General features: G+C 41.0%; 3 pseudogenes; 2 read left to right on the forward strand and 1 right to left on the reverse strand.

The window, feature by feature from the left end:
• Positions 1 to 25573: 25573 nt before the first annotated feature.
• Positions 25574 to 31853, reverse strand: LOC118019814 (annotated as a pseudogene).
• Positions 31854 to 34386: 2533 nt separating this feature from the next.
• Positions 34387 to 37079, forward strand: LOC118019817 (annotated as a pseudogene).
• Positions 37080 to 45043: 7964 nt separating this feature from the next.
• Positions 45044 to 45764, forward strand: LOC118019823 (annotated as a pseudogene).
• The last annotated feature ends 26325 nt before the right edge of the window (positions 45765 to 72089 follow it).

Below are 72089 nucleotides of genomic sequence, written 5' to 3' on the forward strand. Positions count from 1 at the left end.
CAGGCCCCTGAACCAGATGGGCCCTGCACATCTCCAACCTGCGGATGATGCCCCATGACCCTGTGGAAATTGAAGCCTGCACACAGCATTGCTAACCTCAACCTTGGATGAGGTTGAGCCCAAGAAGCCAGGGGTTTATGCATTTGGCCACGTCCAGGGAATATTGGCCACCTCACACTCACTGTGTCCAATCAATGAGCTCTTCCTATAGTTTGTTTCCTTGTTTGAGAGTTGTACAACCTTGGCTTTTCACAGGCCTTCTAACTTTGTGGTTTACCCGCTTCACCTCTCCCTCCCTGTGTATGTAGTGTTGGAGCCTAAAGTGGGAAAGATGGGGTCAGGTTGAGAATAATAAACTGAGTCACCTCTCTTGGGAAAAAAATGAGCAAAGTATTTGAACAGATGTATCTCCAAAGAACATACACAAATGTCTAATAGCACATGAAAAGGTGCTCAATATCATTAGTCATTAGGGAATTGCAAATCAAAATTTGAGATAGTATTTTACACCACTAAGAAAGAAAGAAACAAAAACAGACATTATCAAGTGTTGTGGAGGCAGTGGAGAAATTGGAACTTTCATACATTGCTGGTTGGATTGTAAAATTGGCAGCCACTCTGGAAAACAGGTTGGAAGTTTTTCAAAATGTTAAAATAGAGTTACTATGTTACCCAGCAATTTCATTTCTAGGGATATATCCAAGGGAATTGAAAATATCTGTCTATATAGAAACTTGGATGCGAATGTTCATAGCAGCATTATTCATGATAGCCAAAAAGTTGGAACAACCCAAATGTCAAAGAACTAATGAATGGATAAATAAATGTGGTATATCCATATAATGATTATTATTCAGCCATTAAAAGGAATAAAATACTTAGACATGCTACAACATGGATGAGCCTTGAAAACATTTTGCTAACTGAAAGAAGCCCAACATAAAAGGCACACATTATACGATTCGAATTCCATGAAATGTCCAGAATAGGGATATCCATAGAGACAGGAAGTAGATTAGTGGTTTCCAAGAACTTGGGGGAGAGAAATAGGAATTACTGTAATGAGTACTGTTTAAGGCCACATATACAAAAATGAAAGCTTCACAGTTTGTTTCTTAAATGCATATTCTCATAGGACAAACCAAAGATCACAAAGCAGGGTCTATTGAGCTTGAGTGACATCTCATCCAGGTTGTTACTCTATTTTCCTTCCCTCCCTTCTTTCTGTTCTCCCTTCCTTCCCTCCCTTCTTTTACTTTGAACTTTTCACTTTTTGAAAAAGATTTAAAATAGGGGCGACTGGGTGGCTCAGTCTGTTAAGCGTCTGCCTTTGGCTCAGGTCATCATCTCCAGGTCCTGGCATCGTGTTGGGCTCCCTGCTCAGCAGGGAGTCTGCTTCTCCCTCTCCCTCTGCCCTGTCCCCTGCTAGTGCTCTCTCTCTCTCTTTCAAATAAATAAAATCTTAGAAGAAAGATTTAAAATAGGTAGTACAATGGACTTCCTATTTGAGAGTACACTGGATAGTCAGATATACCCATCACCTACCTTCAACAATTATCAATACATGGGCATTTTTTTTTTCAATCTATAGCCCTTTGATCACTGTGTTAGGTTTGGTACTCTGAGAAGTAAATGTGAAGACAGGATAAGATGGACAAGAGATTTATTGGGGAAAATACCTCTGGGGGAAGGGAGACAGAGGAGGCTAGGAGAACTTCCAGACTGCAATGTAAGGTCTAACCTCTGTGGAGAAGAGAAAGGAGGAAGGAAGTTTGGGTAGCAAAAGTTTTAGATTTCCCTGTGGTTTTAAGAAACTTTTGGCAAAGATGAGAATTCTTGAGCCAAAGAAACGTGTCAAATGAATCCCCAATCTCCTAAGAATGGGCCTGCCTTAGATCTCTGCAGCACTTAGTCATTGGCTAGCAATCCTCCATGGGAATAATTGTGGTGGTGTAAACTGGCCAGGAGTCGATTTCAGAGCTCACTTCAGCTGGGTGCAGTTTTCTGCATTTACCTGGTATTTTCACAGACAAAATTACACATAAGCAAATGCAAAACTTGCATTTTGCTTAAATCATCCCCTAATAAATCAATTGTACTGGAATAAATTCGTATTTTCAAAACAAGCATTATAGAAGAACTGACAGAATAGCAAAGGAAAACTCCACCTCCCCTTTGAGTAGCATGGAAAAAATACATTGTAAGACTATGGAAGCCTGGTGGGTCATTTGACTCACTCCCCACTCTAGGAAAGATTATGTGCCATGGATGTTCCTGGGCTGGATTTCAATCTCGTTTCCTTGCTGTGTAGGAATTGATCAAATTCTACATGTTTCAAAGAATGATGTAGAATCAGAGTCCAGAGTGCTAACCATTACACCATGGAACCCACTCCTAAGAATGATGTAGAATCAAACATGTCTTTGATACTGATCTTACGTGGCCAAAACTGAAAGGGAATTCTCTAGAGAAGTTTATGCCGTCTGGAGAATTGCCTTTTTCCTTTGATTTTTCAGGTTGTTCACTGTGGGCACTTTATTTTTTTTTCCTTGCTCTTTCCCCCCAAGATGATCAATTTGAAAGAAATTCTACTAAGTTTCTCAGGAATGCCTAACCATTTAGGAATACATTTCTTTTGTCCTGGAAGGCCTTGAGTTTCCTATTCCCCTCGGGACAATAAAAATGTTAAAACATATACAGTGTTGGCATTTTGAGTGCCGCATTCCCCCAGTGTGGCAAATTTATGAAGAAAGTTTCTTCGTATTTCTGTAATTTGGGAAGGAATGGGGTAGTACTGGAAAAGGTGCCAAATGGACATAGGAGATTGGGTTACGCAGGTTTTGTTTTTATTTTATTGTGTTATAGGTATAATTTTAGGTCTTATAACATTCCCTGGAATGAATACTTATTGGAGCCAATTCCAAAGTAAATTTTAGAGACTGTAGATGTTTCTGCACTAAAATTTTAATTTTTTTTAACTATGTGACCAATTATCTAAGAAATATTAGTTCACCTTTTAAACTTCATGTATGTATTTTATTTCCTTCACATCTTGTGATTTGGCTTTTTAAGTATGACTTTACTGGACTATAAAAGGACAATAAGTGTAATATAATTTTATGGGTAATAATTTCACATTTTTGCAAATAAACCTTCACTTGTTGCAATTGGTTATTCATCCCTTTAATGAAGGATATTCTAACATGATTCTTAATGTTTGCAGCAGTAATATATGATAATTAGTTATTAGTTAATTATTGCTTTTTGAAACTGTTGTTGAAGATGGTGAATTTTCAGTTTAATTCCTATGTAATGACATAATAATTACAGAAATAAATTGCATTTTGTAGATGATAATTAAAATTCTGTTTTCCTCTTCTTTCTCCAAGATTAGAAACAGTTTCTTGCTTTTGGTTTTGAGAATTTTTACTCTATTTCAAAGAGTAGAAACTGTCCTCTTAGTAAAAACCATTAAAAATCTTCATTTTTTTTAATTAAAGGGAAAGAATTAAGCATTTACTGTGCCTTTTTAGAAGGAAATGTAGTTCAGTGCTAGTTAATGAGGACAAATGCTCCTTTACAAAAGAATATCAGCTAAGAAATGTAGAAGAGATAATATAATTAGAAAGTCAGAATTCTGTGTCCCCCTGTTCCATGAAATCATTGATATAGGCAAGGGTCATCAAAAGTTGCTAAATAATTGAGTGAAAAGTTGTCAAAAAACAGAATACTCTCACAATGCCAAAGCTTTTCCTCCAGATAAAGGGAAAAAGTATCTTTACTATGAAGCACGCTGACAGTCACCACCTTAACCTGGTCATCAAATTTAGAAATATGAGTAATAGGATGTTTATTAATAGGATGTAATATGACATTCACAGTGCCATCTATGAAATATATATGCCATAAATGTTTAACCCAAATTGAACTAAGTCTTTAGATCTAATTTCCAGTTTATAAATACAAGTGATGGAGGATCAAGCTGAGCACACTGTAAGAATACAATAGACCAAATCCGGAAGGTAGGACATTCTACAACACAACTGCCTGATCTCATAAAATACTCAACATCATCAAAGATGAGTTGAAACAATGTGCTATATTAAAAATATGTAAGAGACATAACAGCTAAACGCACTGGATAGACTTGATTGGTTTGAAAAAACCAACTATGGAAGATTTCATAGAATTGCTAGAGAAATTTGAATTTTGATTGGGTATTGGACGATCTTAGAGATTTGGTGTTAATTTTTTATATACAATAATGGCATTGTGGTTATGTAGGATTTTTTATTTTTATTTTTAGGAGATGCACTGAGATATTTATAGGTAAACTGATAGGTTCTCTGCAACTTCTTTTCAAATGGTTTAGCAAAAAGAAGTACATATATATACAAATGTACATGTAAAATACATTTTTAAAGGGTAAAATGTTTAAAAAATTTTTTGAATATAAATGGTTGGTATATGGGTGATTATTGCACTATTCTTTGTTTCGTTTTAGAGAGAGAGAGTGTGTGAGCACAGGGTGGGGGTGGGGGAGAAGGAAAGGGGCAGAGGGAGAGGGAGAGAATCTCAGGCAGACTCTGTGCTGAGATAGGAGTCCAAGCTCATGACCCTGAGATCATGACCTGAGAGACATCAAGAGTCAGACGCTTAACCGACTGAGCCACCCAGGCACCCCTGTACTATTCTTTCAATTTCCTGCATTTAAAAAGTGCTTCATAATAAAAACATAAGTGAGACACATTGAACTTCAATTTTTATTTGTTAACTGGCCATTATTTCCTACAACTTATAAAACCGTATCAAAGACTTAAGAATACGTAGGAACTCAGCAGCCCAGAGAAGAAGTAGAAAGGAGTTAAAAGCTTTAGTCTTCTTAGCATCACACATTCTATGGACAAAGCTCCTTGCATAGAAGCAGAGGTCTTATCTGGACTGGGGTAGTTTGTGGAGTGCTACACAGGGCAGTTGCCTATGGAAAGAAAATAATTCTTCACTATGCTAAAATTACCCAAGAATATAAATATAAATAGACAGGAAGGAAAGACAGGCTTAAGACTGAGATGCCACCCTCAAATTGATTGTACTGTCATGGCTCTTGCTCAATTAGATAAATACTGAGAATCCTGGCCAGTTCTAAGTTGAGAGAACCCATAGACATTATAGTAGCTTACTGAATCCTAGACTGAAGAGGTCTTTTTTTTTTTTTAAGTAGGCCCCACACCCAATGTGGAGCCCAACGTGGGCTTGAACTCATGACTCTGAGATCAAGACCTGAGCTGAGATTAAGAGTCAGACATTTAATGAACTGAGCCACCCAGGTTCTCCATAGTGAAGAGATCTTAAAAACATTAGTTTGAGTTCTATGAAATTGCTGATATGAGACCATTTCTGACCAACAAAAATTGAAATTCGATGTGGTTGAGCTTGTTACTTGACTCTTCTCTACGTTGACAGAGAGTCACCCAGTTTTTTTTACAGTGGAAAGATTATGGAAGCCCATTTTACTTTCAGACATCTTTCTTAGGATGGTCTTTCTTTTATCCCGATGAAATTTACCACTCTGTAAGTACCACCCTCTCTTCAAGATCCAGCATGGCCCTTAACTCTCCTCAGATTTTCCAAAGCAGTTCTCATGGTCTCCCAAGTTTTCTTCTCCATGTTAAACAGCTGTGGCTCCTTCAGCCATTCCCCATGTGGTACAATTTCAAGGTTTTTTTTTAATTTATCTTCTTTGAATTTCCTCTGGAGTAGGTTTTATTCTTTAGTGGCCCAGAGTTCATCAATCTTGGAACCATTGACATTTGGAATCAGATAATTCTTTGCTGTGGGGGACTTGATGTGGGAAACAAAGGCAGAAGAAAAATTATTAAATTTCCTTGCTATCTACAGTCCATTGACAAGTCCTTGAAACAGGCAGAGTGACATTCCTCTAGGGACTCTATTGCCTTGATGTTGACACTTTGCTAAGGGCAAAAGGCAATCCTAGCCCAACCCTCCCCCCAACCCCTGGATCCTGTAAGTCTACTTTAACATATAAAAATTCTTTCAGAAATGTCCTTTATCTCTAAACCCCCAAGATACATGTTGGCAACCATCCCCCAAACATATGGCCCACCGATATACATCTGAAGGGTGTCATGACTAAGGTTTTATTAGAAGGTAATAAATGACCTTTTCCCGACAATAGCTAAGCCCCTCAAGGTCCTGGAAACCTTGTTTCCAAAATTTCTTAGAGACTTATGCTATCCAAACCCCCTCCCAACTTGAAAGTATACAATGGGTCACTCCTCATGACCCCATTGCAGCTCTTTAATAAAGTACTGTCCCCATGCTTTAATAAAATCACCTTTTTGCACCAAAGATGTCTCAAGAATTCTTTCTTGGCTGTCAGCTTCGAACCCTAAAGTTCTTTCCTACATCAGGACTGTCCTGTCCATTGTAGGCAGTTTAGCAGCATCCTTGGCCTTTATGAACTAGATGCCAGTTAAAACCCCCATCCCCACCCCCATCACCAGTTGTGACAAACAAAATTGTCTACAAATGTCCCTTGGGGACAGAATTGTAACTACTGGTTTAGCCACCCACCCAAACAAACAAATATGAAATTGCAAATATAACAAAGACTTAAACCTCTTATTTGAAAAACAAAAGATCCTTGTACCTTGGGAAGAGCAGATTGCTCACCATAATAAAGGAAGGATTATTTGTAGTTCAGAAAGCAGAGGATGAGGATAAGAACAGAAAGAAGAAGGGTGTTAAAAAACAAAATTCAACTAAGTAAATGTGAAGATCTTATTGGCTTTATTCAGTGACTCATAAATTAGGCAGCATTCCATCTAGCAATTAGAAAGAAGGAGCTGTACAAAATGGAAGACTTTTATAGGCAGAAACTAGGTGGGATAAGGAAGTTATTCATAAAAGAAAGGATTGTTTCAGACAAGGTCACCTTCTTTTGGAGGAAGGGCATGGGGGGGTGTCTATCATGCAAATTACCTCACTAGTGCTGATCAGGAAATTCCAGATTGACTGGTTATAGGTCACATTCCTCCAATTAAGTCTTGGTTTGCTGTTAGGGGGGTGGTAAGAGAATTCATTTTGAGCCTGGTTGGTTGGTTGGTTTGTTAGTTTTTAACAAAGCTTATCCCAGGGAAGGTGCTGGTGTTTTCTGCCTGAAGGAATTTCAGTACAGAAAGTCAAAAGTGTGATTTTAGACTCTGGGGCCTTGTTTACTCTATAACAGTCTGAAATGATATTTACTCTACCCTGGAAAGCTTTGGGTCAGGTTGTATGATTTGTGACCTTAAGAAAGGGACTCAGCTCCTCATCTGGGTCGATGTAGTACAAAATATACTTTGTGCACAACGGAAGCTCAGAGACAGTGGAATCTACAGAACTCTTGTGGAGGAACTTCCACCTTCCTTCAGATGTAGACTACAGATTCAGACCCAGCTGATGAGGTTTTTCAGAGCCTGTACAGGGCTAGCTGGCCCCTATGCATTAAGCTGGTGTGGCCCCTAGCCACCAGAGCAGGAGAGGACTATACTCTCTTGTTTTGGACATCTATTCATGGACCCTAAAATTTTTCTCCCAGCCATATCACTCTGATTATTCATCTGTGTGTGTGTGTGTGTGTGTGTGTATTATTTAGTAGTTAAAAGCACTGACTCTAGGATTAGATTGCTTGAATTCAAATCATGGCATAGTCCCTTTACCTCTGCCACTGTTTTCCTGCTTTACTTCTTTAAGCTTCAGTGTTCTTATATTCTCAAATGGGAATAATAAAACTGTCATGGGGCTACCTGTGAGAATTAAATGGGCTTGTGTACATGGCACATATTAGAATCTGTAAAAGCATAAACCATTAACAAATGTTTGCTACAATTTTTTAGTCCTTACTCATCTAAAAACATGTTTTCTTCCACATGTGTTAACTCTCATGCTTCTCTCATCACGGGCTTATGTATTTGTTGTTGTTTGGCTCTAAGTGCAGTAATTCACATTCATCTCTCCTTAATTTCTTTTTAGTGAGAGCACGGCAGGCCGAATCAGATAACTTTGGTTTCAATGTCAACTCTACCTGTCTCTTACCAGAATTATGAGAGTTAGATAAAAACAATTGTGGCAAGAGACTAAATCAGAGGTTCTCAACTGGGGGTGATTTTGCCTCTCAGGTGACATTTGGCCATGTGTGGAAATATATTTTTGGTTGTCACACCTTGAGCCTGTTACTAGCACCTAGTGGGGAGAGGTTTAGTGATGCTGCTAAACATCTGACAATACACAGGACAGCTCCTCACAAAAAAGAATTATCTTGCCCAAAATGTTAATAGTGCTGAGGTTGAGAAACCATGCATTAAATTGCAAAGTCAGTTGTTATCTATTCTAGCACCAAACAAACCTGTTGAAATAATTTTGAATCCCAACTCGGACCTCTAATGCCATAGCTTCTCCTCCCTGCTTTAGATTATGACTATATTTGATCAGCACACCATCTATATCGTCATCCAAATTACTAATAAAAATCAATGGTATAGGATAGGATAAGGATGGAGTCATCAGATTACTGTTGAGGAAGGATGCATGGCAGTTACACGTGAGTACACTGATATGAAATCTGCTGGAGTTCAAGTCCCATCTCCATGATCACTAGCTGTGTGACTGTGGAGATTATTTAACTAATATACGTTTCTACTTCTTCATTTGTAAATCGGAGAGTAGTATTTCCATAGAGTTGCAGTGAGGATTAAATGGTATTAAAGCAGGGAAAGCATTTAGCTTTCTAGTCTGGTGACTAGCCCACAGGAAGTGTTTGTGTTAACCAATCATCAACACTAATGGAGTGAGTCTTCTTTAGGTGTACTTGTATAAGAAATTATATGTTCCCTGTCTGTACCCCAATACAAACCACATTTCGCCATTTTGTCCACATAGTATTATAATACAACTTGTCATATACTTTGTGGAAATCCTCACATTACATGCATTTTATTTAAAAAATTAACTCTATTTTTTTTTTTTCTGAAACCACTGCATACTTCAGAAACAGACAGTATCAGCCCTATATGTTTATTCATATGTGTGGGCCAGGGCCAGGTCTTCCCAAGATGGGCCACTTTAGCATGAACATTATTTTGAGGTAAAAGCAATCCAAGCCCAGCAGATTCAGAAAAAGCTCTTTACCTCCCCCTCAACTGCCTGCTAGAACCAGGAAGAGAGCTATTGACAGATTCCTCTTTACCTGAGAAACTTATTGACACAATAAGGCAATCTTTGTTTTCCAAACTTCTCCTCTCACCTTCCCGATAATGGTCTTTCTCCTGTTTGTATCCTCAGACCTCTATACCTCTCCTAGCTCATATAAGCATCATGTTGCCTGACTGTCCTTGGAATTTCCATGTCTGTGTAGAGTAGGGAATCTATTAAATCTATTAAATTTTTATGCTACTAAATTTGATTTTCTCTTGTTAATCTGTCTCATGTCAATTTGATTCTTAGTCCAGCCAGAAGGACCTTGAAGGGCAGAGGAAATTCTTCCTCCCCGACAGCAGAGACATGAGGAAGACCTGTATGGCACTGAACGGATTTTGGATTTTATTTTGAATGAGATAGGAAGTCATTGGAGGGTTTAAACAAGGCTCCATTGTGGCGGGGAGAAAGTTAATGGGGATATAGGAGAAACAAGAATGACCATACATTGGTAGTTGTTGAAGCTGAATGATGAGTAGGTACAGGGTTTTGTTATGCTCTTCTCCCTTCTTTTGTATTTGTTTAAAACTTTCCATAATAAAAATTGAAGAAATGGAAAAGAACCCTTTAGCTGCTGTGTTAAAAGTAGATGGAAGAGGGCAAATGCAGAAGCAAAGAGGACGAGCTGGAAGGCTCCTGCACTTCTCTGGGGAGAATTGATGGTGGCTTGGGATGGTTACGGTGAAGGTGTTGAAAAGTGGGTGAGTTCTGGATATATTCTTAAGGGAAAGTAGAAAGAATTGGTTAATGGATGTGGATGTGGAGTGGGAGAGAAACAAGAATTAAGGATGACTAAGCAACCAGAGAAACAGAGTTTTTATTAACTGAGATGGAAAAGAGTGAGGGATGCAGGGGAAGAGCAGAAGTTCAGTTGTAGCCTTGTACAGTTTTAGATGCATATTAAAGTAAGTATAGATGGCACGTAAATGGTTGGATATAAGAATCTGATGTTTGGGGGCAGGTAAGGGTCAGACGTATGAATTTGGAGCTAGCAGTGTGTAGACAGCATTGACGGCCATGAGAGACTGCATGAGATCACTGACTGTAATTCTGTAATATTCTGTGATTCTTTTGAAAAACAGCCCTGGGGCACCTGGGTGGCTCAGTTGGTTGAGCATCTGACTCTTGGTTTGGCTCAGGTTGTGATTTCAGGGTGGTGGGATCAAGCCCTGCCTTGGGCTCCCGCTCAGTGCAGAATCTGCTTGGGACTCCCTCTCCCTCTTCCTCTGCCCCCCACTTCAAAAAAAAAAAAAAAAAAAGAAGAAGGAATGAAAAACAGCCCTTCCTCCTACAAATCTCAGACACACTCAAGTTGGTTCTCTGAATGCAGGAACAATAGACTATCTGAAGAATGACTATACTCAGAGCTCTGAGTGCACACTTATTAATCACTTTTATGAGGGCTTCCAAGTATCATTTAATAAATTATATGGTCCTCGGCCACATTAAACGGAGTCCCACTTGTTCTGACAGTATGAAAAGAAATACTTTTACATCTTGAAGGGTACAATGAAAGTTAAATTCAGTTATTCTCTTTTTCCATGTCAGTAACCTCAGCGGTTTTATCAAATATCAATTGTTTAGTTTATTAATATACTGGCCAGTCACCCTTTTAATGATCTGCGAATGAAAATGCCCACAATTATTTGAGCCACAAACCAGTTATGAGGGCTAGAAGAGTAAGACTATGCTTTCTCAGTCTGGGCCTGCTAATCAAATGTTCCATGGGGTCTCCTAGATTTTCCCCCACAGGTATTTCTAGTGCTTTCCAAACAGGTTGATCATTATAATCCCCAGAGGTGATTGTTGGGCCCCACCTTTGGAAACTCTGAGTCAATACATCTGGGGTGGAGCACAGGTATTTGTATTTTTAACTAGTGCCCATGTTTGGGAAAGACTGCTAAGCAAACAATCTCAAGAAGGGTTTTATTTCATCTCTCTTTACAAGTGTGCTTCCCACACCCCATTTACCTGCCCTATTACAAGGCATTTCTTATGTCTTATTCCTTTTTGCAGTCAGCAGCAGGGAACCAGAATCTGAGATCAGCTGGGGCAGGTTATGGAAGTATGGGGTTCAAGTTGTGAGGGTTCTTTTGCCCTGACCCCAAAGTCACTCTTAATCTGTTCACTTTTATTTTTTGAATCTAAGTCTTTTAAGTTAGTAGGCCTGCAATGGGGTTCAGATTGAAATACTCCCCTAAGAGAAAAAAGAAAAACAGAAAAAAGAAGAGACTTCCTGTCAAACTGAGATCCTGCCACTAGGGTGCTCAGGGAAACCAGAGAGGATCGTTTTGATATTTCAGGAAGCCTAACTGGAGAATAAACACAATAGGATAATTTTGAGATTTTAACTTCATAGAGGGCCTGGGCCAGGTAGTTTTCTCCCTTTCAAGGTAATAAACCCCCTGAATTCTATCTATGGACTTGAGAGTGTCTGTTGACCTCATGTTGGGAATCTCAGGTCTAAATATACTTTCCACAGTGAAGCCAGAGTGAAAATTTTAAAAATATAAATTGGAGCTTATCACTTTTCTGTTTAAACTCTTCAGTGGCTTCCTCTTGACTTAAAGACCAGCCTCTGTTGACACTCTCTTCCCCAAAAGCCCTCTGTGATGTGTCCCAGGCTCATCCCTCCAACCTCATAACTCCCTCCCTCCATCCCACCATGCTATAGACCCACACTGGCTTTCTGTATTGATCATAGAGCCTTTTCCCCTACTCTTCTCTGTACTTGCAATATTTTCCCTTGGTCTTCTGGGCTGATTTTATCTTCACAGTCTAGTGTCAGACATAATATTGCCATCATATTTTCTGTATAACATTTATTACCAGCAAGTATTTTTCTGTTTGTTCATTTGTTTACTGGTTTATTATAGGTCTTCTCTTACTACAATGTAGCCCATGGGAATAGGGATCTTAGATTTATTTAGCAGTGAAACGGCTACATTTAGAATAGTGCTTGGCTCAAGGTGCCACTCAATACATTTTTGCTGAATCAATAAATGAATAAGCAAGAGAGAAATTGGCAAGGCTGATAAGGACTAAATTGATGAAGGTGGTTATCTCAAGGATGGGGGAGGAGGAAAAGGCTTGCATATTTTGCTTTATACTCTTTCTCACCATAAAAGGAGAAAAGTGACTAGGGGTGGTTTTAAGTTTCCTCTTTATGTTTTTATGTATTTTCCAAATTTTCTAAAATAAACATGTTTTACTTAGAAATCAGAAAAGTGAAATAAAATGTAAAGAGTGATTATAGTTCCTTATCAAGTTTTGCATTTTCAGAGAACTCTGGCCTTCACATTCTTGCATAAACACCATTGCTTTTATTTTCTACCAAGGACCTAATCATCTATTTTGGTGTAAAGCCATATATTAGAATATCTCCTGTATAGTTATCAGTCTGAGTTTTCTTGGACATCACTAAGGAAAAACATAAGATTTAGATGGTCTCCATGGTAACTAACTCAGAGCCAAGACTGATCCTTGAGGCTAACAACAATGGTTATTTCAGCACAGGACCGTTTTTTTGGCTTTACCCCAGTTAGGGAAGCACTCTGTGTGTTTCGTTATCTGAGTACCAGTTTCAGGAACCTCCTTTAGCCAAAGACTGCCTTGCAAATGTGATCTGGATCCAAACTGCAGAAGAGCCTTTTGCATTGAAGCTGCTTCCTGTCTGTAAGATCTTGTCTTCGATAGTAAGTCTCCTCCTATCTGAATCTTACTCATTTTTGCTCCTCCAGAAAGAAGTTAACTCTTAATGAAGTGAAACCTGCCTCCTATATACCCCTCGTGAGCTCTGTTTCATTCTGCTGTACAAGTTGGATCTTTACATGATTATTCTGCTCCTGAGCTGTTGATGGCAAAGACCAATGCAGACAGAGAAACATTAATAAATGTGATGGTTAATTTTCTGTGTCAACTTGGCTGGGCCTCAGGGTACCCGGATATTTGGTTAAACATTCTTTAGGATGTTTCTGTGAGGGTGTTTTTGGATGAGCTTAACGTTGAATTGGTAGATTGAGTAAAGCAGATTACTTTCCCTAATGTGGTTGGACCTCATCCAATCAGTTGAAGGCCTGAATAGAACAAAAAGGCTGAGTAAGAACTCCTCTTGCCTGACTGCTTTCAAGCTGGGACATCAGTTTTTTTTTTTCCTGCCTTTGGACTTAATCTGAAACATTGGGTCTTCCTGGGTTTTAAGCCTGCTGACATTTGGGCTAGAACTACACCATTAGCTACCCTGGTCCTTCCTAGGCTCCTCAACTCAGACTGGAACCACACTATCAGCTTTCCTGTGTCTCCAGCTATATATATATCTCCTGACTAATACAATGAACACAATTCTATTACGTGTCAGGCCCTGCGCTAGGAGTTAAATTCCCCAGCTGTCTAGCTTAAAAGAGATGATAGACTAACTTCAATGTGTAAGTGCTCTTAGTTGAACTGCATACCTACAAGAAGCTATGGGAGCACAGAAGGAGTACCTAATTGCATAAGGCATTGAGAGGGCTTCACTTACGAGTTGACATGAACAATATTGTGGAAAATGACACCATATTGAGAAGATTGAAGAAATTGAACTCCTGATACATCCACCAACATGGATGAATTTCAGTCATAATTTTGAGTGGATTAAAAAATCAGACACAAAGAGGACATATGAAGATTCTATGGGCATCCTTAAAACACTAGGCTTTGATGCTGAACTTGGGAGGACAGTATCCAAAATGTCATCATTTAGTGTGGTTTGGTGGTGATTACATGTAACACCTGAAGAATGTCATTTGTCTTCTTGATATGACAAAATTCTTTTTAGCAACAATAATGCAATAAGTAGTAAAACTATTTTCTTGATTTGCTCTTTAGGTTAAAAAACAATGAACAATTTAAAAAGAACACATTTCAGCTCTATTAAAATTTAGTAAAATATTTCATTTATGAACTAAAATTCACCCTTCAAAAAAAATTGTACCTCACAGTTTCCACTGTTTCATTGTGTTAAATTTTAAACACATATAAAAGCTCCAAATGGTCACATAGAATTACAGAATTGAAGTAACTTGAGCTCTGTTTGTCTTTATTATGATCATTGCTCTATCGTGTTATTTTGAATCCACTCTTTAAATGTAGGAATATGTGTTTCCACAGAGGTGGAGACAAGAACTATGCATGAAGCAAGCTTGAATGATTCTGCATTAAGAACTTACTCTCTGAAACGAATGCATGTAGCTGAGTCTGTGTGTATTTGGTTAATTGTAGAAGTGAAGTTCTTTGGGGACGACTGGGTGGCTCAGTCAGTTAAGCATCTGCCTTTGGCTCAGGTCATGATCCTGGGGGTCCTGGGATCGAGTCCTGGGATCTAGTACTGTGTCAGGCTCCTTGCTTAGAGGGGACCCTGCTTCTCCCTCTGCCTGCTGCTCCCCCTGCATGTGTGTGCTCTCTCTCTGACAAATAAATAAGTAAAACCTTAAAAAGAAAAAAGAAGTGAAGTTCTTTGAATTAACTTCTGTATAGAACAAAATGCTTATTATATGAAAAGTAATAAAGGTATGCTAATTTGATACTTACATGTAATACTAAAATTCAACAATAGTAGCTACAGTTGTTCAGAATAGCAGTGCTCAAACTTTTTGGTCTCAGGAAAAAAAACCCTTTTTGTTCTCAGGATGTTACTGCATTCTTACAAATTATTGAGCTCTTTGCTTTTGTTTATGTGTTGTATCTATTGATATTCGCCTTATTAGAAATTAAAACTGAAAAATAATTTAAATATTTATTTTTGAATTAAATTTCCATCTTAAAAACACATAATCCACTGCTTATTAACATACACAATACAAATTTATAAAAAATAATTAATTTTCCAAAACCAAACAAAATTTCTTGATAAGAATGACATCATCTTATATTTATGCAGCTGGAGTCTCACACATGCCTCTGCATCCAATTTGTTGCAATATGTTATTCTAGTTAAAGTATATGAAAAGAATCTGGCCTCACACACTCCAGTGTATTTGGAGAAGAGAGGGTCTCTAATATCCTACTGAAATAATTGTAGATTTCAAAGACTTGATGCTACACCAAAACTTGGCAAGAAGTAGTTTTTTACAGGTTAGTTATAACCTGTTCTGAAACCACATAAATAAACTTTTCATACTCTGTTACATTAAAATCTGTTGGCCTATCTTACATCCTGAATGCATCTTTTTTTCTCATGCATGACTTTGTAGCATAGAGCATTGGTGATTTGGAAAATATTATTTCCTTGACTCAATGCAACTTTTCTAAATGTTGACACATTCCTTTTTGTAATAGCAAAAACATCATATTAATTTCACCGCTGACCTCATCAGAAGAGTGTATGCTCATGGAAGCTTTTAAGCTCACAGTGGCAGATACAGATTTCCAACATTCAACTTTGGTTTGAAAACTCAAATTTTAGGTAATGAATATTTAAGTTGTTTTCTTTGATAATGCTAGGCTTACTTAGGTCATTTTTGAGATAATGTCTACTAAATAACCAGGTCTGAATAACTATAGTCTATCAGATATATATGTCAATATATATATATATTTTTTTTTTAAGATTTTTTATTTATTTACTCATGAGAGACAGAGAGAGAGAGGCAGAGGGAGAAGCAGGCTCCCAAGGAGCAGAGAGCCCGATGCGGGACTCGATCCCAGGACCCTGGGATCATGACCTGAGCCGAAGGCAGACGCTTAACCATCTGAGCCACCCAGGCGCCCTGTCAATATATATTTTTTAAGTAGGCTCCACACCCAGCATGGAGCCCAATATGGGTCTTGAACTCAGGACTCTGAGATCAGAACTGAGCTGAGACCAAGGGTCAGACGCTTAACCAACTGAGCCAACCAGGCGCCGCATCAGATTTTTTTTTTTAACTCAAAATGGTGTTCCATAGAAGTGGCTGGATCAGCTCACAGTTGAAATAATCACTGAAGTGCTCTTCCTTGGGATAGCAGAGTGCTTTAGACTTCATTTCATTACTCAAAAAAGATGGGCGCTCAAGGGTTGAGATTTAATAAATTGTTTATTGTTTCATTAGGGACATTCTTAAGTAACATTAGGTTTTTGTTACTGTTAACTGTGAGTGTCCAGTGGTGAAGAATGCGATGTGTACTAGCACGATTTGTGCTGCTCCCTTGCTGACCAGTAAGCAGGTTTACTCACCATGGTTTCTGGACCATCAGAGCACGTAGTCAACACAATGAGAAGCCAAATGATGTTTTATGTTATGAAAATACTTTTACTCCATAGATTCTCTGAAAGGATCTCAGGTTACTTTAGGTCTGTGGATCATATTTCAGTTAGAACTGACACCAACAAATGATGTTTTTTCCTAGATGAGTATGTCATTTTGATGTTGTTTAGAATTTCCAGCCCAAGGTAATAAAGTACATACCAACTTTTAGTCAGTTTTATTATTGCTTTTACGTTCTTCACAGACAATACAATGTTTTATTGTCTGCACGTAGGGCATAATTTCCTACTGCCCTGCCCTTAGTACACCAATGGATGTTTTATATATATATATACACATATATGTATACATATGTACATTTTTTTTAGAATTGAGTTCTTTATTAATATTTTTATTACAAACACTTTCTCCCAGCCAGTGGTTTGTTTTAAGGGTGTCTTTTGATGAACAGAAATCCTTTTTTATTTTTAATAAACTTTGATTTTAGAATAGATTTATTTATTTATTTATTTTTAAAGATTTTTATTTATTTATTTGAGAGGCAGAGGGAGAGCGAGAGAGAGAGGGCGAGAAGGAACAGAGGGAGCAGCAGCGGGAGAGGGAGAAGCAGACTCTCTGCAGACCAGGGAGCCTGACTTGGGGCTCAATCCCAGGACCCTGAGATCATGACCTGAGCTGAAGACAGACGCTTCACCGACTGAGCCACCCAGGTGCCCCTAGAATATCTTTAGATTTACAAAAAAGTTGCAAAGCGAGTACAGAGAGTTCCTGTCTATCTATAACCCAGTTTCCCCTAAAATTAATATCTTATATTACCAAGCACATTTGTCACAACTAACAACCCAACATTGACACATTACAATTAAGTAAACTCCAGATTTTCCTTGCATTTCACTCATTTTTCTCATACATAATTAACATATATCACCTATGTCCTTTGTCAGTTTTAGAATTCAGTTCAGGATTCCATGCTGAATTTAGTTATCCTGTCTTCTAGTATCCCCTGTTCTGTGACAATTTCTTAGTCTTTCCATGTTTTGGATGACTTTGACGGTTTTGAAGGGTACTATTCAGATATTTTGTAGAATGTCCCTCAATTTGGGATTGTCTGATGTTTTTGTCGTGGTTAGCTGGGAGTTACAGGTTTAGTGGGGAAGGCCACAAGGGTAAAGCGTCTTTCTCAAATTTAAAATGTGTATGTTTGGGGCGCCTGGGTGGCTCAGTCGTTGAGCATCTGCCTTTGGCTCAGGTCATGATCCCAGTGTCCTGGGATCGAGCCCCACATTGGACTCCCTGCTCAGCAGGAAGCCTGCTTCTCTCTCTCCCACTCCCCCTGTTTGTGTTCCCTCTCTCGCTGTCTCTCTCTGTCAAATAAATAAATTAAATCTTTAAAAAAATAAATAAATAAAATGTGTATGTTTGCTATTAATGAAGTTACACCGGTTTTTATCAGGTTTAGTTTTTTAACCCCCTTGTACATATTTTCACTCTTCTTTTTTTAAAGTTTGTTTAAAAATTGAGGTATAATTGACACATAACATTATATTAATTCCAGATGTACAGCATAATGATTTGTTATTTGTATATATTATGAAATGACCACCACAATAAGTCTAGGTACATAGTTGTAATTTTTTTCTTGTGATGAGAACTTCTAAGATTTACTCTCTTAGCAACTTTCAAATATGCAATTTAGTAGTATTAAGTATAGTCACCATGCTGTACATTACAGTCCCATGAGTTATTTATTTTATAATTGGAAGTTTGTACCTTCTGACCTCTTCACCCATTTCACCCTTCCTCAGCAACCCCCCTCTGGCAACCTTCAGGCTGTTCTCTGAATTCATGAGCTTGTTTTTTTTTTTTTTTTTAATTTACTTTTTATTTTTTTATTTTATTTTTTAAAGATTTTATTTATTTATTTGACAGAGAGAGAGACAGCGAGAGAAGGAACACCAGCAGGGGGAGTGGGAGAAGCAGAAGCAGGCTTCCCGCTGAGCAGGGAGCCTGATGTGGGGCTCCATCCCAGGACCCTGGGATCATGACCTGAGCCGAAGGCAGACACTTAACGACTGAGCCACCCAGGTGCCCCTTTAATTTACTTTTTAAAATTTAGATTCCACATTTAATGAGATCATATGTTATTTGTCTTTCTCTGTCTCTGTTTCACTTAGCAGAATGCCCTCAAGTTCCATCCATGTTGTCACAGATGGTAAGATTTCATTCTTTTTTGTGGCTGAATAATATTCACTTGAATATATAACCATAATTTCTTTATCCATTTATCCATTGATGGACACCTACACTGTTTCCATATCTTGGCTATTGTAAATAATGCTACAATGAACATGGGGGTGAGATATCTTTTTGAGTTAGTGTTTTTGTTTGCTTCAGATAAATCGCCAGAAGTGGGATTGCTGGATCATATGGTAGGTCAATTTTTAATTTTTTGAGGAAATTTCATACTGTTTTCCATAGTGGCTGCACACCACCAACAGTGCACAAGGGCTCCCTTTTCTCTCTATCCTCACCAACACTTGTTATTTCTTATCTTTTGGATTCAGAAATACTTAATTTTTTGACATGAAGTCTAATTAAAAATCTTTATAATATGTGCTTTTTAAAAAGATTTTATTTATTTATGTGACAGAGAGAGAGAGCACAAGCAGGTGGAGGGGCAGAGGGACAAGCAGAGGGACAAGCAGACTCACCAATGAATGGGGAGCCTGATGCAGGGCTCAATCCCAGGACCCTGAGGTCATGACCTGAGCCAAAAATCAAGAGCCGGCTGCTCACCCGGGCACCCAGGTGCCCCTGTATTTTTACAACCTATCACAACAGAGTTGAGAGAAAGATAGAGATTTTCCATATACTTCCTGCCCCTACACATACGTAACTTCCCCCAATAACAACATCACTCATCAGAGTGGTGCATTTGTTACCAAGAATGAACTTACATTGACACCTAATCAATCACCCAAAGTCCATGATTTAACTTAGGGTTCACTTTTGGTGTGCTACATACTATGGGTTTGGATAAATGTGTAATGACATATCTCCATCATTACAATATCATCCAGAGTATTTTCATTGGCCTAAAAATCTACTTGGGTTTTTTTAATTGCTGAATGTTATTACACTGTATAGATATATACCACATTTTGTTTATCCATTCACCAGTTGATGGACATTTGGGTTGTTTCCACTTTTGGGCTATTATGAATAATGCTGCTAGGAACAAATTTAAGTACAAGTCTCTGTACAGACATTCATTTCTCTTGTGTTGATACCTAGGAATGGAATGGCTGAGTCACACGGAAACTCTGTGTTTAACATTTTGAAAGATTTTTCAGAAGTGGTTTGTACCACTTTTTTTATATCTTATTTTGCCATATATAGAGGGCGGCAATATATGAGGGTTCCAGTTTTTCAACATGTTTGCCCACACTTATTTTCTGTTTCTCCCCCCAAATTATAGCCATCTTAGTGTTTGTGAAGTATTATCTCATTGTGATTTTGATTTGCATTTCCCTGATGACTAATGATGTTGAGCATCTTTTTCAGTTTATTAACTAATTTGCATGTCTTCTTTGGAGAAATATTTATTGAAATCTGTTGCCTATTTTCTTTTTTTAATTTTCCAAAGTATATTTATTAGATCCCTTTTGGTTGCCTGTGACAGAAACCACCTCTACCTATCTTAGATGAAGGAACAGCTGTACTTAGAGGATAGTGTTGGGGAGAGATATTCATGGTATGCAAGGGCAGCAATGCAATGAAACACAGGAAAGACTGAACACAGACCCTGGGGATTGTAGGATACTCAGGCAATCCTCTACCCATTGTTTATCTCTCCTTCTCAGTTGCTTCATTCCCATCTCTCAGAGGGTCTGTCTTTCCATTCTCAGGCCACATGGCAGGACACAGTTATTGAGAATTATTCTTAGGTTCCCCTCTCTTCATTTTAAAAGACCAATCAGATATCTCTTAGTCATATTCTAATTTCCTAGGGAAGAGATTTTAATTTTCCCAGTTTGGTTTATTTAGCCACCCTTAGAGGAAACAAGCTGTGGCCAAGAGGGTGGTAGCCCAGATAATAACCATGTGGATCCAGGGCAGATGTTGGCAATTATGGCCCCCTGGCACCTGATTTTGTGTGTGTGTGTGCACACATTGAGCAGAGAAGGATTTTTGGATTTTTTAAAAAGTTGGGGGTAGGGTAGGGTACTAGCAAAGAAGAATATGTAACAGAGATGTATGTGGTCAGAAAAGTATAAATACTGGGGCTCCTGGGTGTCTCAGTCGGTTAAGCATCCAACTCTTGATTTTGGCTCCTCATGACCTCAGGGTTGTGAGACTGAGCCCTGCATTGGGCTCTACACTAGGCATGGAGCCTGCTTAAGATTCTCTCTCTCTCTCTCCCTACCTCTCTCTTCCTCTTTAAAAAAAAGTATAGGGTGCCTGGGTGGCTCAGTTGGTTGAGCGACTGCCTTCGGCTCAGGTCATGATCCTGGAGTCCCAGGATCGAGTCCCGCATCGGGCTCCCTGCTCGGCGGGGAGTCTGCTTCTCCCTCTGCCCCTCCCCCCTCTCATGTGCTCTCTCTCATTATCTCTCTCTCAAATAAATAAATAAAATCTTTAAAAAAAAGTATAAATACTTATTATCTGACCCATTGCAGAAAAAATTTGCTGATCCCAATGTAGGGGGAGGGGAATAGCTTCTCCAAAAGAAGGGTGAGATATACTGATCTGCCACCCTAAAAGAAATCTGTAGGCCATTCATTCCACAGGATATTAACAAATGATCCCATGTTCAATCTACTTGGGGAACAAGATAGCAAACTTTTAAAAGGACTTCTGTATTGCAAGACTTCTCATAGAATTTGATATGTTAGAAAACATTGTGAATTTTCAATAATCCTTTTTTTTTTTTTTTAAAGTAGGCTCCACACAGGGGAGTCCAATGTGGGGCTTGAACTCAGAAACCTCAGTTCAAGACCTGAGCTGAGATCAAGAGTTAGAGGCTTACTGAACCATCCAGATACCCCTTCAATAATCTTTAAAATGAAGATACAATGTTTTTCCCCATATTTATTTGACCATAGAACTTAATTTCCCCTTACCTCCAAGGTAATAGTATTTCATGGAACACACTTGAGTAAACTTTCATACATGAGCTCTCACATGTACTAATGTGGGCTTTATTTCTAGTCTCCCTTCAAGCTGAGTTCAACAATGACTTTGTACCAGGCCTGGGGTGCTATGTGTAATGGAGGCCCACAATGAACAAAACACATTCTCTGTCTTCAGGGAATTTTTAGTCTAGTGGAGGAGACTGATAAAAAGATAACCAGGGTATGAAGAGTGCTATAAAGGATAACAGATTTTCTAGAAACACAGAGAAGACACACCACCTCAGTCTCATGGGGTGAGGGTGGGAACATCAAGAAAGGCTTTCATGAAGACATGGTGACTGAGCCGAACCTTAAAGATCAACCAGTAGAAGTTTACCAGGTGAAAAGGGAGAACAAAAGGTGAACTTTTGCACAGAGGCAGTGGTGTTAGATAGAACTGGATCATTTTAAGAGTAACCGAGTAGGACTCAGTCACTGATTAGGTACAGAATATGAGAGAAGGGCAGGCACAGAAGATAACACTCAAGGTTATGAGCTGGACAGTTGGGTGGGGGCCAATAATGAATTCAGTTTGGGATCTTTGGGGTTTGTTGTCCTGTAAGCCATCCTAACGGAGACCCCCTGCAAAGCTGGACGTATGAGGCTAGAGCTCAAAAGAAAGATCTGGACTGCAGATACAAATGAAGAAGTCATTACCATACAGATGATAGTTAAAACTGTTTGCCTATTTTAAAATTAGGTTATTTGTGTTAATACTGAGTTATAAGATTTCTTTACATATTCTGGATACAAGTTCCTTATCAGATATAGTTCTGCAAATATTTTCTCCCAGGCTGTGGGTTCTCTTTCACTTTCTTGATGGTTTTGTTTGAGTCCAAAACCATATTTCTATAGTTTTCTATGAGTCTGGCTAATGCTGTTTTTAATTATCTACTGCCTAATTCCATGTAACTTTAAAACTTAAGGAGGTTTAGTTCCTTTACTGGCAAAATGCTGGTTGTACATACCCTTGTTGAGGGCTCCTCTTTTTGCTCCTCTGCTCTGTTTTGTGGACAGAACTTATGGGAAGTAATTTTATATTGGGAAGAGTTTGATAGTCCACCTTAGCTTTTTGTTGGGACAGGAACAACTTTAAGGTCATAGCTGTTTATATGCAGATCATGTCCAGATTCACACATCCAGTATTTACTGTTCATCAAAATCAGCTAGGGATTCTAAAAAGTCCTAATGCCAAGGCTGTAACCAAGACCAATTTAATCAGAATCTCTGGGGGAAGGGTAGGGGGATCCAGCCATCAGTGGCTTTGAAAGCTATCCAGATAATTCCTATATTTATCTGAAGCTGAGAACTACTGTGGTAGAGTCCCCTGCTAGACATCATTTCATTCATTTGTTAATTCAACAAATACTCATTGAAGGTTGGCTGTGTTCTAGACACACTGTCAGGTGCTAGGTGTTCAATGGTCAATAAGACAAAAATAGTCTCTGCTTAAAATCTAGCGGGGAAAGACAGATGCTAAACAAAAGATATGAATAATCATTTAACTGCAGCTGTGAGCTAAGTGTTTAGTAGATATCTCCATTCAGATTTCCCCTAGTTCATTGTGTCAAAAACTGAACTCTTAATCACTCTTGTCCAAATCATTTCATCCTCATATAGTTTCTAATCTGGTAATGTCCACTTCAGTCATCCAAGCCTTGATATTTACCTCTCTTCTTTATGTTTCTCATTCTATCAGTGTCTCATTTCTGCCTCCATCATGTCATGTAACTGATCCTTCCTCTCAGTCCCCCTTGCTGTTATCTTAGGGCAGGTCCTCACATCTCATGCCTAGATTCCTGCAGTTACCTACACCTGGTTTCTATCCCTAATTCTAGATTGGTTCCCTTCCAATCCAGTCTCCATAATATCATTGGAATGATTATCCCAGACTGCAAGTATTTAATGGATCTTCAAATCTTATAAGATAAAATCCAAGCTCTTTTTTTAAAAAAAAGATTTTATTTGTTTATTTGACAGAGAGAGAGCACAAGCAAGGGGAGTTTCAGGCAGAGGGAGAAGCAGGCTCTCTGCAGAGCAGGGAGCCTGATGTGGGGCTCGATCCCAGGACCCTGGGATCATGACCTGAGCCAAAGGCAGACACTTAACCGACTGAGCCACCCAGGCGCCCCAAATCCAAGCTCTTTACATGTCCCTCCAGGATCTGCCAATTTTTGTAACCTTACCTTTAATACGAAAACCACTCTCTTCTTATGCCAATTGTTTTGGTTATGTTGTTTGGTTATGTATTGCTATGTAACAAAACATCTCAAAACTTAGTGGCATAAAACAACTGCTTATGATCTAGGAATCCCAGAATATAATTTCTACAGCATTTTATTGATCAGGCAACTCACTAAGGTCAGTCCACGGTAGAGGAATTAGATCCCACCTCTCACTAGGAGGAGTGGCAAAGAATTTGTGGATGTCTCTAACCTGCCATACCAAGGGTACCACATCTAGTGAATCATTGGTCTATTTTTTTTTCTTTTTTCTCTTTTTTTTTTAAGATCTATTTTTTTTCCTTCTCTCTCTCTCTCTCTTTTTTAAAGGTCTATTTTTTCTAATACCATTCCATTTGCATCTTCCCCAGTTTCTCAGCTTTGGCAGATTTATGCTCTTCCAGACTTAACTTCAGTGTCACAAAGCCTTTCTTGAGTGACGAGACAACTGCATGATGTTTTTTCAATGACTTAGCATTTACTGAGTACAAGGCAACATGCTCCCCAAAAGAAACCAAGCCCTGGCCTCTGGGCTAGGAACCATCGAGGTGGAGTTGATCCTTCTCCCTTTTCTGCCACGACTGTATATTGTATTTATGCCTCTATCACATTTGTCTTGTGGTTATAAATATGATTGCTGTGCTACTAAAGTGACCTCCTCAAATTCTCTGATTTCATCTAAATTCTCTCAGTTGGCAGGTAACTGAAATCATTGTACAAAAAAAAAAGAAAAAAGAAGCATGGGAGGAGGGCAATATATATTATCTCAGGATTATGAAATTGATTTGTTAAAAGGGAGGGATGGTGCTGGTATCTGGCATGACTGGATCCAGGCAGAAAATAATACCAAGTGGTCTTACTCTTACTTCCCATACTCTCTCCCTGTCCTCCTTCCTCTCCTTCCTCTTCTCGTTTCTTCTCTTCCATTACCCCTCAGTCTGCTTCAGGCTGTGTAGTGGCTTCCTTCACTCCTACTGCAGACACGGTTCTTTCACACGATGGATTGTTTGGCTATGATGGTACTAGGTTTTCAGGATGGTGTCCCCACAGGCAAATGGCAGTCTTTGCTATTAGTCCCAGATGAAAATTCCTGAAAGGAGAGTCACTAAGGCTGGGGGAATGGAGCATTGCAGTTGGCCAATGCTGTCATGCTGGGGAAGGGCTGGTCTCTTATCAGAAAGGTGGTGGAGAATTGTCTCAGGTCAAAAACCACTGGCTACATAGCATTCATCTCTGTTTCCCCACACCTCTGCAGAGTCATTGACACATAGCAGGAGCTTCCTAAATCTTTATTGCAGGAAATGAATGAATGAAGGAGTTGATGAATGAATGAATGAATCCTTGACTTGAAATGTTTTCCTCTCTGCACACAAGTCCTGATTCTATGAAACGCTCTCAGACATTTCTCACTGACTACGGAAGTAGTCAGGAATTTTGCTATTTAACCACGTTATGGCCACTCTGTGTGAACCTGCCTTATAGTTACTGACACATGAAAGAACATGACTAAAATTCCAAATCCCTAGGCTTTATTTGGTTTCACCTTTAGTCTGGGTTTGTTTTTGTTTGTTTGTTTTTCTCCACATAGACTGCTCGCTTATTAGCACTGGTGCTGCAATACAACAGTTTCCAGTGAAGATGCTGAGCTGTGTGGAGGGGGCAGAACAAGGTGAGGCTCAGATCGGTGAGTGGCAGGCTCCTATTTCTTCCACTCGTTCTTGTCATGGTCCCACTTGGCTGAGAAGCCCTGAATCGGGTTGACCTTCACGTTGACTATCCTCTTGGTGTGCTTGGCCACCCACCCTCTTCAAAGGTGTGCGGGACAGGGCTGTACACGGAGTGCTTCTCCCAATTCAGAATGAGAGCGGTGAAGCCGATGAAGAACATGGCAGTGCCCACAACCATCTTCCACTCATTCGTGTTCCTGTTCCTTTCAGCAAAGCTCTCATTGAACTGGATGCGGTACAATTCAACTTTCTCCTCAATGGAGAGGCTGCTCCAGGGAGCCTTCTTCTCTTTCAAGGCCTTCTGGGTGGCAGAGAGGTTCTTGGCGGGGACCACATCGGGCAGGGGATAGTCACCCTGGTCGTCGTCACTCGGGAGAGCATAGTCTTCACTCTTCATGACACTTCCATGCGCTTGAACACACACTGAGATGGAAACTGCTCGCTTGCCAATTAGGCTAAACACTGGTAGCCACCATTCCGCCGCAACTGCCCTCTGTGCCCTCTGTGCCCTAGTCTGGTTTTCTTAGATCAGGAAAGATTTGGAAAGTGTGGAATGTCCCTGTGGAAGATCCTTCAGGAAATCAGAGAGCTTCCGTGTGAGTCAGTGCCGGGTTTGGGGCTAAAATGCAGCTGTGAGGGTCAGCCGTGTCTCATTACCAGCAACAGGAGCTCGCCTGGAAAGCCGCCGCAGGTTCTGGAGACCTCAGCGCAGGCAGCAGTCAATCCACATTGGTAACAAGAAGTCACCAAAGGTTGGTGACTGAGCAGCAAGCTTTTGAAAATTCTTTCTGGATCTTTCATTCACATTCACTGTGGTCAGAGAGATGAGAGAATGTGGAAGACTCTTTGTGACTTCATTCTCACCAGAGGTCTTTGGCCACTAGTAAGAAGAAATGGTCAGAATCTTATGGGGAAGAGAAAGAAAGGCTAAATGATTTTTGCAGCTCTCATACCTTCCCAGAGTAAGTCTAAGCCCATCTGCCAAGGCCTGGTTCATTCTCTTTTAGGACATGTTGCCTGCACTCAGTAAGTGCTAAGTCATAGGAAAAACAACATGTAATCCCCTCAACATGTAACAGTCAAAGAAACACTGGGCCACTGGTATTGCCATTGGGCTCTCACCTCAAGAGCCCAGATTCCCTCATTCATCAAGACACTAGGATGGTGATAAATAAGCCAAGTCTTTGCATTAATGGTCTTTTTTTTCTGATGGAGGACACAATCAAAACTAGAAACAAATATGTGGAAATAAATATACATGTGAGATTGTTTCAGTTTATGATAAATGTTATAAATGTCTGATTTGTAATGTGTTGAATAGACTAGGATTTAGGGCAGACTTTAGGGTTGATAGCTAGAGAAAGTTCTCTGAAGAAATAACTTTTGAGCAGATACCTGAATGAGAAGAAGGAGTCAATTATGTGAGGATCCACTGAAGAAGGAAGAACAAATGTCAGAGAGAGTGAACTTGATGTGTTCAAGAGACATGAAGAAGGTCCTTATGGCTGGAGTGTACTGAGCTAGGGGAAGAAAGTAGGTAGGACCAGACCATGAGGGACCTTGTGGGCCAGGCAGGAACTTTGTATTTTATCTTAATTGCAGTGGAGGATTTTAAACAGGCAAATTACATAATAATTATTATTATTTTAAGATTTTATTTATTTATTTGACAGAGAGAGAGATAGCGAGAGTAGGAACACAAGCAGGGGGAGTGGGAGAGGGAGAAGCAGGCTTCCCACCGAGCAGGGAGCCCAATGTGGGGCTTGATCCCAGGACCCTGGGATCATGACCTGAGCCGAAGGCAGACGCTCAATGACTGAGCCACCCAGGCGCCCCAAATTACATAATTAGAATTCATGCCCTTTATCTGTATTGTCCAGTATGGTAGCCACTAGCCTTATGTGGCTATTCAAAGTTAAATCAATTAAAATTAACTAAAATTTAGTTACCAAGTTACAGCAGACACATTTCAAATAACTACATGTGGTTAGTGGCAGCCATATTGGAAATGTAGGCATAGAATATTTCCACTGGAAGTGTAGGCACAGAACGTTTCCATCATTGCAAAAAGTTCTGTTCTAGAGAGAGCAGAAGACGTTAGAGGCTACCACTAGTTCAAGGTAAAGACATTGATATCTTAGACTAGGGGCTGTAATAGCAGAGATGGCGAGGAGTGTTGTACTTGGGGTAGAGTTGGAAGGTAAAGTTCACAGGACTTCCTGATGAATTGTTTATGAGAGAATGAAAGGAAGAGATGAATTAGCTATATTTGCTGGTCTACTTTGTCAGAGGTAGAAGGATTAGAAATATTTACATGCAGAAGAAATAGATCTCTGTTGGCTCAATGGAATAGAACTCATCCTTCACCTAGAGGAGAGCAAAAATCTTTAAAAATCACGGAGATATATACATGACCAAAAATATGCTTGCAGGAATTTGTGGGGAACTAGTGGACATTGGAACAGGTCAGTGGGGTCTATCACTAAAGTGGTAGAGCTCATTTTCAGGGAATTTTGATCACTGCTGATGGATACTCTGCAAATCTCATTTCTGATTTCAAAGAGATCATCTTTTTCACATCTTCTCCAAAAAAACCAGTTTCTTTGCCATTAAAAAAAATAATAATAACTTACTTTTCTCTAAAGTTCAACCTGATGCTGCAGGTACTAAAGGTCATTAACAAGAAATACTTGGGGGGCACCTGGGTGGCTCAGTCAGTTAAGTGTCTGCCTTCAGCTCGGGTCATGATCCCAGGGTCCTGGTATTGAGCCCTGTGTCGGGGTCCCTGCTCTGCCTCTCCCTCTGCCCCCACCCCTCCCTGGCTTTTGCTCTCTCTCAAATGAATAAATTAAATCTTAAAAAAAAAAAAAGAAAGAAATACTTGAGCACTGGGAGCTTGATTATCCATTTTGCTGAGAAATTAGTAATTTAAAAACTGTAAGAGCAAATATTCCACTGTGGTTCCTATTCCTATTCATGAAAGGATTTATTTGTGGAGAACAGGCCTTCACTGGAGAAGGATTTACAAGGTCAAGTCTTAAATGCTCAGCTGATTCCTTAAGGACTCTGTGATATCAGATAAACTATCTACCACCTCTGAGCCTTCATTTCCTCACCTATGAAATGAGATTAGAAATCTCTGCTGCCTTTTATAAATATTATGAGCTTTAAATTAGATGAAGAAGTGATAACACCACTTGACATTTATTAAGTACTTATTATGTGCCAGGCACTGTGTTAAGCAGTGTGATGAAGCTAAGACAGACACTGTGTTAAACTTAGGAACTTAAAACAACAACCATTTTATTTACTCATGATTCTGTGAGTCAGCAATTTGGGCTGGACTCAGTTGAATGGTTTTTCTGCTTTCTTGCCTGTGGTTATGCATATGGCTGCAAATTATCTGGCAGATCTGATAGCCTAACTTGTTGTCCCTTCTCCTACGTCTGGCAATGAGTGGTCACTGTTAGCTGCTTGGTCTAAGGGCCCTCCACTGGGACATCTTGTCTCTCCTTCACTGACCTCTTATCCTCCAGTAGCCAGGCCAGACTTCTTCACATGGAGGTTTCAGGACAGAATTCCAAGAAGTAAGAGCAGAAGCTGCAAGGCTCATTGAATTCTAGGCTTAGAAATCCCACATATCACTTCCATGACATTCTATCGATCAAAGCAATTTACAGGTAAAACCCAGATCCAAGGGTAGGGTGATTAACTGTATGCTTTTATGGGGGGAGAGGAAAAATCACAGTGTAAATGGGCAGGCATACAAGGATAGGAGGAGTTATATTAGTCATCTCTGTGAACGATTTACTGTGTTTGTCAACATACAACCTCATCTAACCTGCACAGCAATATTGTTTTCCTCATTGGACAGATGAGGAAATAGGCACAATGAGGTTGAATAACTTGCTCAAAGTCACATCGTCAGTGAGTGCCTAAGCTGGGATAGGAACCCAGGCAGCCTGATTCTGGAGGCTATGCTCTTTTATTAAGTTCTTACAATGGTAATCACATTATGATACAGATTACTTATGTTTGCCTATGTCCAGTTCTTTCCTTCTGGGGCACATGATAGACTACACTTCCCACCCCTTATAGTTTAAGTGGGGTCATGTGACTGGTTCTTGGCCAATGGAGGCATTTAATAGCAGATGTAAATTCTTCATTCTCCTTTATGCCTTACCTCTAATGACCCTAGAAACCAAGGGTTGAAGTAGTGGAGCTATAAGCTAGAAGTAGATCCAATTGCTGAGTTAGGATTCAAAAGGAAGCTGCCAGATCTGCAGCAGAAAGGAAAATTGCATGTGTTAAGCCACTGAGTTTTTGAGATTTATTATTGTAGTGAAGCCAGTTCTCTCCTGATTAATACAAGCCTCACTGTATTTTTCTACTTGTAAAGTAAAGCCATAATCTTAAAAAATTTTAATTAAATGGGGCACAGGTCATGATCCCAGGGTCCTGGGATCGAGTCCCGCATCGGGCTTCCTGCTCCTTGGGAGACTGCTTCTCCCTCTGTTTCTGTCTCTCATGAATAAATAAATAAAATCTTAAAAAAAAAAAAAAGAGTATGGGTTCTACATCTTGAGTGCTTGAGTTTAAATCCTCACCCTATCACTGACTTTGAGAAAGTTACTTAATCTTTCTGTGCCTCAATATCTTCAACTGTAAAACAGGGGGGTAATAATAGTACTTACTATACAGTGATGTATAGATGTGCAAAGAAAATGTAGCTTTTTTACTTCCTGTAGGAGATCTTTCTCATAACCCACTGCTAGATAGCAGAGGGCTGCTTTGGGGGGTGAAAGAGACCATGTTACCTTCTTCTGGTTTTAAAAGACTTCCAAGGAAGTATTTAGCCAGTCAAAAATCTGTCTTCATCATGGAGCTATTGCCCCCTTCCCTTATCATATTTTCCCCAAAGATGGTATAAAGAAAACCTGTCTTTGTCCTATGCTTGTCTTTTCCTCTCAGGGCGCTGTCTCACTCACAACACCTCTGACACAGCTGTGTGGGAGTTTTCCTTCACCAAGCAGTTCTCCGCAACACCACCTGGATGTCCTTTAATTTAACTAGTTCGGGCACTATCCACCTGGAGGTAGCATCAGATCTTACAGGTTAAGGGCTCAACCCCGCAACTGTCCTGACCCTACCTCACAGGCCACTTGCAAGCTCAGGTTGTCACCGGTACTTGACCCATCCGCTCTAAATCAGAAGTTCTCACAACCCCTTCCTTGGGTTCAACTAATTTGCTAGAGTGGCTCACAAAACTCAGGAAAACACTTTATGTACTGGTTAACAGTTTATTATAAAAGGATATGATAAAGGATGCAGATGGACATCCAGATGGAGAGGGACATGTAGGGCAAGGCATGTGGGAAGGAGCCGTGGCGTTTCTGTGCCCTCTCTGGCCAGCCATTCCTCCAGCACCTGCATGCACTTATCAGCTTGGAAGCTCTTCACACCCCATGCTTTGGGGATTTTTATGGAGGCTTCCTCAGGTAGGCATGATTGATCATTAACTCCATTTTCAGACCTTTTCCCCTCCCTGGAGAAAGGAGGGTGGGAATGAAAATTCCAAGCTTCTTATCATGGCTTGGTCTTTCTGGTGACAAGCAACTCATTCAAGAGCCCATCAAGAGTCACCTCAGAACAAAAGACATTCACCCATTAAATTCCAAGGGATTTACCAGCCCTGTGTTAGGTATGGGGTCAAAGACCAAACATTAGAACAAAAGATACTCCTAGTGTTCCTTTTTTTAAAGATTTTATTTATTTATTTGAGAGAGAGTGAGAGAGCACCAGCAGAGGGAAGGGGCAGAAGGAGAAGCAGGCTCCCTGCTGAGCAGGGAGCCCGATGTGGGACTCGATCTCAGGACCCTGGGATCATGACCCGAGCCGAAGGCAGATACTAAACCAACTAAGCCAACAGTGTCCCATCTTTCTGTATTCTTTGCACACCAGGCACACACTGTAGGGAACAAGGAGCACTGTCTTTTCTTCTACTTTCATTCAGCCCATCCATCACAACCCCTTGCCAGAGGTAGGCAGAGTGCTTTGCATGGAGGTCTCATTCCAAGATTCCAAATGGGGAGTGTGTCAAAAACTCCTTTGATTCTGGCTTTTTATTCAAACCTATGTAATAATCCTTTGCTCCCAGACCAGTCAGTTCACATGGCAAATAGCTTACTTCCCCTCCCCACCCTTACCCATGATTTCTAGGTACTGATCAGGACAGGCTTTCTCCTTCATCATCTTTCCTACGGGGACTGCATTTATGCCGCTCAACCTCCTTGCTCAACTTGAATGACAGAAAGGTAAAATCTTTAGGTGATAAAGACACTACATGGCTCTTGATATGAGTTATAAGTCAACTAGGAGCTAGAGTTAACTGCAAATAGAAATGCATTTATTTATTAATCTCCAATACTCTACCATTAGAGTGTTGTCATCATCGCATCATCATCATATAGGAAGTGCTTATTTCTCCTTCAATGCCCTTCCACTCTTCTCATGGATTTACACTGCCCACCCAATTTTGGAATTTGTAGTGGTTTTGCCTGTTAAGACAGCCGGAAGGCAGTCCGCCTGCTGTTTGCCTCAAATTCAGGAAATGGCCATCGTACCACATGGGCTCTTTAACACCCACCCACATGGCCCAAGACACAAGCAGCAGATCCTCCAGCCATTGGAAGCCAGGCACCACTGGGGGGCCTGCTGTGCTTGGGGAGGACAGATTTAAACCATCTTCTTATTTACATTTATATCCCACAGATATAAATTAATTGTTGGTCTTTTTGTTTTCTATAAACCAACTCGGGTTGTATACATAGCCTACAAATGACCAAGAAATGTTTACATCGGGGACGCCTGGGTGGCTCAGTCGGTTAAGCGTCTGCCTTCGGCTCAGGTCATGATCCCAGGGTCCTGGGTTCGAGCCCCGCATCGGGCTCCCTGCTCAGCGGGGAGCCTGCTTCTCCCTCCCCCACTCCCCCTGCTTGTGTTCCCTCTCTCACCGTGTCTCTCTCTGTCAAATAAATAAATAAAATCTTTAAAAAAAAAATATTTACATCAGTGGCAGCTCAACCAGCGGTGCTCATCTCATACAGACTGAATAAAACCCTGTCTCTGTGTGAGGCCAGGGGCTATCACTAGAACCTCTCCCACTAAGTGTCAAAGCCCCACATACCACACTTTGGCAATTATTTCTCTGAGTGAAGACATGGTTTTTGCATCTCTAGATAAATGGATTTGCCAGACCATATAAGAACCTGAGGGTTCTGGATAAATCTTACTTTTAACAAGCCCTCCAGGTAATTAATGGGATTAAATTGAATTACAGTTCTTTCTTGGTGACTGCATATTATTTAAAAACAAAAACTAAACCTGTTATTCATTTGCTTCCTCTTTGAGGTTAAATTATCCCAAGTGAATCCAGTTAAGGAGACCTCATGTGTATCTCTTTAAGCTGTGGCCAGAAAAAGCCAACAAGAGTCTATGGCAATAGACTGAAGTTTTGCCAAAATAAAAAATTAAGACCTGTGCCTTGGGGCAGAGTTACAGAACTACAACATGACTCTTGGTTTTCATGTAAGACAAGAAGGCCATCCTGGTCATTGATGTATGCCTGCCCTCACTCGTTAGTCAAGCACACAGGTGGGACTGCGTGGGAGTCAAAATCTGGATGTTGCCCCTCCTCCTCACCCTCCTAGCCCTGGTGAGATATATGCAGCTGGTGTGATCCCCATTGCTGGGCTTCCTGAACCTTCTCCCAGAGACTTGCAGAAAGCAGCCTTCAGGTGCAATTTCCCAGATGGGATTTATCTAATTTCTTTTGAGTTGGTGAGGACTGCCCTGAGAACTAGAGTTAGATTACTTCTAACCTTGGGAGAGTCATTTCCACACTGTCGCAGTTGGTACTGAACCAGTAGCGACTTTCAGTGGAGACTGTGAATGGCCATGCTCTACACAAGTGCCTGGTGAGTGCCCACACTCCTCTCCTACCCCCAAGTTTTTCTCTCTCCGCGTTTAAAGTCAGTTATTCTTTCTCTCAAATGCTCTTTGTTCAGTGGTTTTTGGTTAATGTGCTATGAGAGATTAAAGTGGTGACTGGAAAAAATATGTCAAGCTGCAGTTCCAATAACCAAGTATCATTTTGGGCAGCTAAGAGTGCCTATTGCCTGCAGTTTCTTTAAAGTGGGGTTTTTTAGGGGCGTCTGGGCGGCTCAGTCGGTTGAGCGTCTGCCTTCACTCAGCTCATGATCCCAGGATCCTGGGATCAAGTCCCCAATTGGGCTCCCTGCTCGGCAGGAAGCTTGCTTCTCCCTGTCCCTCTGCCTGCCACTCCCCCTGCTTGTGGTCTCTCATTCCCTCTCTCAAATGGATAAATAAAATCTTTTTTTTTTTAAAAAAAAGACTATTTATTTATTTATTTGACAGAGACAGGTAGCGAGAGCAGGAACACAAGCAGCGGGAGTGGGAGAGGGAGAAGCAGGCTTCCCGCCGAGCAGGGAGCCCAACGGGAAGCTCGATCCCAGGACCCTGGGATCATGACCTGAGCCGAAGGCAGACGCTTAATGACTGAGCCACTGAGGCGCCCTAGATAAATAAAATCTTTTTTTAAGTAAGGTTTTCTAGTCTCATAATACTGAGCCAAGTCTCGGGGTCATCAGAAAAGGGGCGTGCATATGCGTGACCATGTCCTGCGTGTGCACACGGGCTGGGGTTGCAGCGGCTGTAGGCTGGTGCAGGCCAGAGGAAGAAGGAAGGACTAGCACAGATCCTAGAAATGATAGGTGCTGTAAAGTGCAAAGAACCATCTCATTTAGGATCTTCCCACCTCCTCAACTTTGTCATCTTCCATTTTAGTTCTTTATGTGATCTTCGAGGACTTAATGTAATTTTCTGTTACATAAATTATATTTAATAGTTTAATTAGAGGTATTGTATTTATTTGTCTGCCCTCTCTGTTCCACCTGTGAAAATGTATGTTCCCAGAGGGCAAGAACCTTTATTCATCACCGAATTTCTAATGCCTGATAGGTACTTGGTAAAAATTTGTTGAATGAATGAAGGGTTGAATGCACTAAGCACTTCACATATATTACCTTCAATACTCTTGTAGAATAATTATAGAAATAGTCTTTTTCTAACTTTTTTTTTTTTGCTGTTATATATACTTAACAACAAGAGCCTGTGGGTGAATTGTAGAAATCCAAGTTTAGAGTATGGCATTTGGAATATAAACATCATATAACCTGCTAAAGTGCTTTTATGAAGACTACACACATTTCTCTGATAGACTGTTTTTAATTCCTTGCTTGTTTATCAAGTTTGCATGCAATCTATTTTAGGGCTGCTAGTCTCTGCAGTCTGACCACAACTGTTTAAATGTGTCCGTCCTTTCAGTCTTCATTGTCCTAAGTCTAGCCCAGAGCTGCACCTCATTCTTGGCAGAATTCCAGAGTTAAAGATTGTTCCAGAGTCCTCATCTAGGGCCACATAGCCCCACTCAGCCTGTTACTGCTTCCTAAGTAAAGCACCCTGTAGATTTATCGCTTGGATACTTGTCCTAAAGAAAGATTCAGACCTTGGAACAGGGACGGTAGATGCATCAAGTGTCAGAAAAGCATGGGATATTTTTGAATGGTATTGGTTCATAAGTTTTAACCCCTCTTCTTTGTGACTCTGTAAAACCTTTCAAATGAAATCTCTAGGTTTTGCCTTCTCTGACTCTTCTGTTCCTTACAGTTTTGTCTTTTACAAGGTATACCTGTTTTTAGTGGAGTATAAAATGACAGATCTGCATCTTTGTTTTAATGCCCTGTGAAACCAGAGTCTACTGGTAAGATAGCATGCCCATGCAAGATTACATTTTTCTCTGTAAGTTACAGTGTCTAAAACAGGGAAAAGAATTATAAATAGTATACATTAATAGTGCTAACTTTCAAAAGATTTAGAAATAGAAAAATTACATACTTGCGAGCTTTCATTTTTGTCTCCTTTCTTAAGTCTTAATTATTCCTTTTGAAATTCAGATTTTAATTTAGATGATGTCCATTAAAGTAACATGTACCTATTATATTAGAAAAAGAGAAATAAGAAGATAGTACCAAAGACAGGATCTCTTGCATGTTAAGTGAAACATTGATACATGTGCACCCGCACTTGGCTGGTGGAGTGACTTGAAATAATTCTTTTGAGAATGAATTTTACATAATACACAGCAAGAGCTGTTCATAGATTTTTGACCTAATAATTCCACTTTCCATTGGGAAAAAATTAAAATGTCTAGAGACTAGATATGTAATTTACATGATATTCATAATTTACATTATCTATTGGAAGGAATAGATAGAATTATATTTCTGTTTACAGTTACATTATATTACACATATAACTATTAAATTATATTTATGAAGACCAGGCATGGAGAAAAGCTTTTGTTTTTTAATATAAGTGACAAAGCAGACAGTTATATCACTGGGATTCCACATGTGGAAAAATAGAAATACATCAGATGCAGCTCTTTATTCCTCAGTAGGGCTGTGGCCGGAGCGGCTATGGTGCTAGTCTCTCTGAGCCATCCAGCTCCATCCCTGTCGCTGAGGGGACACCCGCCCTCGGCACCGCCGTGACTAAGCAGATGACACTTTGTGGTACCCTCAAAGGCCACAAAGGCTGGTTGACGCAGATTCCCGCCACTCCCCAGTTCCTGGACATGATACTGTCTGCCTCTTGAGAGAAGACCATCACCATGTAGAAGCTGACCAGGGAGGAGACTGACTAGGGCATCCCCAGCGTGTTCCTCAGGGTCATCTCCTCAGATGGCCAGACTCCTGAGGTGGAGCCCTCCGGCTTTGGGATCTCTCAACGGATACCCCACACACAGATTTGTAGGCCATACCAAGGGTGTGCTGAGTGAGGCCTTCTCCTCTGACAATGTCGCAAATTGTCTCTGGCTCCATACATAAAACCATTGAGTAGTAGAATACTCTGGGTGTATGCAAATATACTGTCCAGGATGGGAGCCATTCGGAGTGGGTGTCTTGTGTCTGCTTCTCATCCAATAGCAGTGATCCCATCATTGTCTCCTGTGGCTGGGACGAGCTGGTCAGTGTATGGAACGAGGCAAACTACAAGCTGAAGACCAATCACATCAGCCACACAGGGTACTCGCACGCTGTGAGTCTGTCTCCAGATGGCTCCCTCTGTGTCTCTGGAGGCGAGGAGGGCCAGGCCATGCTGTGGGACCTCCACAAAGGCAAGCATCTTTATACTCTAGATGGTGGGGACATCATCAGTGCCCTGGGCTTCAGTCCTAACCGTTACAGGCTCTGTGCTGCCACGGGCCCCAGCATCAAGATCTGGGACTTAGAAGGCAAGATCATTGTAGACGAACTGAAGCAGGAAGTTATCAGTACGAGCAGCGAGGCGGAGCCACCCCAGTGAACCTCTCTGGCCCGGTCTGCTGATGGCTAGACTGTTTGCCAGCTACAGGGGTCTTGTGTAGCAGGTGACCATCGGCACCTGCCAGAAATCTATGACAGAGCTTTAGAAATAAAAAAATTGGTTTTCTGACTTTTAAAATTAAAAAAAAAATACATTAGGTGTAAACTGGAAGGAAATACTTATTTTAGAAAGGTAGAATTAGGGGCGCTTGGGTGGTTCAGTTAGTTAAACGTCTGCCTTCAGCTCAGGTCATGATCTCAGGGTCCTGGGATCGAACCCCGTGTAGGGCTCTGTGCTGAGTGGGGAGTCTATGTCTCCCTCTCTCTGTCCCTCCACCCTCCCCCACTGCTTGTGCTTGTGTTCCCTTGCGTGCTCTCTCAAATGAATAAAAAATCTTTTTTTAAAAAAAGGAAAGGTGGAATTAAATATGGTCTCAAGTTTTTTTTCCCCCTTGTAATCAAATGTAAAAAAAAAAAAAAATCTAAAAAGATCCTAGAAGGTCATGTAATTTCTGGGAAATGACTACACAAACTACATTGAAATAAGGTCGGCAAAAACCTTAGCTCAAACCTGAAATGCAATAAACAAATGCCCATTGGTTACCCATAGTATTCCACTGCTCAACTTCACTTACTCTACCAATGCAAATATTTACAACCCAGCTCTGGGGACCCTCACGGTGTATCTCCACTGTTTTCAAAAGCTGTTGAGAAATATTTGGAATTCTATATAGTACTGTTCAAGGGGTATCCAACAACACAGGAGGAAAATAAGGGCCCAGATCACGTAATTAGGAAGGAATGCTGTACCTAGAAGTATAGCATTCCCCCTTCATAGGCCAGCTCCAGGGAGAGAAGCTGATCTGGGGGACTGGCCAGTCTTATTTCAGAGCTGCCCTTGGAAGACAAGGCCCTGAGGAGAGAGGTCACTACTCTGGAAACCAGGTGGATGCCTGCTGAGTGGTCAGGGAGAGACAAGCCAGGAAGTGAACCAGTGGGTCTGAGAATGAAGCTCTTCTAGGGCTATTGTTTGGAGGGGACAAAAAAACCACAATTCAGAGTATATTAAGCATATCAAGACTGTATTGGCTAGTGTAACTAGAAAGTCCATAATTTCTAGGAGTTCAAATGACTTCAGCAGGATTTTTTTCCTCCTTTTCTTTCTCTTTCTCTGTGTCTGTTTCCTTATACATTTTTCAGATCAGCTTCTCTTTGTCTGTTGGCCTCTTTTACTTTGGTTGGCTTTCCTCCAGGGGGTAGACTTTGTTGCGGGCTGTCTCAGGTCTCTGTCCTCCATCTTAGAGACCCCCCAAATAAGAACTCCAGGGGTCTCCTTTCCTATTGTATTACATGTACAAATGGTGGTTGGGTTTCCAACACGTGGTGGCTGTGAATTAGACTTAACAAGGGAACGTCCCTTGCTCAGGATGCTGTGCCTATGGTGCTGAGTACCTATTGTGGTTGGTGAGATCAGGGCAATCTTTCTCTCTGATTAAAAATACATTAAAAAAAACCACTGACGTTAAGAGTCTCTCATATCATTAGTGAAAAATTACCCTGAAAGTAATAGAGGATTGCAAAAACTCCCATTAGAAGTAGTTGTCTTTTTAAAAAGCCCTGCTTGCTAACCATGGCTCTCTCTAATACAGAATTTCAGGCAGTAAAACAGAGTTAACTGAATAAACTTGAGATATGGTTGGGAAAACAAGCTATTCTTTTTTTTCTATTTTTTATTTCTTATTATTATGATATTGTAATCACCATACATTACATCATTAGTTTTTGATGTAGTGTTCCATGATTCATTGTTTGCGTATAACACCCAGTGCTCCATGCAGAACGTGCCCTCTTTAATACCATCACCAGGGTAACCCATCACCCCCACACCCCTCCCCTCTAGAACCCTCAGTTTGTTTCTAAGAGTCCATAGTCTCTCATGGTTCGTCTCCCCCTCCGATTTCCCCCACTTCATTCTTCCCTTCCTGCTATCTTCTTCTTTTTTTTTTTTTTAACATATAATGTATTATTTGTTTCAGAGGTACAAGTCTATGATTCAACAGTCTTGCACAATTCACAGCGCTCACCATAGCACATACCCTCCCCAATGTCTATCACCGAGCCACCCCATCCCTCCCACCCCCCACCACTCCAGCAACCCTCAGTTTGTTTCCTGAGATTAAGAATTCCTCATATCAGTGAGGTCATATGATACATGGCTTTCTCTGATTGACTTATTTCGCTCAGCATAATATCCTCCAGTTCCATCCACATCATTGCAAATAGCAAGATCTCATTCCTTTTGATGGCTGCATAATATTCCATTGTATGTATATACCACATCTTCTTTATCCATTCATCTGTTGATGGACATCTTGGCTCTTTCCATAGTTTGGCTATTGTGGACATTGCTGCTATAAACATTGGGGTGCACGTACCCCTTCGGGTCCCTACATTTGTATCTTTGGGGTAAATACCCAGTAGTGCAATTGCTGGATCATATGGTAGCTCTATTTTCAACTTTTTGAGGAACCTCCATACTGTTTTCCAGAGTGGCTGCACCAGCTTGCATTCCCATCAACAGTGTAGGAGGGTTCCCCTTTCTCCGCATCCCCGCCAACACCTGTCGTTTCCTGACTTGTTAATTTTAGCCATTCTGACTGGTGTGAGGTGGTATCTCATTGAGGTTTTGATTTGGATTTCCCTGATGCCAAGCGATGAAAACAAGCTAACCTTGTCTCAGTTTTTCCCTTTTATTTTGAACCCCTGATTCTATAAAATCTTCATTCCCCCCTCTTCCTGCACCTAGCGGTGCCCATGCTAACAGCAGCTTCCTGGGTTGGGGCTGGGGTAGGGCAGTAATGTGTGTCTGGGTCATTTGTAAGTTGAGTGTTCATAAGGTGGGGACTGTCTGTCCTGCATTAGTCGTTCGGATCTCAGCTTTTAAGTAGGTTAGTTGTCTCCTCTCTAATGAGGAAGTACTTGTTCTCTTAACATTCTGGCAACATTCCGTTTGCTCATTTTCTGCTGTCCAAGTCCTACCGATGAATATGCCTATCTTTTGATCCTCAGGTGGTGTACGCAGCAGAAGGAAAACTTGCAGATGGAAAGGAAGAACAGGTGGAAGTGACAAGAGCAGAAGAGAGCCAGACGAAAGCAGCCAAGGTCTGTTAAGACTGTTCATAGTTCTAGGGGAGGGGGGTGGGAGGATGGGTTAGCCTGGTGGTGGGTACTGAGGAGGGCACATTCTGCATGGAGCACTGGGTGTTATGCAGAAACAATGAATCATGGAACACTTCATCTAAAACTAATGTAATGTATGGGGATTAACATAAGAATTAAAAAAAAAAAGACTGTTCATAGTTCTAAAGTGTTTCAATAATGCAGAGTACACTCATGGCAATGAGCATTACCCACCCCTCAATCAGGTTCTGTAGGAAAGAACAATGAATGATGGTCCTCTATTCTCAGAGTTCTTCCCAGCAGACTGTTAGAGGGGACTTGACATCCTCATTAGCTAGTATTCCTTGGGGTTAAGACATGGAGGATTTTTTTTTTTTTTGAAAAGGCAAAAGTCCAAGTGTAGAGGCCACATCTTACTCACTTTTGTACATTTCTGCGCTAGCTCCAGTGCCCAATAAATATTGAGTAAATGACATGGCCAACATTATCAGCTAAGAATAGTTCATATTCAGTATTTTTAGCTGATTAATTCTAGTCATTCATTTAATCATTCATTCAGCACACATTCTTTAATGATGAAGATTATAAAAATAACTTATTGTGCATGTACCATAAGTTAGGCAATGAGCTAAGTGTTTTATGTCCATTATCTCAATCCTCACAACTCTACGAGATAGTTGCTGTTAGTATTACCATTTTATAGGTAAAGAAGCCTGAACTTGAAGAGGTTAGGTTAGTTTCTCCATGCAAATGGCTGATAAATGGCAGAGGCAGTACTTGTCTCTAAGACATTCTGATGCTTAAAGTCTGTGCTTTAAACCCCAGTGCTATTGAGTATTAGGAGATAATCCTTCATGGGTGTCTTGCATTTTTTTCATGTATTAAAGAAACTGGGATGTTTGTTCTGTAAAAATTTCCAGAGTCTGGATTTTTCTGATTGCGTCCTTAAAGTATTTAATGTTTTCACCTTTCCTCTGTATTTTCTGTCAACTGGTAGTCAGATATAGAAGCTTGATCAAATTTCAGCTCAACTTTTTTGGGCAAACCTACTAAATAAGTGGTATTGTGTTCTTTCATATGCCAGAAGACCTGTAATGTAATGTCTCTCTTTTCTATAATATTAGCAGCCATTCATATTGAATATCTGGTTCAACTAGTTTTTTGAGGTTGCAGAATAGTGATTTTCTATTATATCAATTATATATGTATATAGTGTATGTGTGCGCATAAGAACCTCTTTACTTATTAGCTAGAATACTTCTGTAAAGAGAAACTTTCCCTTATCCATTATTTGGTTACTTAGCAGTGTACTTTGTTCAGGGATGGCAGGAAGAACGTTTGACTCTTTCCTTTTACTTGTATATTTTCAAAATAATGAGCTAATTCCCATGCATCTTCCTGGTTATCAATTAATTGTTTTTATTATGATTATGAACTCAAAGATTTAAATATATTCAATGGTTTTTAATGTATTGCAGTTCTTCTGGTTGATGATAAAATCATCTCACATTTTATACATCTGAGCCTCTGCAAGTTGGCCCCTGAGTCATTTGACACAACCCCAAATTAAAGAAGTTGGTAACTTCTTTACTATCTTGTATGACACGATGTCCCAGCTCATCTTTTAAAATTTCCTGCCCAAACTTGGAACGGTCATTTCTCCAAAGAATCTTGGTTCTCCTAAGTGGAAAATGCTATCTGGAGATTCCCAGTTTTTATATTGGCAACTAATTAAAAAACAAAAACAAAAAGCATGTCTCTGGACTGGATTCAGCCTGTGGCTAGTCTGTTGACACCTGGCCAGACTTAAGTGATAGTAGTAAGAATTAAGAGAAGAAGATGGATCATAAATATATTTTTTCCATGGTTTTTTTTATTGTAGAAATACACATGACAAAATTTACCATCCTAACCATTTTAATTGTACAGTTCAGTGGCATTAAATACATTCATAATGTTGTACAACCATCACCACCATCCATCTCTATGACTCTTTCATCTTGCAAAACTGAAACTCTATACCCATTAAACAATAACCTCCCTTTTCCCCAACAACCACCATTCTTCATTCTGTCTCTATTATTTTGACTAATCTAGGTACCTCATAGAAGTGGAATCAATCAGTATTTGTCTTTTTGTGATTGTTTTATTTTACTTAGCATAATGTCCTCAAAGTTTATCCATGTTGTAGATATATCAGAAAATTCTTCATTTTTATGGCTAAATAATATTCCATTGTATGAATTATATCACATTTTGCTTATCTGTTTGTCCTTCAGTGGGCACTTGGGTTGCTTCCACATTTTAGCTATTGTGAATTACACTGTTATGAACACAAGTGTACCAGTACATTTTTGAGATACTGCTTTCAATTCTTTTTGGTATGTATTTACAAGTGGAATTGCTGGGTCATATGGTCATTCTATTATTAATTTTTTGAGGCACCTCCATTCTGGTTTCCATAGCATCTGTACCATTTTTTATTCTCATCAAGAATGCAGAATAGTTTCAATTTCTCCACATTCTTACCAACATTTGTTATTTTCTGTTTTTTGTTTTTTGTTTGTTTTTCTTGACAGTAGCCAAAACATAGTAATTGGTATGTGGTGGTATCTCAGAGTTTGTTTGTTTTTTTTAATTTTAACCCAGTATACTTAATATACAGTGTTATATTAGTTTCATGTGTACAATATAGTGATTCAACAATTCTACACATTACTCAGTGCTCATCCCAACACCTGCACTCTTCAATCCCCATCATTTATTTAACCCATCCCCCCACCCACCTCTGCTCTGGTAACTGTCAGTTTGTTCTCTACAGTTAAGAGTCTGGGGGTTTTGTTTGTTTGTTTGTTTAAAGAGAATTTTTTTTTTTAAAGATTTTATTTTATTTAGAGAAAGAGAGATAGCAAACAGGGGGAGGGACAGAAGGAGAGGGAGAGAGAGAATCTCAAGCAGACTCCGTGCTCAGCATGGAGCCCAACTTGGGGCTTGATTTCACAAACCCGAGATCATGAACTGAGCCAAAATCAAGAGTCAGATGCTTAACCAGCTGAGCCATCCAGGCACCCCTGAGTCTATTTTTTGGTTTGTTGTTTTTCTTTGTTCATTTGTTTCTTAAATGCCACATATGAGTGAGATCATATGGTATTTGTCTTTCTCTGATTGACTTGCAAATGACAAGATTTCATTCCTTTTATGGCTGTGTAATATTCCGCCACACACACACACCACTTCTTCTTCTTTTAAGTAAAGTCTACCCCCAACATGTGGCTTGAACTCACGACTGTGAAATCAAGAGTTGCATGCCCTACCAACTGAGCCAGCCAGGTGCCCCATATCACATCTTCTTTATCCATTCATCCATCAGTGGACACTAGGCTCCTTCCATAATTTGGCTATTGTAAATAATGTTGCAATAAACATAGAGGTGCATATATCTTTTTGGATTAGTGTTTTCGTATTCTTTAGATAAGTACCCTTTAGTGGAATTACTTGATCATATGGTAGTTCAATTTTTAATTTTTTGAGGAACCTCCATACTCTTTTCCACAGTGGTTGCACCAGTTTGCATTCCCACCAATAGTGTAAGAAGGTTCCTTTCTTTCCACATTCTTGCCAACGCTTGTTATTTTTTGTGTTGTTGATTTTAACCATTCTGACAGGTGGGAGGTAGTATCTCATTGTGGTTTGTTTTGCATCTCCCTAATGATGAGTGATGTTGAGCATCTTTTCCTGTGTCTCTTGGCCAGCTATATGTCTTTCTTGGAGAAACGTCTGTCCAAGTCTTCTCATTTTTAATAGGATTATTATTTTTGGGGAGGAGGTGTTCAGTTAGAGAAGTCCTTTATATGTTTTGATACTAACCCTTTATCAGATATGTCCTTTGCAGATATCTTCTCCCATTGCATAGGTTGCCTTTTGGTTTTGTTGATTGTTTCCTTTGCTGTGCAGAAGCTTTCTATTTTGTTGTAGTCCCAATAGTTTATTTTTGCTTTTGTTTCCCTTGCCTCAGGGGCTCTATCTAGAAAAAAAATTGCTAGTTGATGTCAGAGAAATTACGGCCTGTGCTCTCTTCTAGGATTTTTATGGTTTCAGGTCTCACATTTAGGCCTTTAACCCATTTTGAATTTATTTTTGTGTATGGTGTAAGAAAGTGGTCCAGTTTCATTCTTTTGCATGTTGCTGTCCAGTTTTCCCAACACCATTTGTTGAAGAGACTGTTTTTTTCCCATTGGATATTCTTTCCTGCTTTGTCAGAGATTAATTGACCATATAATTGTGGGTTTATTTCTGGATTGTCTATTCAGTTCTGTTGATCTCTGTGTCTATTTTTGTGCCAGTACCATACTGTTTTGAACCCTACAGCTTTGTAATATAACTTGAAGTCTGTAATTGTGATGTCTCCAGCTTTGCTTTTCTTTTTCAAGATTGCTTTGGTTATTTGGGGTCTTTTGTGGTTCCATACAAATGTTAGGATTGTTTGTTCTAGTTCTGTGAAAAATGCTGTTGGTATTTTGATCAGGACTGCTTGGAATGTGTAGAGTGCGAAGGGCAGGGAGGGAGAGAACAAGGATGCCAGGCCTGCTGCCTCCCACAACACCGGAACTCGCAGGGGCCAGAGCCGGAGAGAGCCAGGGAATGGCAGGACCTCAGGGGGGTGTCACTGAGTCTTCTGTGGTGGTCACTAATTCCGTGGCAGCACACTCTAGGAATGGCCTGAGGTGTGCACAGGCTCCTCCATCCGCGTTTCTTCCCCGTCCTGGCTGCCAGGTTACAGGCATCCGGGCAGTGGCCTGGCCACTCCTCTGGGTCATGGCTGGGCTCACCGACACACCGGCCACAGTTTTCACTGCCACCCCCACCAATCCTGGCACAAGGGCCACTTGCTCTGAAATTATTTTGAGGCAAGAAATTTTAAAAGATGGTTTCCACAGAGACCTTTTAATAGAAGTGAAATTTGGAGAAAATACTGAGGACTTCCAGGCCTGCTGACTCTTGATTAAACAGTACATCCTGACAGGACTTTTTGTGAATCCATATGAGCTAGCTTCATTTCGAGAGAGAAACGTAACAGAGGCAGTGATGGTTTCAGAAAATTTTAATATAGAAGCTCCCAGTTATTTGTCCAAGGAATCTGAAGTTCTAATTTATGCCAGACAAGATTCACAGAGCCTTGTTTCCAAGCTTTTTTGCCTGTGCACTATCACTATTAATTGGCCGCATAGTCAAGATGGGGAAATCTTTATTGTGGTCAAGAACCCTGATTTCTTGATGTATTATGACCAAGAGTTTCCAATTTTGGAATGCTGATCTCACGCAGAAGTAGCAGATCCTTGGGCTTTGAAGAATAAGGATATCTGCCGATGGAACAATATGAAATATAAATCCATATATAAGAATGTGACTCTACAGATTCCAGTGAGATTGACTATACATTACTTCTGTAGTATGTTCAATGACTCTGCTCATTACCCTCCTGTATCCTACTTTGATCCCTGTGGCTATTTGCAAATATGGCCATTTTCCCCTATAAGTTTTATGGAGTTAAAAGCTTTCTATGAACCTAAATAAGACTTATTTACTTCATTTCGGTTAGGAAAATGAGTACTTTATGTATTAGAGACAAATAACTCTCATTTTGTAAATAAAAACATTTTAATTTCAGTTAAAAATTGAGAAAATCATTATAAATAAGAATAAAATAATTTAGATGAAAAAATGTGTAGATTGCTTTGGGTAATATAGACATTTTAACAATATTTTTTTTTTTCCAATCCATGGGCATGGAATGTCTTTCCATTTCTTTGTGTAGTATTCAATTTCTTTCATCAGTGTTTTATAGTTTTCAGAGTACAGGTCTTTTACCTTTTTAGTGAGGTTTATTCATATGTATCTTATTTTTTTGTTGCAATTGTAAATGGGATTTTTTTTCTTAATTTCTCTTTCTGCTGCTTCATTATTGGTGTATAGAAATGCAACAGATTTCTATATGTTGATTTTGTGTCCTGTGACTTTACAGAATTCGTTTATCAGTTCTAGGAGTGTTTTGGTGGTGTCTTTCAGGTTTTCTATATATAGTTCCGTGTATCTGCAAAGAGTGAAGGTTTTACTTCTTTCTTACTGATTTGAATGCCTTTTATTTCTTTTTGTTGTCTTATTGCTGTGGCTAGGACTTCCAGTTGAATCAAATGCTGAATAAAAGTGGTGAGAATAGTGGGATGCCTGGGTGGCTCAGTCGGTTAAGCATCTGACTTCGGCTCAAGTCATGATCCCAGGGTCCTGGGATTGAGTCCCGCATTGGGCTCCCTGCTCATCGGGGAGCCTGCTTCTCCCTCTCCCTCTGCTTGTGTGTGCACATGCTCGCATTCTCTCTCTCTCTAAAATAAATAAAATCTTAAAAAAAAAAAAAATGGTGAGAATGGATATCCTTGTCTTGTTCCTGACCTTAGGGGAAAGGTTTTTCCACATTGAGGATGATGGTAGCTATGAATTTTTCACTAATGGCCTTTATTATATTGAGGTATGTTCCCTCTAAACCTACTTTGTTAAGGGTTTTTATCATGAATGGATGTTATACTTTGTCAAATGCTTTTTTATGTCTATTGAAATAATCAAATGATTCTTATCCTTTCTTTGATTGATGTGATGTATCACATTGATTGATTACAAATATTGAACCACCCTTGCAACCCAGGAATAAATTCCATTTGATTGTGGTGAATGATTTTTTTAATGTATTGTTAGATTCGGTTTGCTAGTATTTTGCTGAGGACTTTTGCATCTATGTTCATCAGAGATATTGGTCTGTAGTTCTTTCTTTTTGTGGTGTCTTTATCTGGTTTTGGTATCTGGGTAATGCTGGCCTCATAGAATGAATTTGGAAGTTTCCATTCCTTTTCTGTTTTTGGAATAGTTTGAGAGGAATAGGTATTAACTCTTCTTTAAATGTTTGCTAGAATTTGCCTGTGAAGGCATCTGGCCCTGGACTTTTGTTTGTTAGGAATGTTTTGATTACTGATTCAATTTATTTGCTGGTAATCAGTCTATTAAAATTTTCTATTTCTTCCTGTTTCTGTTTGGTAGGTTATATGTTTCTAGAAATTTATCCATTTCTTCTAGGTTGTCCAACTTGTTGGCATATGGTTTTTCATAATACTTTCTTATAATTGTTTGTATTTCTGTGGTATTTGTTATTATTTCTTCTCATTTGTGGTTTTATTTATTTGAGTCTTTCCCCTTTTTCCTTGATAAGTCTGGCTAGAGGCTTATCAATTTTATTGATTTTTTTCCCCCCCAAAGAACCAGCTCCTGGTTTCATTGCTCATCTGTTCTATAGTTTTTTTGTTTCTATATCATTAATTTCTGCTCTAATCTTTATTTTTCCTTCCTTCTGCTGGTTTTAGGTTTTGTTTGCTGTTCTTTTCTAGCTCTTTTAGTTGTAAGGTTACGTTGTTTGAGATTTTTCTTGCTTCTTGAGGTAGGCCTAGATTGCTATAAACTTCCCTCTTAGAGCCACCTTTGCTGCATCCCAAAGGTTTTGAACTGTTGTGTTTTCATTTTCATTTGTTTCCATGTAATTTTTGATCTCTTCTTTGATTTCCTGGTTGACCCATTCATTGTTTAGTTGTATGTTACTTAACCGCCATGTATTTGTGGTCTTTCCAGATTTTTTCTAGTGGTTGACTTCTAGTTTCATAGCATTGTGGTCAGAAAAGATGCATGGTATGACTTCAATCTTTTTGAATTTATTGAGGCCTGTTTTGTGGCCTAATATGTGATCTGTTCTGGAGAGTGTTCCTTGCGCACTTGAAAAATATGTGTATTCTGCTGTTTTAGGATGGGAAGTTCTGAATATCTGTTAATCTGTTCCAGTGTGTCAGTCAAAGCCATTGTTTTCTTGTTGATTTTCTGTTTAGATTTTTCCATTGGTGTAAGTGGGGTGTTAAAGTCCCCTACTATCTTTGTAACATTAATTAGTTCCCTTATGTTATTAACTGTTTTATGTATTTGGGTGATCCCATGTTAGGTGCATAAATATTTACAATTGTGATATTTTCTTGTTGGATTGTCCCTTTTATCATATAGTGTCCTTCCTTTTCTCTTGTTTTAGTCTTTGTTTTAAAGTCTATTTTGTCTGATATAAGTATTGCTACTCTGGTTTCTTTTGACATCCACTCACTTTCAATCTGCAGGTGTGTTTAGGTCTAAAATGAATCTCTTTTAGGCAGCTTATAGATGGGTCTTGTTTTTTTTTTTTTATCTGTTCTATCACCTGTGTCTTTTGATTGGAGTGTTCTGTTCATTTACAATCAAAGTCATTATTGATATATTTATTGTGATTTTATTGCCTGTTTTGTGGTTGTTTCTGAAGATTTTCTCTGATCCTTTTTTGTCTTCTCTTTTTCATGGTTTGCTGGTTTACTTTAGTGCCATAATTGGATTTCTTTCTCTTTATTCTTTGCATATTTATTAGTGGCTTTTTAAATTTGTAGTTACCATTAAAAAACATCTTCTGCATTTAGCAGTCTATATTAAGTTGATGGTCATTTAATTTTGAACCTGTTCTTTGCTTCTTTCATCCCATTTTAGGTATATGTTGTTATATTTCATATCCTTTTATTTTGTAAATTCCTTGACTGATTTTTTACAGAAATATTAATTTTCACTGCTTTTGTGTTTAGTACTTTCATATTGTCATTTTTGGCCTGTCCTTTCCACTCAGAGTTCCTTTTAATATTTCTTGCAGGGTTGGTTTAGTGGTCATGAACTCCTTTAGTTTTTGTTTGTCTGGGAAACTATTTACCTGTCCTTCTATTCTGAATGACTGCCTTGCTGGATAGTGTATTCTTGACTACAGATTTTTCCCATTCAGCACTTTGAATATATTATGCCCATCCTTTTTGGTTCAGAAAATTTCTTTTTATTTATTTGTTTGTTTTTATTTTTATTTTTTGCTCAGAAAGTTTCTTTTTTAAAAGGATCTTATTTATTTCGGTGGAGGGGACGGCGAGAGAGCATGAGTCGGGGCGGGGGGGCAGGGAGACATAGGGAGAAGAAGAAGAAGACTCCTGCTGAGCAGGGAGCCCGACACATGGCTTTATCCCAGGACCCTGAGATCATGACCTTGTTCAAAAGTTTCTGCTGAAAATTCCTATGATAGCCTTATGTGGTTTTCTTTGTATGTAACTGTCTTCTTTTGTTCTGTTGCTTTTAATATTTTTTTCTTTATCACTATATTTTGCCATTTTAATTACAGTATGTTTTGGTGTGGATCTGCCCTTGTAGAGAGCTCTCTGTGCCTCCTGCATCTGGATATCTATTTCCTTCCCCAGATTAGGGAAGTTTTCAACTCTTATTTCTTCAAATAAATTCTCTGCACCTTTTCTCTCTCTTCTTCTGGGACTCCTACAATATGAATATTATTATGTTTAATGAAATCACTGAGTGCCCTAGGTCTATTCTCATTTTGCATAATTCTTTTTTCTCTCTTTTGATCAGCTTGCTTACTTCTCATGACTCTGTCTGCTAGGTCATTAATTCGTTCCTCTGCTTCTTCCAGCCTGCTCTTCTTTCCATCAAGTGTGTTTCTCCTTTTGTTTATCAAGCTCTTTATCTCTGCTATGTTATTCTTTATCTCTGTGTTAATGGTATCACTGATGTCCTCCACTCTTTTCTCAAGTCCATTGAGTATCCTATGATCCTTGCTTTAAATTCTCCATCAGGCATGTTACTTGTATCTGTTTTGCTTAGATCTCCAGCCATGGCCTTGTCCGCCTCTTTCATTTAGGACATATTACCCTGTCTTCTCATTTTTTCCTGCGTTTCTGTGACTGTTTCCCTGTGTTAGGAAAGTCGGCTATGTCTCCTGTTCTTGAGGGTAATGGCTTTATAAAGAAAAGGTCCTATAGTGCCCTGTTCTCCAGGGCCTGGTGCTTCTAGGAGTGGCTCCAATGTGTGCTACATGCACTCTGCTGTTGTGCCCTGGCTACTTTATCCTTCAGGCCCGTTGTCTGCAGGGGCTTTGTTTGCTTGTTGTGGGCAATGTTTGGTGGCACGTTTTAACTAGATGTGCTCTGGTCTGCTTGAGAAATGAGACCCATTACTGCTGCCACCAGAACTGAGGCCTCACAAAACTCTCTGGTCAGGAGATGGTTGTTGACAGGGGTTTGGGCAGGTCTTCTGGGGGAGGGGCCAGAATCACTGGAACTGGGGCAAGTGTGACTAGGAAGGGTGGTTCCACTGGAGCATGGGGCAGGAGGAGGGGGGAGCAGGGTTTGGTGTAAGCGAGTTAGGTAGCAAGTTCCTACAGGTGGCTCTGTGTTTATGCTGAGGAGAGGAGGAGGGAAATGGTGCTGGCCACTTCCTTTGTTCCCTGAGAGGTCTCTTTGTGAACTCTGCCTCTCTGGGACACACTCCAAGTTGAGCAACTAACCTCCCCACTGTGTGCCACAGGCACTCTTCAGATCACTGTATCTGTGCTGTGTGTACGAAGGCTGTTTGCCCTGTTTTCTCCAAGAGCAGCCCCAATGTCCTCCAAGCTCTCCCAGAGCCAAGCACACTGACCTGTAACACTCCAGGCTTTAAGCCCTGCTGGTTGCAAGAAATTAAGGTCCTCTTGTTTTCCAAGCTGATTGCCATGTGGAATCATTTTCCCCCTGTGTTCCTCTGTGTGTTAATTTGTGTCTCGCCCTTCTCTGCAACCATAGTTCCCTCCCCACTGCAGCAGCCAAGATCTGTTTCTCTCCCAAACTGTGTCTCTGCAACTTCCTACCTTCTTTGATATGGCCTCTTCTCTACCTTTAGTGTGGAGTTTGTTTTGCCAGTCTTCTGGTCGATTGCTGGGGTATTTAGGATAATTTGATAGTTATCTAGCTGTATTCATGGGACGAGGTGAGCCTAGGTTCCTCCTACTCTGCTGCCATCTTCCAACCTCTGTCACTTTTGAAGGACAGTTTTGCTGGATATAGGATATCAGCCCACTGCTTTCTGGCCTCCCAAGTTTATGATGAGAAATCTGCTTCTAATCTTATGGAAGATTCCTTGTATGTGAGGAGTTGCTTCTATTGCTGCTTTCAAGATTCTCTCCTTGTCTTTTTAAAGTTTAATTATAATACATCTCAGCGTGAGTCTCTAATTTCACCTTACTTGGAGTTCATTAAGCATCTTGGATATTTATAGTCATGTCTTTCATCAAATTTGAGAAGTTTTCAGCTGCTGTATTTTTCAAATATTCTCTCTGCCTCTTTCTCTCTTCTCTTCCGTCACTCCCACAATGCATATGGTGTCCAAAAGGTCTCTTAAGCTCTGTTTGCTTTTCTTTAAACTTTTTTTTTCTGTTTCTCAGACTCCATTATTTTCATTACTCTATCTTCATGTTCACTGATGTTTTTCTTCTGCCTCCTGAAATCTGCCTTTGAATCCTTCTAATGATTTTTCATTTCAGTTATCTTACTTTCAGCTCCAGAATTTCTTTTTAAGTTTTCTCTTTGTTGCTATTTCCATTTTATTCATCATTTTCTTGACTTTTTCCATGTCTTCCTTTAGTTGTTTGAGCATCTTTATGATGGTGGTTTTAAAAATCTTTCTCTGGTAGATCAGCCATCAGGTCTTTTTCAGGGAAAGCTCCTGTTGATTTTTATTTTTCCTTTGAATGGGCCATACTTCCTGTTGTTTTGTTTATTTTTTTAATTATGCTTTGTGATTCTTTTGTTGTCATTGAAAGCTGGACGTTTGAATCTAAGAATGTGTTAACTTGGGATTCTCTCTCTTCCTCGGGGCTTGCTGTTTTTGTTGTGCTGATTGTGATAGGCGGTCTCTGTGCCAAGGATCAGCCTGAGGTGTAAGCTTAAGGTCTTCTCAGGTCTTTTCTGAGTCTGTGACTTTTGCTGGGTGTGCACATTTTCTAATTTTTCCCATCTATGCAGTTGCTTTTATGTCTTCATCTTTAATGTCTGCCTCCCAAAAGAAGGGAAGGAATGCAGCAGGTGGAATTGTTCCAGCCTTTCAATTCCCTGGCAGTTATGTCAGCTGGAAGGGGAGGTACAACAACGGTGCTTGTTTGCCTCTCTGCTCCTCTGTGATCAGAAGCAGCAATCAGTGATCAGAGCATAGATCCCGGATATGTGGAGAACAGGATTGTTTGTTTTTAAGATTTTATTTATTTACTTGAGAGAGAGAGAGAGCATATGAGTGGGGGGAGGGGCAGAGGGAAAAGGAGAGAATCCCAAGTAGACTCTGTGCCGACTGCAGAGCCTGATGCAGGACTTCATCTCAAGACCCTGAGATCATGACCTGAGCCGAAACCAAGAGTCAATGCTTAACTGACTGAGCCATCCAGACACCCAAGAACAGGGTTTTTTAGGCCCACCTTGAGTCCTGCAAGCTGTGTGCAAGCTGCTCTAAGAGCATGTCCACAGCTGTCTGCCATGGGGGTGGGAGGGATGGGTACTCTGCTAGCAGCTGAAATTGACCAAAATTAACCACAATGTACAGAATTTCATGCCTTCCATAGACTCCAGAGTTCCAAAATTGTTAGACAAGTTCTGCCAGTGCAATTGTTGTCAGGTGGGAAGACAGATTCCTACTCTGCTATCTTCCTAGAATCTTCTGATTAAGATATTTTGCACATAGAAATGTGAGAAGGAAAGAACATCTGATGTTTCAAATGAGAAGATTGTAACTTTTTTAAAGCTATCATAACTTGAAACCTTATGATGTCTACTTAATACATTGCATTATTTAATGTAATCTCACAATAGTGCTGAAAGAGAGGTATTATTACTTTTTCTAGATGAAGAAATTGGGCACAAAGGAGGTGTGTGTGTGTGTGTGTGTGTGTGTGTGTGTGTGTGTGTGTGACTTCTGGTCTTTCTCTTCTTGCCCGTACTACTTAGGATATTGGTTTGACCACTTTACAGGGTCAAAATAACGGGGGCTCAGTCAGAATTAAAGTTTATTTCTCTCAGTGATGTGATGGTAGGCAGATGGTCCTGGGTTTATAGGAAGGTTTATTCCTTGAGGACATCCAGGGACCTGGGTTCCTTCTGTTTTGTTGTTCCCCATTCCCTGTGTTTTATCCTCATCCACATATTTGAAACTGGCTTACCAGCACCCATGGAAGGGGAAAAAGGGAGTGGAGGCCTGATGACTCACTTTTTTTTTTTTTTTAAAGATTTTATTTATTCATTTAACACAGAAAGAGAGAGCACAAGCAGGGGGAGCAGCAGAGGGAGAGGGAGAAGCAGGCTCCCCGCAGAGCAGGGAGCCTGAGGCGGGGCTCAATCCCAGGACCCTGGGATCATGACCGGAGCTGAAGGCAGATGCTTCACCAACTGAGCCACCCAGGCGCCCCTGATGACTTACTTTTAAGAAGTTGCATGCATTACTCCTGCTTACATCCTATTGGCCACTACTTTGGTCAGTCCTATGGTCAAGACTAGGTGGAAGGGATGCTGTGCTATATCATTTCTAGCTGGCAGGGGAATTATATTACAAAAATATAGAAAGAGTGAATGGGTTTTGGAGAGATATTTAGCAATATCTTCTATTCTTCCAGTTCACACCTCTCCCCTCTCAAAAACATGCCCTTGCATTCTCTGTACTTAAGGGAGAAAAGTCAGTCTTTGTTGTACAAAAAGAGAGAGTCACATCAGACTTTGCAGGGAGGCAATGTTAATAGTAGTGGGGTGGATCTGATGGTGCACATCCTTGGAACAGTATGTAAGTCCTAGGAACACACCTGGAGGCAGGGGAGGCAGGTAAGCTGGAAAGGTGCTGACAGCAAGATTTGGCTGCTTCACAGAGAACTGCCAAGAACAAGTCCTTTGTCTAAGCCCTGGTTTATCTAACTCAAAGCCTAAAACCATTGTGCCAAAAACATTTTGTTTTCTCTCTAAGATTATAAGCGCTTCTAGTCAGTGCAAATGTCCTTATTATGCAGGGATGAGTACATTTTTTACAAATGACATTGTGCTTCAGAAGGCAAGTTCTACTCCGATGTTTGCCAAGGTAAATAGTTCATTTATTAGAAATAAAGATCTAATATATCTCATCCTTAGCTGAATTTAAGTGATGTAAGCTGAAATTCCTTTGTTCTTGACAAGACACTGATATGTATTTTCATCTCCTTTTTTGTGCTATTGATATTTTGAGTGTGCGTGACCTTCAAACTTGTTTGTTCTTGCCAGTGGAGTTTGAAGCAATTAAGCACATTACTGTATTAATCTTTCACCAATTGGGAGAACAAGAAATCTAGAGAACATTTTTATTTCTTGGGAGCTTTATTTCTAAAGCCCTTATTTTCTGTCTGGAAGAATGGTTTTTGATGTCCTCTAAGTCAAAAAGAACTAAAGTACGAAGTTTTGTCCAGGATTTAAGTGCTGCTGAAGCTGTTAAAGGCTTGTGAACAGATATTGGGAAAGAGTATTGACTGGTCTGGGTTTGATTCTATCTTGGCTGCTTTTGTTAACTGTGTGAATTTGGGTTAGCCACTTGACCTCTTGAGGCTCATGGTCCTTGTCCAAAAAGTAGGAAAAATCATCTGTCCCCCTTCGGGTTGTTATTGAAGAACTGTGTGGCCTTCGTTAAAAGTTAAATCTTCTCATGTTTCAATGTCCTCATCCATAAAATGGGGTAATAATAGTACCAACCATGGAAGGTTTTTGAGAAGAACGTGGAACAGTGCCTGGGGCACAGTAAGCTCTATAGGCATGTTAGCTGTTGTTGTTCTGTGACTACAGAATAGCCTCCTGTGTGCCCTGGGTTTGGTTGGGACATTGACAAGGCAGCAAGGGGTCCAGTCTCTAGCCTGGTTGTTCAGTGCAGGCTGGAATTCTTACGGGCGCCTATATTTGTAGAGGGCAGTGTGGAAGTTGCTCAGAGGCCAGAGCTACTGACCTTTCAAGGTAGCTGCTGACGATGCATCTGAGAGAGCACAGTGCCACAGAATTTTGCTGAAAAGGGAAAAAAATCTTATAATGAAAATATATTCTTTGGGGCAAAATGCCACAAATGTGTAAGTAGGAGTCATCCCAGAAATAGATTCTAGTGAAATCCATCCAGTGATGTTTTATTTCTTTTTAAACATTCTTTAATTATTTTGTTTATTATTATTGTTCTGAGTTTTATTCCTTATAGCCCTTTGTAATGTCAGCCCCGTCCTCCTCTTCATGTGCGTGATTTATTTTCCTTCATCTGTAAAGAACCCTTTCTGGGACGAGGGTCTCAAACACAATGCAGAGATGCAGCTCTGCATGTTAACAGGAAATAACAGATAACAGGTTTCACAGGGGATTCTTACCACCTCTATGTCGGGGAGATCTCATTCAGTAGGCTGCCCAGCTATGCACAATTCTTCTACATTCTCCCCTCCCCCACTCAATTTTCCCTACCTTTCAAATTCAACATCTTCAAAGACATTTAGTTCAGGAAATAGGGGCAGCATCTGATTTTGGAAGACCTGCATTTTTAGCTCACAAAGCTGTGTTGTCATTTTTCTTTTGGCTTTCTTTAAGTTCTTTCCTTGATCCTGGAAGAAGGTGGAGATTTACAGTCACATTTTATTGGTACCTTTCTCCATCACACGGATGATAAATTATTGAGAAGCCATTTGGTCTATAAAAATGAAATACAAGGCCCATCCCCTTCCAGCATGTGGCCTGGACTGGCTCCAGCTGCTGTGAGCGGCTAGGGCCCTGTGGTCGGAAGAACAAAGCAAATCCCGTACACATTTTAGGCTTGGTCCTTTGTAGGGGGGATAGAGAGGGACAATGACCTGATGGACTATTGGCTCTCTGGATGCTACTGAAGGTCACAGAGTCAGCTCTTTTATAATTCCCGAAGGGTTCTTTGTTCTTCTGAGTTTGGAGTTCAGAGATTTTGTACATATATTTTAGTTAGTTCTTATTTTAGGCTCCCATCGGTGACAGTCACAGCTTCCAATAATTGCCAAGGCTTTAAGTTTCTCAGACTTTGCTACGGTCAGTCTTAGCCTTATTTGGGTCACATACTCCTCTGAGAAGCATGTGATGAGCTTCCCCCATCTCCTCTCACCAACTGCACAAATACAGAGAAGACTTCAGAGTGTTCACACATCCCCTGACCACCCAACTCCTCAATTCTACAGGTCCACGAAACTCACTTATTCGATTCTGTTTTCCCTATGGTTTTTAAGAGCATTTGTTTGATGATAATATAGAAATAAATAATAACAGAGATAATAGAGAAATAAATTTTTTCTCTCTTTCAAAAATAGGAGATTATTTCAGTGTGACCTTGTCTTTTATGTGATGGTCAAGTCAGCTGAGGCGTGTGTGTGTGTGTGTTTTAAATAAGACTTAATTTTAATTTTGTTTTAGAACACCTGTCTTTCTGGAATCTTAGTATTTTAAAACTCAGATTTAGAATCAGACACACATAAATCCATATGAATTTTTGTAAACTAAAATCCAGGGAATTCTAGGATTAGTCTAGTTTTTCTCCAACTTAAGTTTGAATATACTTCAACACATCTGCTTGTTGTGTAATATAATGCCAATTATTCTGTCCTCCTAATTATCTTCTAGCACTATATTAAAAGTTTTATAAGAACCATAACTATTCAGATATTTTTGATGAAAATTTTTGTTGCTCACTTGTTTGAACTGGAGATGTGAAGATTCCTTACCTACCCATTATCTTCTACATGCATCTGGTGACACTGATAGGATCATCGGCATGGTTTCTAGCAGGTGCTTTGTCATTGGCGGGCACTCGTGGCTGTCTAAATCTTGCTTCTCATTACCAGGCAGGAAATATTTAGCCTCGTAAGTGTTCCACTTAGGTGCTCAACTCTTCAGTTCAATGTTTTATGTCTGAATATCAAATACCTGGCTGCCTTCGAACACTGGACCCAATCACGAAGATTGGCATCTGCTTTTTCCTGTTGCTCTGGCTGGTCTGCTACAGGCCATCTCTTCCCTCTGTGTCCTTGCTGTGAAGAGTGTTACCGACTTATTGACCGAGCCAATGAGGCCTAATCCCTGAGCGTATGATCATTATAAATCTAATGATCAGTACTCTCTTGCCACCATCAGGGTCTCCAAATCAGTCCCTGGAGCAACTGTGCTGTGTGTGATATCAAGTTGATAAAATTCCTGTTTTCTGCGAGCTAAAGATGTCTGCCTTTCTATGCTTGAACTGATCTAGTGAGTAAGTCCGTGGCCTAAGATCCTGGTCTTTGGGCCTAAGTAGATGTGAGTTTAAATCTCAGCTGTAACAGCAAATAATTCTGTATGGGGCTCATAATACCTCTTTTGCTGGGTTATTCTAAGATTAGAGATAGTATCTGTAAAGCACATCTTAGGTGCTTAATACATGGTAGGTTCTCACTCCGATCTCCTAGTTATAATCTGTACCTCTGAAATACTGAAGGGAATCAAAAGGTTTTTCTGTTTGATTTATACAACTGGGAACTGGCAGCATATTTGATGCTGGGCTCGGAGAGCCCATCATGGAAAGTGTGAGAGAAGACAAAGGCCTCTGTCAATTGTGAATGCAGTTCTTATTTGGAACAGTGACTCTTTGGAAACAAACACACAGTACAGACTTTTAAGGGCTAGATCATCCAAGGTGAATGTTTCTGCTACTCAGAAAAATGCAGGTGAGGTTAGGAGATCATTCGCTGTGAGCAGAAGTTCTCACTGGTACAAGAAAAATTTAAAAATCTCCAATCAAATTGTACCCATGAGCACAAATAAACTGCCAATGGACAATACAGTTAGGGAGAAAATGATTTCTGAATACTTGCAGTTTCACAGAAGAAATAAGAAAAATGTCTTTTTAGTCTTTCTGTGTGGGGAAAACAACACAGCACTCTTATCAGAATGGTGCTCTCATTGAGGTTTAGGGACAATTACTGGGTCTTTGAGACCCTCTCTGCCTTGGGAAGCTAGAGACAATCTCTCTGTACTTCCCACGTGGAACTGTTGGGGAGCAAACACCTGTAGCTCGGCCTCACTGGACACACTAATCCTATCATGGAAGGTGGACTCAGTATCAGGCTTGCAAAGATTTTGGGCACTTCATTCTGAATTTTCACTGTGTCCCATATCTGGAGGAGAAAGGGCCACCATGGAATCCTGAGGGTTTAAATAAGGCCCCAAACTCTGACGCTGCCCCGCATTTAAATTACCTGATTTTTATTTATTATAAATGGACTCAATAGCACCATTGCCAAAAATCCAGATGCCTTCTTAAGGAGCAGCTATTTTAGTCCCTGTTTCATCAACTTAATCTCCTTGGGAAAGAGAATGCACAGGGGCTCAGACTGGGGTGGGCTGTTCCGTTAACCTTGGTTGTGAACCCTGCCCTGAACTCAGCTCCGAGGACCAGGACAAGGTGGTTCATACAGACAGCTCAGCAGCTCATTTCTGAAGATCTGAAACCCTAAAGGTTCTTGCTGTCTGAGCTGTTGCACATGGCTGCTTTCTTCTCACCCCACTCTGGAGTTCACGCAGCTGCAGGGGCTTTCTGGGCGGTCGGGGCCGGGGATGCGAATGTGCATTAGCTGGTTAGGGAGTGTCTGCCAGGAGCCTTACAGATGGCGGTGCAGGTGGAACAGGGTATAACCCCAGCGGGTGCTGCTCACATAACTGCGTGGGTTTGGTGCCCCTGGGGGTAAGCACTGCACTTCTGCACAAAGAAGGCCCAATATCTGCTTTAAATGCCGAGTGGCAGGCGTTTGGGATTCTCTTTCTTACAGTAATTGCATTTTAGAAGTTGGCTTACTTGGGCAGGAAAGGGCGGTCTGGCCCTTAATTTCTACAGAATAGCAGCAGTCAGGGGTCCTTGCTCCAAAAGCCCTCGGAATTGGACCCTATCTCCATTTCTCACAGCTGGTTCCTGGAAACCTTGATCCATCAGCAAGAGGATGGCCCGGGCTCAGGGCCAAGCTGCTGAGATCCTGCAAGCTTCCTCACGTGTTCTTCTGACTCAGTCCCCTGGGGGCGTTGGAGGGTAAGGCCCCTAAACTCCTGGGTGCCTGAGTGGGTGGGGGACAAACATGGAGATCCGTGTTCAGAGCTGGCTCCCGGCAAGGCTGCAGGACCTGGTTTACTTCTAAACCTCTCCACCTGCTGTTTCAGACTGGGCTTTTAGGATAGAAGAGAAAGAAAACCAGAGAGGATCTACTGGCCCATTTTATTGAAAAGTATATGAGTGTGGCTTGAATGACGTCATTACAACCTCACTTCTTTCCCCCTTCTCTCCTCCTCTGCTTCCTCCCCACCTCTCAGTGCTTCTTTCCTCTGTGCTGGCCTTGTTCCAAGGCCAGTCTTCTGCAGCTGGTGGGATCTCCAGGGATGTATCCTACAAACTTAGTGATTCCAGAGAGAAGAACCAAAAGCTCTAAAAAAACAAAACAAAACAAAACCAAAAACAAGGCTCCACAACCTGCCCCTCCCCAACAACAAAACCCAGAAAACCAGTTCACACTAAACCAAACCAAACCAACCCAAATATGTGAAAAACAAATGGAGGATTGTGTGTTCACGGTCTGGTTTGGGTTATGGGCTCATCACTGAATCCATTGTTGTGGCCAAGGGAATGGAATTCTCTGACCAGGCCTGGGTCTTGTGTCCATATGGTGGCTACATCCCCAGCCAAGTCAGTTCTGGGGGATGGAAGATTAGTTCTCTAAAGGGAAATCAAGATGCTGTTGCTAGAAGGAGGAATGTATGTCTGGGTGCAAAATAGGAGTTATCTGGTCATTTCTCACCTCTCCCTTTCTGTGTCTACCGTGTAGGGCCAGTGGTCCTCTTCATCGTGGTCTCTACTAACCTGTCCTCTTGGAGTGCCTGGGTGGCTCAGTCGGTTGAGGTCATGGTCCCAGGGTCCTGGGATCAAGCCCCGAATCAGGCTCCCTGCTTTGTGGGGAGTCCGCTTCTCCCCTCCCTCTGCTGTTTCCCCTGCTTGTGCTCTCTCTTTCTCTCTCTCTCTGTCAAATAAATAAAATCTTAAAAAAAAAACAAAACACAACTGTCCTCTTCTGAGATGCATTTCCCTGTTTTAGGGTAATCCCTACCATTCATTAAATTTGCTTACATTGCTTTTGCCAAAATGTCTGAAAGCCTTACAAATGTCAAGCAGACATGTTTCTGCCTCTAAGTTAACTTTTCCATTACATTTCACACTGGTAACATTCATGTCCATTTAAAATGGTCTCCTCTGTTGACTTTCATGACACTGTGGTCTCCTTGTTGTCTTTCTACCTCCCTGATCCTACAGATCTCTTTCAATGGCAGAACATTTAACACTAGGTTAACTCACAGACTTTCTTAAAAAGATTTATTTATTTATTTATTTTGAGAGAGAGAGCATGTGAGTAGGGGGAAGGGCAGAGGGAGAGTCTCAAGCAGACTTCCTGCTGAGCATGGAGCCTGATGTGGGGCTCCATCTCACAACCCTGAGATCATGACCTGAGGTGAAACCAAGAGTCAGATGCTTAACTGACTGCACCACCCATGTGCCCCAGCTCACAGATTTATTAAACCACTAGTTCTTCTCAGCCTTACTTCCTTGATTGTCCTTAGATTGAGTGTCTATTTCCTCAGCCACTTCACTTAGGGCCTCATCATCTGTCACCTGTGGTATGGCCATCCGTTCTAGTAACTCTCTTCACTTGCAGTTTTATGCTTCTCAAATCTATCCACCCAACTGCTTCCAGATCCTCTCAGTTCTCTGTGTGAAACCGTCTGTTCCCTACTTGCCTATAAGTGGTCATAATAGGTGTTCCACTCATTGTCCCTAGTCTCTCTCTCTAGTCTCGTTTCTTCCTTGTTCCTTCTGGGTTTCCATTGCTCCAAACATCTTATAGATCCCATCATACACTGCAAGTTTCAATCCTACAACCTTTGCACTGGATACTCACTTTGCCTTTAGCTGCCCTTGTCCCACTTATCTGCCTGGGCATCTCCTTTTGGTCTTTTGAACCCTTTTTAGGCATCATATTCTCTTGGAAACTTTAACACCCTGACACCCATGCTGAACAAATCTCTTTCTGTATTAATTTGTACACACTTTATTATACCCAGTATTCTGTATTTAAATATTTGTTCACATATATGCCCTTTTTTCTTTTTTTTTAAACAGACAACACTTTTAGGTAGGACTTGTGCAGAGTGTCTTCCCCACTCAATACTGACCAAAAAACCAGCTTCTTCACGGCTTATCTGTTCTGTTCACTGAAGGCATTTGAGTTCTATCCAAACCTTAAATAACCTACAAGTATGTCAGCTTCTTGAGGGTAGTAACCTTGTGGCTTATTCACTAGGCTTATCATGTAGTAAGTGCTCAATGAATAAATGATGGATGGATGGATGGATGAATACAGTTGTCTGGAATCACCTTAACTTTCATACATAGTCTTTTGTCACTCTAGCCATGTTGAATACCAAGATGGAGGTTAGGTGGGCTTCCTGTGGTCATCTAACCTCTAATAGGTGAAACCTTGGGCTGGAATATGGTTTTTTGATGACTCAGGCTAAGGTTCATCTCACCATAGCACCTGAATTCAACCACTTTCATTTCTTGGAGAGATTCAGAGGATTTTGCTTTTAGTAATGGCCAGTGATGTGCCAGGATTTTCAACATTGTATACTAGCGGTCCTTTTTTCTTTTCTTTTTTTTTAAAGATCTTATTTATTTCAGAGAGGGAGAGAGAGCAAGAGCAAGCATGAGTGGGGGAGATGGGAGATGGAGAAGCAGACTCCCTGCTGAGCAGGGAGCCCTATGTGGGGTTCAACCCCAGGACGCTGGGTTCATGACCTGAGCTGGAGGCAGACACTCAACCAGTTGAGCCACCCAGGCACCTACTAGTTGTGCTTTACATTTAAAACTTGAGAAAACTGATCCAGGAAGATAGAAGAACAAGTTCTAGAAGTCCTATGGCCTGAGAGTGTGTTTTTATACCTTTTCACACTACTGAGAATGAAAGAAAATTCATCATGGGAGGGAGAGGGAAAAATGTAACAGAAATAGTAGGATACATTATTTTCTTGCTTCTAGCATCCCTCTGCCCCAATCTAAGGCCTTTCTAGCCTTGTTCCAGGGCTTCTAAATACCTTTCCTTTATTTTCATATGGCCATTGAATCTGTACATTTTACTGGTAGCCTCTTTAAGTCTTCTCTGAAGGTAGGAAGAGTATATAAACCATAAATGCAAAAGAACATTTTCTGTGGGGGAACTTTGTGATTTTGTGTGGGGGCTGCCCAACATCTAAGCCTCCTTCTATTTGATGAGTCTGGTAGGAGGTGGGGGTTCTACCTCCAGCTGTGGAAGTTCCTTTTGGCCCCTGGCCACTAGGATGCAACCCCGCTTAGCCTGTCAGACCATCCCACCCGGAATTTTGTGTCTAGAGTGAGTGTCACGACGAAGCGAGCACAGTGGTGTTATTGAGTGTGGCTGGCATTTCCAAGGTCTCCTTAGCCAAGCTTTGCTTGTGACATGACTCTGGCTCCAATTCCAGTGTCCTGGTTTCGCCTGGTTTGTGCCTGTTTTCCAAAGCTTTGACCTTTTCCATGATTCTGTGAGCTGCTTGACATTCTTTTAGTAAACTCTTTTTTTTTTTTGCTCACGTTAGCCAGGTGGATTCCTTTGTTTTCAGCCAAGGACCCTGACTCGTTATCAGCATTAGAAAAGTACAGAGAAGAAATATGCAGCCTTATCTGTGGTGCTTCTTACCTAAGTCGCCTCACTCGATCGTTTTATTCTTATCTTTCTTCTTCTCCTCCTCCTTGCCATCCTGGAGCTGTCAATGCCTCCTTTCAACTCCATTTCAGTTCCAGCTCGTGGATTAATCATGCCAGATGCTTCAGATATTATATATCATATATGAATCCTGGATAATCAGCTTTCTTCTATATGGGATTGGTCAATGTGACAAATACTGGAAATCTCTATACGCAGAACATGAAGGCACCTCATATATGATGCTCAGGAAATGCATTTCCATGACAACAGGATGTTTAGAACTTAAGACAAATAAAGGGATACAAATATACTTAAAGCCATTTTCCCCCCCATAGTACAGCCAATAAGCATACTTCTGATTTAATACCGACCCACAGAGCTCATTTTTGGAAGTCAACGTACTTAATAATGAGTTATCTTAAGCATTATGTATTTTCTAAGACAAAAGCAAATTTCTTTTTTTCTTCCCTTTGAGGGAGGAGGTAAAGGTACACATTTTTAGTTTCATTTGTCAAGAATGAAAAGACCATGGGACGCCTGGGTGGCTCAGTCGGTTAAGTGTCTGCCTTCAGCTCAGGTCATGATCCCAGGGTCCTGGGATCGAGTCCCACATCGGGCTCCCCGCTCTGCCGGGAGCCTGCTTCTCCCTCTGCCTCTGCCTCTCTCTCTCTCTATCTCTCATGAAAATAAATAAAATCTTAAAAAAAAAAAATAATGAAAAGACCTTTCTCTCTCTTTTTTTAATATTTTAATTTATCCCAAACAACGTGAAACAAAGAGTTTTCAGAACAGTTATAACGGCATATTTAAAGACAAAGAATGTTTTTGACTTGCAATCCACTTGTTCCCTGCCCCTCACATATCCCTTCCATTTGTTACTACCCAGCCATGCGGCAGTCCTGCCACAGCACAAGGCACCTTTAAAATGATTCGTTTGCTATCTGCATGGTGTTCAACCTGACTCTGTCAGGGCATGATCATTGAATCATTGAATTCCTGGTCAAAATTCTGTCTGTGATTAAAATAGCACATTACCAGACAAGAACTTTTACATACATTATCTTGAATCCCCAAATATCCTTGCAAGATAGGGTTAGTATTCCACGTACGTATGGAAAAATCATTTTCCCATGAACACCGAGAGTCAGGATTTGAACTCAAATTTGTCATACTGAGAAGCCTGTGACTATTCTATTTCTCCATATTGCCTTTACTTGCTTGATGTATTCAGATTTTTTTTAATTTAGGTATAGTTGACATATAACATCTTAGTTTCAGATGGACAACATGATTTGTATAGATTGTGAAATGATCACAGTAAGTCCAGTTCACATCACCTCCACATCTCTTGCAATGAGAACTTCTAAGATCTACTCTTCTAGCAACTTCCAAATATACAGTTCAGTGTTATTAGCTATAGTTACCATGCTGTACATTACAGCCCCAGGAATTATTTCTCTTATAACTGGAAGTCAGTACCTTTTGACCCCCTTCACCCATTTTGCCCATCCCCCACCTTTGGCAAGCCCCAGTCTGTTCTCTGGGAGTTTGGTTTTTGTTTAGATTCCACATGTAAGTGAGATCACATGGGAGTTGTCTCTGTCTGGCTTATCTCACTTAGTGTAATGCCCTCAAGGTCCATCCATGTTGTTGCAAATGGCAGGAAAATTTTTTTTTTTTTTTTTTTAATGAGTGAAAAATATGCCACCTTTCCATTATGGAAATTTCCATATGGAAAATATTCCATTCATCCATTGATGGATACTTAGATTGCTTCCATGTCTTGGCTATTGTGAATGATGCTGTGATGAACATGGGAGTGCATGTATCTTTTTGAGTTGGCATTTTCATTTCCTTCAGATATATACCCAAGAGTGGAATTGCTGGATCACATGGCAGTTCTATCATTAATTTTTTGAGGAACCTCCATATAATTTTCCATAGTGGCTGCAACCAAATTACATTCATGCCAAGGTGTACGAGGGCTCCCTTTTCTCTACACCTTGCCAACATTTGTCCTTCTTGTCTTTTCTATAATAGGCATTCTAAGAGGTATGAGGTGATACCGCATTGGCTTCTAATTGCACTTCCCTGATGATGAGTGATGTTGAGCGCCTTTTCACATACCTGTTTGCCCATCTGAATGTCTTCATGTCTTCTTTGGAAAAATGTCTATTCAGATTCTTTGTCCATTTTTAAATTGGATTGTTTGGGGAGGTTTTTTGTTTGTTTGTTTTTGCTTTTGAGTGGTATGAGTTCTTTATATATTTTGGAGATTAACTCTTTATCAGATACATGATTTGCAAATATTTTCTCCAATTTGGTAGGTTGCTTTTTTTTTTTTAAGATTTTATTTAGAAAAATAGAGAGTACACAAGCAGGAGGAGGGACAGAGGCAGAGAGAGAGAGACTCCTAAGCAGCCTCCACACTCAGCACAGAGCCCGACACGGGGCTCTGTCTCACGACCCCAAGATCATGACCTGAGCCGAAATCAAGAGTCAGACACTTAACCAACTGAACCACCCAGGTGCCCCTGTAGGTTGCTCTTTCACTTTGTTGGCGGTTTCCTTCGCTTCACAGGAGACTTTTATGGCAACAGGACAAGTTCTCTTTAACCAGTATTTACATTTTATCTCTCTGTTATTTTTAAACAGACTTAAACCAAAAAACAAGGAAAACTTGCAGCATTTGGAAAGTTAGAGAAATAAGGAGAAAAATAAGTCTTTGGAGCCTAATGTCCCTTCTTGTTCCTATTGGTGGCACAGGAGCAAAGCAATAAAAGCAACAAAGCACTGAAATTGAGTGCCTGGTCCTTTAGCCAAAATAATAGACATTTATGAAAGGCAAATAGACTTTGAATGATTTCTAATGACTCAGAGCCACCATTCACTATTAATAGCAGAACCATTAAAAACAACCTGTGTTATTGAGGTACTTTGTAAAGGACTGACGTCTGAGGCAAGTGGTGCCTTATGATGTTGCTGGAATGAAAGCTGCCACATTTGAAAGTGGCAAAATAGAAACCGGCTCAAGCAACAGGGAAAGCATTTGACAGCAATCCTGAATCCAATTTCCTGACTCACCTCCTATCCCAACTGCCTGGTTGCCAAACTCATCTTTGCTTCTGGATTACTGCTTTCGAAAGCCTCCCTGCATCCTCATGAGAACCCCCCTCTCCAGTCCTGACTGCGGCCCTGGCTTCGCGGCTGGGATCACGGAGCTTTGGTGTGTGGTCTCTCCTGTAACTCAGTGTGTCCCCGGCGTGGCTGCTGCCCAGCCCGGACACGGAAGACGCAGCTCTCCATCCTAACGTCCTCTTGGATTTTTGCAGGGCGTTTGCTCTCATTTAGGACTTGGTAAGCTTTGAATTTTAATATGATTGTGGATGCTGAAGAGGTCGATAAATCAAAGAATCAAAATCTTTTCATTTTAATCTGTTGGTATAACTTGTGGGGCCAGGTCATTAAAAAACAGGTTCTGGATACAAGTTTCTCATAACTCAACCTCCGCTCCTCACCACAGATACACATTTTACGCTTCTGTGAACAACAGAAAAGTACTTCTCTTTTCTCATGGAGCAGAGGAAGTGAATTTAGAGAAACAAGAATGAGATTAGAGGCGACGGGACCTTCTTGCCTTAGAGTGGGAGCTAGTTACTGACTGAGGGGGTGGGGCAGCAGGTGGAGACCACCGGAGACCGCAGCGCGGTGGGGAGGGGGGTGTTTCCTGGCAGGAGACTCACTTCTTGTCTCTGGGCTGGGGATGGAGGCCTACCTGTCCACCGGCAAGGGTGGGAGAGAGGGGGGCTGCTGGAGCCTCGGAGGGTGATGGGGATGGGGCTGGACTGCAGAGTCCCAGAGTGGGTGTCCATCCCCTGGTCTCCGGGGCAGCGTGGAGCAACCTAGACATGAAAGGTTGTGTCATGGGCCTCCCACCTACACCACGACTCACAAATCACAGAGGCCCAAGCAAGGCATTTTCCTCTCTTTCACCTCTCAGCATAATACACCCCCACAAATAATAAAAAGTAACGTTTATGGAGCACTTTCCTTTCTGTCAGATACTTTTTGAAGTGCTTTACGTGGATGATCTCATTTCCACTATTTGCGGTTGATAAAACTAACACCCCCATTTTCCAAATGAAGAAATATAAAGGTTAAGTAACTTGTCTGAGGCCATAGAACTAGTACGGTGTGATATAAATTATACAGAAGCATGTATGCACATGGAACCATTCTCCAGGTCCTAAACATCTAAAATTTGGGACTGCTCTTGAGAACCAGCCTCTCTTTTGGCCCAGTTGTCACTTACACTGTCTAGCAGGCTGTGCCCAGCGGGCTTTACGATGCGATCCGGTGCCTCCTGCAGGCCACGCAGAGTCTGCGCGGGCAGCCCGGGCTCTCCCGCTGAGGGTCTCCTTCCACCCTGGCCTCCTGTGCTTTCTCCTGATGTTCTGACCCAAACCAGCTTTGCCCACGCTTTAGGGAAGCATTTATCCTTCCACCCTCTTTGTTCCTTTTGCCCAGGCCTCCTTTCTTGATATGTTGAAATTCTGCTCATTTCCCAAGTCCTGCCCCCTCAGCAAGCAGGCCTTCCTTCAGCTGGTGTTTACTGAGCGCCCGACATGTGCAAGACTCTCTGCCTGGCTTTCTCTGTTCACTTTGTCAGGGTGATCCTGCGATCATGGTTGTCAGGATAATGTAATTATACTATTAACGCTCATAACATTCATCATCGGAGCCGACACATGCGGCACTGACTGTGAGTCAGGACCGTCAAGGTGCTCTACACACATTTACTTATTTAATACGTAGCCCTCCGCGGATCGTCTCATGTTCTATTTAAGAACCTATCTTGCTTGGGCGCCTGGGTGGCTCAGATGGTTAAGCGTCTGCCTTCGGCTTAGGTCATGATCTCAGGGTCCTGGGATCGAATCCCGCATCGGGCTCCCTGCTCCTTGGGAGCCTGCTTCTCCCTCTGCCTCTCTCTCTCTCATGAATAAATAAATAAAATCTTAAAAAAAAAAAACCTATCTTGCTTATCTGAGAAGGTTAAAGCCTCTTGAGTCTATGGATTCCAGTTCTTGTTCTTTTTTATTTTTGAAAAATAGTTCTATCTAGGATATATAAAGATATCTAGGACAGTGACTTGGACATAGCATGGGTGAGATAAATAACACTGGAGTTGAATTGGATAGATACTATACTCCTACATACCCATATCCCACTTCCATATTCTCATTTAGATTTCCAGGTTCTCTTGAAAAAACCCAGAAGTGCTGACAACCCTGGGCCTGCCTTCCTGCATTATAGTATCTTGTTAGAACTCACTGTCATGGTTTTAATTGGGGCATGTGCTCTCAGGCCCTATCACTTCTCATGCCTTGCATCAGGCCCTGTAGCATCTGATTTTTTAACCTTGCGAAGCCCAAGGAGAATTTAGATTCCAGTTCTAGGTTGGCCCCACCAGGGTAGGGAGAGTTGTAGCCATAATACAGTGTAGTCCCTCGGGCTGTCTGAGCAGCCCTTTTCCGTTTTTGTCCCACCAGCAAGACTCTTGTTTCATCTGGCAAGATGGCTCATTTGTCTAGTACCAGTTTAACAGGAGCTGTGCTGTGTGTTTGGGTGATTCAGAGAGTCATTTGAAGATCTGATGCTTTGATACATACCAGATGACTTTAACAAACTTCCCATCACATGTCCTCAGCACAAGACAGAAAAACACCACAATGATACCTGACGGTCTGTAACAAAGCTCTCATAAAATGCCATGGAGGGGGAGCTGAGTTATAAAACTCTCCTCAGCAAGTCTTCCCTGGGGGGTGAAGCACAGCAACCCTCAAAGGCAAGCCAAAGTCTTTCTGATCTTTCACAATGAGTCACAGCACGTGTTGCTGTGTTTCCTTGTCACATACAGATCTGTATGGAATGTGTCCTGAGCCATTCTGGTTTGTCCTTCCCTCCGTCCCTCATTTTATTTATTCAGCAAATGTCTGAGCGCCCACTACTGCAACACCTTGCGTTGGAGGCTTTGGAGATAGCAATGGATAGGGACAAGAAACAAACATACAAACGAAAGAGTGATTAGAGTGGTGATGCTATGAAGATAATAAATATGGAGGTGTGACGGTATAATGCGGGAGTCGGGGAGGGGTGCAGGGAAGGCCTGAGGAGGGGACATTGGGGAGTGAAATGTGAGGTTCCCTGGCAGAGGACAAATGGGATGGGAAGGAGATGAGGAGGAACTTGGCACTTTTGAGGAACAGAAAAGAAAGCTAGTGTTGCCAGAGCTGTGCGACACAGCGCATCAATCTGCAACGAGGAACTTGCACCAGATTGTAAATCTGTGCACCACTTCCTTCTCAAAAAAGCCTCATAGATGTTAAAAAAGAAACTCAGCTGAAGTGAAGCTTAGGAACACAGTTGGTTTACATTCTGGATCTGGTGTCTTACCTCACTGGGCGGGCAACAGCGAATTCTCAGATGAAGAGTGGTCCGTGGATTGCACTTGCTCACGGGTCTGCCGGGTCCTCAGAGAAAAGGCTGAGTTGGACAGGGTGTGGCCGCGGAGGGAGGCAGGCACCACCGCAGGCCCAGATGCACAAGGGAAGATCAGCTCTTCACTAACAGGCAATGAAATGAAACTTAAAAAGCCAAGTGACTCCTCTAGACCCTTAATGAGAGTGTTAGCACTTGAAAGGGCACTTAGAACACAGCCAGGCTGCACTGAGGCGGGGATGTTAGGTAATCCCTCAGACTGACTCAGGAATTAAATTGTTTGCTTATGGAAACCAACTTTATAGTGTGTAATTAAAAATCACACGTCAATAAATTTATATAGTGTGATCCAGGTACATGTTTGTTCTCCAAATGCCAACAGCCAGTGGTAAAGGTTGAAGACCGGTGGCTCACAGATATGTTTGGTTTGACCTACACAAAATTATTGGGGGAAAAAAATCAAATTGCCAATTTTTTTTAAAAGATTTATTTATTTGACAGAGAGAGAGTGCACACATGTGCACAGAGTGGGGGAAGGAGAAGCAGGCTCCCTGCTGAGCAGGGAACCCCAATGTGGGACTCGATCCCAGGACCCTGGAATCATGACCTGAGCCGAAGGCAGACGTTTAACCAACTGAACCACCTAGGTGCCCCAATTGCCAACATTTTAAAAACTTAGAAGGGGAATATGCTTACCTGGTACCCAACACCCCTAATGTCTTCTCCCTGACTTATATATTAATGACAGGTTATGCCGTAGTAACAGATGACTGACAAATCTCAGCTGCTTACTAGCAAGGTTTATTTCTTGCTCACATTGCATGTCCATTGCGGGGTGACGGTCTCTGCTCCACATCACCTTCACTCCAGCACCAGGTCAGGAAGCAGTCTCTTTGGGGGAGCATCCCTGGTATTGAGGTAGGAGGAAAGGGAGCATGAAGAGAAATGCACTAGCTCTTAGAGCATCTGCTCTGCTTTTATTGGCCAAAGCAAGTTGCACAGTTAAGGTGATAGCCATGGGGCTGGAGAGTAGTCACCTGCAGGAAGAGGCAGACAATAACTTCTGTATAACACCCTCTACCACAACCTCTTTGCCTAATTTAGATGACCTGCCTAAGTGCCCATAGATATTTGAGAGTATGACCACTTTGGCCTATGGAACTTGAGTATTCAAAGCTTTATCGTAGCCAGAAGCATGACAGTTATTCTAAAGCTTGCCATGCTTCAACGACCACCATTCCATCCTTCCTTCCTTCCATCCATCCATCATCTACCTACCTACCTACTTACATAGATGGCCTTGACCATTCAAGGTTAAGGTTCCAAAGGCTTTTTCTTAGATACCCTTTATTTATTTCTTCCTTTAGGTTCTAGGCAGACAAGTCACACTGACCATGATACGGTGCTAGTGAGCCAAGCTGTGAGGCAGCTAGCTCTACCTCTGCCCTTGACTGTATCCAAGCCCTGACTTTGGAGTGTGGGGTGTGCACCCCTACTGAGCCATCGGCGTGTACTGCAGCAGAGCTAGAGTCTGCCGAGACTCCACCAGAGAGAACTAGTAAATAGCTAGACATGCAAAGCGGAGTATTTATTACAAGCTTTCTGTGTGCCCAGATCTGCTCTTGGGACTGTGGAGAGCACAGTCCTTGTTCTTGAAGAGCAAGACACTCAGAGAAACTGTCAAGGTAGGAGATTTGAGTGCTGAATCATGGGATACCCATTTAGTTTACCTGAGCTGCCAGTGTGGGTTAGCATCAGCAGGGGAGACTTTGTGAGGAGGTCTGACTAGGAAGAACTTTCTATCTGGAAGTTGAAAAACATCATGCATGAATTTAAAGTTTCAACTGATTTCATCTAAATCCAGAATCTTTGGAAGAGAGGTGGGCTTGTATTCTCTTGTAGAGTTGATCAAATAAGTTTGAGATGTGTTTAAAGTTTTCTGTTGAGGGGTGCCCGAGTGGCCCAGTTGGTTAAGCATCTGCCTTTGGCTCAGGTCATGATCCTGGAGTCCCAGGATCAAGCCCCAGGTAGGGCTCTCTGCTCAGTGCAGAGTCTGCTTCTTCCTCTCCCTCTACCCCTCCCCCTGCTCCTTCTGTCTCTCTCTCTCTCTCTCTCTCGCTTACTCTTTCTCTCTTAAATAAATAAAATCTTAAAAAAAAAAAAAAGTTTTCTGTTGAATTGCTATTTTCATCAGCCCTTGAGTCTCCTTGGATTAGGACCAGCTGGTGTGATATGAAAGCGCCATGGCTACACTCAGCGGCCACAGGGCTGCTTCTCTCCCTCTGCCTGGTCTCCCCTCATCCTCCAGCATGGGCTCCTTACAGTGTCCTGCACCAGTTTTGTTGCCACAAGTCATCATAGGGTTTTTTCCTGAGGGGGCCTTAGTTTCAATTGCACACAGAGGCTGTTTGTGTGCTCCTCACTTTGAAGGCGGGGGCAGGGAACTGTGGCATCCTGCACCCAGGATAGCCCCTGGAAAGTGGCCAGCCCGGAATGCCTGTTGCTGAGTGAGACGGCTGGATGGGTGGGTGGGGAGAACCCTCCTCCTCTTCTCAGTTCCTCATGCCCTTATTCCATCTTCCTATTGAAACTGAGAGAGAGGATGAAAATGAGGTAGATGTTTGGTTTGCCAAA

This window comes from Mirounga leonina, unplaced genomic scaffold (genome assembly GCF_011800145.1).
Source record: "Mirounga leonina isolate KUSES-001 unplaced genomic scaffold, KU_Mleo_1.0 Mir_109, whole genome shotgun sequence".
Lineage (NCBI taxonomy): Eukaryota > Metazoa > Chordata > Mammalia > Carnivora > Phocidae > Mirounga > Mirounga leonina.